The following is a 72,089-nucleotide window of genomic DNA, read 5'->3' as shown; positions in this document are numbered from 1 at the left end:
ATAATTGTCTGCTAAAAGAAAATAAAAAAAACAGTCTTTACTTAAGCATATAAAAAATATTATTGATAGAGAAATTATTTCTATGAGATCACTGCTGCCTTAAATTATGTTCACTCTACTGTTAGGTGTCATATTGTTTAGACCTGGTTTAGACCTGGTTTTAGTCCTGTTTACCTTTTAGTTTTCTGGTTTAGTCCTAGTTTAGACCTGATTTATTTAGTCCTTTGATTTAGTCCTGTTTAGTAGACCTGGCTGGTTTAGTCCTGGTTTAGTTTAGTCCTGGTTTAGTCCTGGTGGTTTAGTCCTGGTTTGTTTAGTCCTTTTAGTCCTGGTTTATTTAGTCCTGGTTTAGTCCTGGTTTAGTCCTGGTTTTAGTCCTGGTTTAATCCTGGTTTAGTCCTGGTTTAGTCCTTTTTTAGTCTTGGTTTAGTCCTGCTTTTAGTCCTGGTTTAGCCCAAAATGTGAAAAAAACTAACTGCCACCAAGTAACTGTAATTTAATCCATAATGTAATACTTACCAACATGTAAAGTAACTGTAAATCATTAACCACTCAACTGAAACTGCGAACAGTACAGCAACGACAGGAGCTTTACATGATAACATGAATGGCACAGATTCACATTCAAATCAATGATGATGTCAGATTGATGGAGGTGTCACAGAGATTATTGTAAGGATTTAGAGCCAGTAGCGAGGCAAAAAGTACGAGCAGTTAGTCGACAAATATATTGGGCGTGACCCTGATCTTATTGAAAATGAGAGAATTTTGAACTGAAGTAAAAGATTTGCCGACAATCGAGGCAGAGGAGATCACGAACTATTTAGCTCTTCAGACATCGTTCTACACCAGACAACAGATGAAGGCAAAGTACAAAAGTTTGGAGGTATATCACTTTTTTTGTCAGTGGATGGGTCCTCAACCTTGGTGCAAAACGCCTAAATGATGATTATGGTTTGGTCTTGGCCGGGGTGAGTGTTTCTCTTATTTTATGTGTATAGATGTTATGGGAAAAACTGCAGTGTATCGGCAGTAACCTCTATCTGAACTATTTAATGTCAACAAACGTCATTAGCCGTTAGTCATTAATGATTCGTTTATGTTTAGGTAAACCACAAAAAACAATTTAGCTTTGTAACAAACCTTTGTCGACGTGTTCACTGCAGCGAGCTAGCACCGACCGCAAACAGGTTTGTAATCCACTTTTTACGGCGTTGTTCTGTCGGCTTTTTCCCATTTCTGACCTTTGTGGACGACTATATTCGGTACTCTAAAAAAATCGCTTTTCCTTCTCTCGGTTAGAACGATTGGCACAGCCGTAAACTACACAACACATCGGCATTTTCCTCCAGTCAGTTCACTTCCTGCCCTCAATCTGATGTTGCATTCTGACAAACGTAGCCCTGTGACGTCACATAAAACCCAGATATTAGAAAACAACGGTTGTTTACCTGTGCGCGACAAGGCGGGGCCTTATCCCGGAAGTGTGTTGAGTTCAGAGAACAAGACGCTACGGGAAGTGCCCTTTTATAAGCCCAGGCACCACCTGGTGACAGAAGGCAGCAGGTGTGCACTTCTACATAAGAAAGTATCCACCAGCGTCTGACCAGAACTGAAGAAGCAGCTTGGATGAGCTGCAAAACGTCTTCAACCAAATTAACTTTTGTCCAGTCGACTAAGTGAATTTTCTCCTCACCATGATCAGTACATGGTCAAGCAACAACTGTAGACGTAAAGGTGAACTGTGACAACAACAAATGTTCTGTTGGGGTCCATAAACTTTCCTTAATGTAATTTTTAGGAAATAACAGATTGTTTGTCTTTCAACTAACATAAAAAACATGCCATCAATGAATTTAATAAACTAAGCCTGCGTTCAGACTGCAGCCTGAAGTGACCCAAATCGGATTTTTTGGCCTCTATGTTCCTGTATCCGATCTTTTAATGACAGTCTGAACAACACGGATCCGATTTTTTCAAATGTGACCCAGGCCACTTGGATATGTGCTCCTAAAACCGATACATATCTGATCTTTTGACATGCGACTTCAGTCTGAACGGTCAAAGTGCATTCATCCGACCTACACGTTATCAACAAGCCACAAACGTCACTATTCTGAGCTGAAGTAGATGAAAATTGTTAATGAACTCCGTGTCACTGAAGCGAAGCACATCACCACTCACCACTCTTGGCTACGTCTCCACATCCACACGTCGCTGCCGCTGTCCAACAAAACACCACGGCCAAAAACCTCGTCCTTCTCCTTCTCAAGTCTCCTTAAAACAAGTAAGTTGTTCATGTTCTGGCTCCGGTACGAGAGGAACTAAAATTAGGTGCTCAATGCTCGCCTCCATGTTTGGACAACTTCCGTAAACACAGAGCACGCTCGCTGCGGTTGACATCATCGTGTCTCTAGTGCACATGCGGGACACTTTCGGGCTGTTTAATGTTCACACTGGAGTCACATACAAGTCACATTTAACTGGAAATGTGAACGACCTCACAAAAACATCGGATTTCACAAAAAAATCGGAAATGAGCATTAAGCCCTGCAGTCTGAACGTAGCCTTAGTGTCCTACCCCAATTTAATTCCAAATAATAATTTTCATGAGTTTTTCAAGTGTTTACATCAGGAGTGCTCAATACGTCGATCGCGATCTACCAGTCGATCGCCAAGGTCGTGTGGGTAGATCGCCGTGTCTCGTCTCGGACTCGATCGCGTTTGGACTCGGTCTTGTCTCTCACTCGAGGTTTGACACTCAACAAGTGCGATCATATTTCATTACTGCTGTTGGTAATAAACTTGTAGCGGGTGCAGGAGCGTGTGGGGCGTCTCAGTGCAGCCTGTGCGCTCATTTGAAACCCGCGGAGACTCTACGGCGCATCACAAACACACACGCTCCCTATGCACGGCTCGTCTGCGACAGCGTGTGCCCTCGTGTACCAGCGTGCATCACAGGGCAGGTTCAACTTCCTAAACATCCTACCTGTCCACCTGCCTCACGTCAGCACGCCGCCCCTCGCCTTTTCACGCTCTCGCTCCTTCCTGCGTACAGCCAACACAAGCCCCTCCCACAGTGCGGCTGATTAGAAGAACAAGACCAAACGTGAAGCAAAAACCAGTCTAAATTTGTGTTCCAGTGTTGGCACAAAGCAGGTCTACAGCATAGAGCGGATCTACAGAACAGACCTACTGCCACATTTGGCTGAAGTTTGTCTAACAAAAGTGACAAATGCATCTGTGTTTGTCACGATGTGCGTTTGGTTTGGTAAACGTGCAGAGGCTGGTAAATATCACTGCAAAACCAGAAAAGAATGAAACTCCAGTTTGGAACTTTAAAAAACAGGTTTAAAAATCTTCCTTCACTTTTTTCACAGTTTTGTGTAAAGTGCCAGAGGAAGTTCTCTTAAAGAAGAGGTTCTCAAACTGTGGGGAGGGTCCAAAAAAGAGGCACAGAGTGTTTCAGTGCAGTTTGCTTGGCTTTGTATTAGTTAGATCATTATGACTTGATCATTTTGTAAGTAGCTCGCAGGCTGAAAAAGTGTGAACACCGCTGGTTTACATGGTCTTTGGTAAAGCAGAATTAATACTGATAAATGAGAATTAAATTATTTTTATTCTGAATTAAAGCGCTCATGTAAGCATCTGTTTGGTAAATAATGACAAAAGTTAGCTCTATTGTGATATTTGAGATTTAAAGAGCCTGTATTACGCAGTTTTCTGATCTGTGTTCTAAGTGTTGTTTCCTCATCACAGACACAGCTGGAGTTGTGTTTTGTTTCATTCACACATGTTTAACTCACAAACCTGCTCAGTTCTTCCCTCTAACAGAAACACTTGTTGATTTAAGATCTGTAAACACTTTTTGTCGACAGCGCTGCAAACCCTTGGTCTTTTTCTCACCAAGCTTTTCTCTGCACAGCTGTGTTTTGTCACGTTCAAGAAATGCTTGTGCAGCAGGGTTAAAAGCAAAGAGTAAACTTCTAGTCCTAAAGTAAATCTTAAAATGTTTTGTTTATTTTTGTTTACTACATTCCATAGGTGTCATTCAGAGTTATCAGTCTGCAATGGAAATAAACATGGACGTAAAGAAGAAAAAATAATAAAAAGGGTGTCGAAGCTTTTGATTCATCGTGTGTATATAACATTTTACTCACCAAGTTTTTTCTACTTTATATTTGTACTTTTTATTTATATTTTTTACTAGTTTGACATAGGAAACAGATGCGACATACACATAGAGGTAATTCCATAATTGTTAATGTAAAAAAAAAGGGTCAAAACTAGAGCCTGACCGATATGGATTTTGCTGTGGCCGATATGAAACCGATATAATGGGAGTTTGAGCTGCCGATAGCCGATATAATCACCGATATATTTAGTGATGTAAAAATTCACTGTAAATGTTGAATTGTTTAAAAAACTTAGGTTTGGCTCTGGTGGATTTTAAATATGGTTTATTTAGGCAACATTTATTGTTATTCTGCCTCTTTACATCATATTTACAGTCAGTAGGTTGGTTTAATGGCATTTTTGCATCACATTCTAGACACTAGTGATGGGTATTCCAGTTCTTTTTGGAGAACCGGCTCTTTTGGCTCGGCTCACTAAAAGCTGCTGGTTCTTTTGGCTCCCAAGTGGCTCTTCAGATTGTTTTGTTGCAGGCAGGACTAAAGCACGTCTAAAGCAGGACTGAATCAGGACTGAACCAGGTCTAAACCAGGACTGAAAAAGGACTAAACCGGGACTTATTTATTTTATGCTAAACTACAGTCAAATATGCTCAGTTTTTTTTTTTTTTTTTTTTTTTAATCCTACGTACACGCAAATTTCTCAAAGTTTCGTTTTTCAGCCGCTGTCAAACCACGAGTCTGCACGCACCGTGAAGAGAAAAAAAAGTGAGAGAAAGAGAAAACACGGCTCCCAATAAGGATCAGGCTCCCGTCGTTCCCTTTAAAGAGCCGGTTCTAAGAGTCATTTCGTTCGCGACGGACCCATAACTAGCAAAGAAAGTAGCACTATTAGCCTTTAGCCGTAAATACGTGCGCGCCGCGGTAATTAATTATATGTGCAAATGTCATAATTCACACGTCTGTTCACAGCTCATTTACATATCAGTGCAGGTCCAGTAGCAAATATACGGCCAAATATAATCACTTTAGAACAGACCAATAGAGAAAACAGTCTGTTTATGTGCGGGAGCTACAGCAGCTAACCCATAACAAATGACAAAAAGTAGCTTCAGAGTCGACATATTTCCAACACTCACCGCTCACACAGGCTCCTCCTCACATCACAAATCTGCACTAATAAATGTCCTTTTAATCCAGACTCAAACCGATTGTCCGTAAAAAGAAAATAATCTCAGTGTTGCGCATCGCTGCGGGTGTAAACAAACACACGTGAGTGACGCGACTCTGTGGTGTGTTCAGGGACAGTATGGACACAGACAAATGACTCCGTAGATAAATACTGATGTGGAGCCACATATGAGGACATTTATCTGTCTGTAAATTGTATTAAATGAACAGAATGTAGAGAGTCTAAGATTTATAACAAGGTATAACATGCACACGTGAAATATCGGCCCCTATCAGCAAGCATATCAGCCGATAGCCGATATGCCTAAAGTTGCCCATATCAGCCGATAATATCGGCCAACCGATATATCGGTCGGGCTCTAGTCAAAACATGCATAAATTACAACATAAATTACACATTAATAGATTACAATAAAGCAGTATATAGGCTTTATTTTGGTTAAAACTTAATATTAAAACTGCTATAAAAAAATCCCTTCCTTGAGCATTTTTTTTTTTTACAATTTTATCTTAATATTTTGGGATTTTGACCTAAGAAGTTACATGTTATTATTATTATTATTATTATTAATTATAATTTTTTTCTTATGATTATTGTTTAAAAGTAAACTACTCTCATTTAATGTCATATTGAGAGATAATTAAATTGCTCTGAGGCCTCGGTTATTCGTGGCACTGAGGGTAATTAGTTGGGGGCCCCTCCAGGTTTGGGGGCCCTGAGCAGCCGTCCACTTTTGCCTAATGATAGCGCCGCCTCTGCATGTACATAATAAAATAAAAGTGTGTCCAAGCTTTTGATTTTTTACTAGATTGACATATACATAGAGGTTTTCCCATAATTGTTATGTAGCAACCATAATGTAAACAAAGGGCCAAAAGATGCTTAAATTACCACATAAATTACACATTAATACATGACAATAAAGCGAAATATAGGCTTTATTTTGGTTAAAACTTAAGGTTAAAACTGCTATTAAAAAATCCCTTTATTGTGCAGTTTTATGTTAGAATTTTATCTTAATATTTGTGGATTTTGACCTGAGAAGTGTGGCATGTTAAGGTCTGAAATTTTATTTAATTTCATTACATATTGATTGATTGATTTATTATGATTATTGTTTAAAGTAAACTACTCTCATTTAATTTAAGTCTCCTCAAAGTCATGTATAAAGCAAAGTGCAGATTATTACCTGTAAATATTCAAAGACTGTTTGAGATGAGAACAAGCCACGAGAGTTTAAAAAGAACCTACAAGTTTTAAAAAACCCAGATTCAGAACCAAGTTTATGGAGAGAAGCGTCGCTGTGAAAGGAGTTAACTTATGGAATAATCTTGACCAAGAAATACAAGAATCAAGTACAATGACGACATTTAAAAAAATACATAAAATCAAATGCAATGTGTATGTATGAAAAAGAAAACTAAGTCGTTGTGTATAATAATGAAGATTACTGTTTGCAGTTGATCAGTAATTGTGCCTGAACTGATCTGAAATGTTTAGTGACCATCGGTGTTGATATATTGTCTTGAAAAAGGAAAAGGGGGCAGAGAACATAAGATTTTTTCTTCTTTCTGCTCCTTTTCATTCATTTCTTGTGTGTCTGATGTTGTGACACTGTCGATGTCTGTTGTCCTTTTTTATGTTACAATTTTATCTTAATATTTTGGGATTTTGACCTAAGACGTTACATATTATTATTATTATTATTATTATTATTTATTTATTATTATTTATTTTTTTCTTATGATTATTGTTTAAAAGTAAACTACTCTCATTTAATGTCATATTGAGAGATAATTAAATTGCTCTTAGGCCTCGGTTGTTTGTGGCACTGAGGGTAATTAGTTTGGGGGCCCCTCCAGGTTTGGGGGCCCTGAGCAGCCGCCCACTTTTGCCTAATGGTAGCTCCGCCTCTGCATGTACATATTTAGGACCTGGTGCTCAAACAGAACTTTAATAAATTTTGTGTCCTACCCTAATTTAGTTGAATTAAGTTTAATTGTAAATAATAATTTTCATGAGGAATTAAAGGTTGTATAGAGGATTTTCCAAGGAACGAGAAATCCAGCGACTGTTTGTCCTTTTTCAAATGTTGCGCATGCGTGAAACCACCCCCCTCCCCTACAGCTCCTACGTAGAAACACCTCCTCCCTCCTCCTCCTTACGCCAGAAACAGGTTTGTTTACAGCCGGTGAACTGCACATGACTTGTAAACAACTAACTACAGTGTTGGTTAGGCAAGACGGAGAAGTGAGGAGCGGGGGGAAGAGCAGAGCAGGGAGCAGGGAGAGAGGAGAGGAGAGAGGAGAGGGGAGCGGTGCGGTGCGCGGAGATTCAGTGCGAATGAACTAGCTACAACACGCAGCAGCAAGCGGACTCTTTCTTTGCCTTGAAAATTACGTTTTCAGACATAGGATATCGCTTTCGTGTCCTGAAAAACGTTTGTCTAGCTCTTGGAAATAAAGTACGTTTTCATAATAAGCAGAAGTTTCCTGTCCAGGAGTAATTTGTGGACCAGTGCGTCAGTCTTTAGACCCTGCGTCTGCTTCAGTCGCGCCATCGCTGGAATGAATCTTCAAGAATCACCTTAGTTTGGCTTCGCTGCTTTTCCCCTTGTCTTCTTCTTTCAGCGACCTCAAAAACGGACTTTCTTTTGCGGCGAACTGCTCCTGGATTCTTGTCGCCATTGAAACAAACTTTGTGCGAACTGCGAGGAAGATATAGGTCAAAAAAGCCGCTAAGAACTGTTGTGTTGGTGGAGTAAACAGCGTCTGTGCGTCTTGCGTCTGTGGACTGCGTGACAGTCGTACGTAAACCACGTACCGGCGGCGCAGGCAAGTCAGTTACACTAGAAACGTAGGGAGTTTGATTGACAGCCTGTCAGCTCACAGATAACGAGGCAGTGTCGTTATCTATTGGCAAATGTTTAGCCCCACCACGTCCAGAGTTGATGAATTTTTATTCTCTTTTTTTTGGTCATCATAATTACAAGGCTACTGCATCTATAATCTATCATTGACAACTTGAAACAAAAAAAATCCTCCATACAACCTGTAAGTGTTTACGTACTGTTTTTAAAGCAGAACAAATTTTATTTAACATTTTTTTATTCAGAATAAAATTATTTTTATTTGGAATTAAAGCTCTCCTGAAATGGTTTTCACTGCACACCTGTGTCTTCTCAGGTTCAAGAAATTCTGATGCCTTCAGTGAGAATCTACAATGGAAATAAACATGGAAATAAAGAAGAAAAAATAATGAAAAGTCTGTACAAGCTTTAGATTTTTTCTAGTTTATATTTTTACTTTTTATTTCTATATTTTCACTAGTTTTCACATAGATACATAGAGGTAATTCCATAATTGTTATCTACAATAATGTAAATAAAGGGCCAAAAGATGCATAAATTACTACATAAATTACATATTAATACATTACAATAAAGCAACATATAGGCTTTATTTTATTTTAAAAATAGGCTTTATTTTGATTAAAACTTAAGGTTAAAACTGCTATTACAAAATCCCTTCCTTGTGCATTTTTTGTGTTACAGTTTTATCTTAATATTTTGGGATCTTTTTCCTGAGAAGTGCAGCATGTTAAGCTCTGAAATGCTGCAGACGAATGTAACGGGCTTTTGACACCAAATATGGCAGAAGACATTTCAGAGGGCAAGTCTCAAAACACTGCAAGACACAGGAGGGACATTTTTGATGGGAAGAGCCTGCGAGTTGTCACTTCTGTGCTCACTGTGCTTAAACTGTCCCTCATGGGCAAATAAAGTCATGTTTGTTGGATGTAGATGAGGCTGGGGGTTAAACGTCGCCTGTGCTCGTGCTGCTCTGTCTGTGGGTTGTGTGTGTTCTGCGCTGCCCTCTGCTGGACCAATGTGGAGGTGAAGAAGCAGCTTGGATGAGCTCCAACACCTGTTCGACCAAAATAAACTTTTGTCCAGTCGACACCTTGAATATCTCCTTTGTCTGTTCTTACATGTTGTATTGGTCTTGTTGTTTGGGTTCTTCTCAGAGTTAAAGGACAGTGTGTTGTGTGTTGTGTACAGTGTTGGGAAGGTGACTTTTAAAATGTATTCGCCTACAGATTACAGATTACATACCCCAAAATGTAGTTTGTAACATAATCCATTAAATTACTTAAAGTGAGTAATGTAATCTGAATACTTTGGATTACTTGGTTTTTCTGTAGAGAAGCAAAGACGAGGAAATCTTCACATAAGATGTTTTGTCTGATAAAAGTAAATAAAAAGCCCAGACTTTACTGAACCAGATCAAAAATATTATTGATAGAAGAGGCACGGTCCATGCAGCAGGATTTAGTCCTGTTAAATCCTGTTTTAGACCTGGTTTAGTCCTGGTTTAATCCTGGTTTAGTCCTGGTTTAGACCTGGTTTTAGACCTGTTTTAGTCCTGGTTTAGTCCTGGTTTAAACCTGGTTTAATCCTGTTTTAGTCCTGGTTTAGACCTGGTTTTAGTCCTTTTTTTTCCTGGTTTTTACCTGGTTTTTGGTTTAAGACCTGGTTTAGTCCTGGTTTAGACCTGTGGTTTAGACCTGTTTTAGTCCTGGTTTAGTCCTGGTTTTTAGTCCTGGTTTAGTCCTGGTTTAAGTCCTGGTTTAATCCTGGTTTTAGTCCTGGTTTAGACCTTGTTTTAGTCCTGGTTTTAGACCTGGTTTAATCCTGGTTTTAGTCCTGGTTTAAATCCTGTTTTAGACCTGGTTTAGTTTCCTGGTTTACTCCTGGTTTAGTCCTGGTTTACACCTGGTTTAGACCTGTTTTAGTCCTGGTTTAGTCCTGGTTTAAACCTGGTTTAGTCCTGTTTTAGTCCTGGTTTAGACCTGGTTAAGTCCTGGTTTCCTGGTTTAGACCTGGTTTAGACCTGGTTTAGTATCCAGCAATGAGTGGAATTACCGAGAAAAAAAAAAGAAAAAAAAAAAAAAGGATATAGTCCCAAAATGTGACAACAGGAAAATCCCGCCGTGTAATCCATTTATTTCAGCAAAGTAACTGTAATCCAATTACCTCTCACTGAAACAGTAACTGTAACCGAATACAGTTACTCATAATTTGTAAAAATCAACCAGCGGCTCGTCCACCATCCCGCCTCAAAACCAGGAGAGGCTGAGTTTTCTCTGCTGAGCGTCTTGGAAATGCTCTTCCTCTTCATCTGAGATCCTGCTTCTCCCTTCGCACTTTAAAACACTTTTTTTCACGTTGCCGTTCAACAGCCCATGAGCTTCCACTTCAGACTATCATCTCTGTGTATGAAGTCACACTGTATAAATAAAATGACTTGACTTGACTTGAGAAAAACCGACATTCTGACTGTGAGCGGGGTCGCCTCTCCACAGATCTGACCTGGAACTTGGTCTTGGTTTGTTCTCCATGAAGATAAAAAGGTTTAATACTACACTGTGAAACATTCCAGACAAAGCAGACGAAGCCTTTGACAAACCCACCCCCAGAAAAGTTACACAATGCACCTTTAAAGCGAAAGTATCCGTACTGAAAAATCTGGATCAGTACCTCCCTGGGACTTTCTTTAGTGTTTCATTTTCATTTATTTATTAGTTTGAGCCGGGTACAAACTTGAGCTGCACAGTCTTGATCTTGATCGATGTTTCTTCTGCTCGATGGATAATGTCTGTGAAGTGATGACGTATTTTTGACAGTAAAGTTCCGTCTGTGAATTCGTATTCGTACTGATGAAAGCGTAATCGTAAATTTTCATTTCGTGATTGTAATTCATGACGTCGTAATTTTTCAATTCGTATTCTGATGGATAAAATACACACAGTATATTTTATGTACGACTGGACTCATTTGAGAGTTTACAAATATTTATTTTATGCGCAACTACAGCCAAATATGCACGGATTTCTATTTTACGCGCACGAATATTTTTGACAGCTTTCTTACTCCATAATTCTTGTATTACTACTTTTCTGGCAAATGTGAACACTCCTGGAGTTGTTCACGATGTGCACTCTGAACTGAATCTTAAGTTTTAAACATTTATCTCAAATTTAATTGCAGTACTTGTCAGAAAAAAAAATCACAGTTACATTTATTTTGCAGTAAATATGTAAAAATATCTGTACAGTTCCTTACCGTGTGGTCCATGGCGTCGGGGCGGCGCGCAGACTCTCACATGTCGGGCTGTTCTCCGGCTCTGTGGACCTCGGGGCTGGAGAGCTGAAGATCTCCTGGTCCGTGTGTATTGGAACAGCATTCCTCCACACGCCGACGCACTAACACAGGCCTCCGTGTTTACAGCCGGACCAGATCTGGACCCGGACTACGCCTCGTCACCACGGCGATGTGCCAAACAGACGTGACAAGATCATTTGTAACGCGGTTCTAACACTAATAACGTCGGCAAACGGTGTTGGGAAGGTGACTTTTAAAATGTATTCCCCTACAGATTACAGATTACATACTCCAAAATGTAGTTTGTAACGGAATCCATTAAATTACTTAAAGTGAGTAATGTAATCTGAATACTTTGGATTACTTGATTTGCTGTAGAGAAGCAAAGACGAGGAAATCTGGTTTGGTCCTGGTTTAGTCCTGCTTTAGTCCTGGTTTAGACCTGGTTTAGTCCTGGTTTAGACCTGGTTTAGATCTGGTTTAGACCCGGTTTAGACCTGGGTTTAGTCCTGGTTTAGACCTGGTTTAGATCTGGTTTTAGTCCTGGTTTAGACCTGGTTTAGTCCTGGTTTAGACCTGGTTTAGTCCTGGTTTAGGGTTAGGGTTAGGGTTTAAAACTCACAAAAGCCAACTGTGGGTAATATAGTGTCTTTAAATGGTTTGTAGTGGCCAAAAGTTTCTCTATCTCTGGAGTTGCTGAGTCTATCCAAACGAAACTAAACTAAATTAAATGTCGTCTCTATCGGAATAAATAAACAAAAGTGAAATTGTGAGTTAAAAAATGAGAACCAGTATCTGTAGTGGCTGTGTTTAGCACTCTGGTCTCATAACAAGACAGTCCTGGGTTTTGTCAAGTCTGCATTCTTTCTGTCAAACTGGAGAGTGTAGAGCTGCTCAGCGTCTCGGGTCCTGCTGTAGATTCCTCGAAAGTGTCACGTCAGAGTGTCGTGATGTAGCTACGATCTGGTTTAAACCGTCCACGCTGGTGTTGACCCTCCAGAAATATGTTTTAACTTGCATTTATTACATTATTATTGCTAAAAACATGCATTAATAAGCGGGATTTCCTTTCAACAGATCTGTAATTTGGACTAGGGATGTAACAATAACCAAAATATCGTGATATCGTATTGTCAAAAGTGTCACAATAACATCGTGGACCATCACAATATATCGAATTGCAAGTATCTTAAGTTAAAGTTCAGCAATATAGGAACAAAAACAAAGGGAACTACATAGACCATGATCCTTTGCTCCGTTTCAGTGCAGTTACATGAAGAAATAATTGTTACAAGCACTTTTAAGTTTTAATTGTTTGAATTATGACAGAACCAAAAAGTAACATTCACAGTTTTGTTAGTCTCCACAAAATATCACAATAAATATCAAACCGTGAGATGTATATGGTGAAAATATCGTACAGAGAGATTTGGATATCGTTACATCCCTAAGGACGACGGCGCCATCTGCAGTCCGACTTCCTCAGGACAATATCCCAGGTGTGTGAGAGTGAAAAAGCCCCTCGTCCTGGTTTATCGTCCCGTGGGCATGTTTTTGTATTTCGATTGCCTCTTTAGTCCAGCGACAATTTTTGTTGTGATGTTCGTCCCAGTCCACAATGTGCTTCTCTCTTTTGCAGATCTGTAATTTGGCCTGCTGGTGTCTCCATGGAGATAGACAAGTTTAATGATGGTGTGGAATATTTTTTCAAATCTATAAGATTTCCATGAGGTCAAGCAGGTCCGTTCATCAAAAAGATTTGGCCCTTTTCACTCTACGGCTCCATTCACACTAGTTCGTATTCGACTCATTTCGGTTGTGGATGCAGTGTTCGTTCACACTAATCTGATGGAAAACGGCTCCACAGACGAACGATCTGGTGCCGTCAGCTCCCACAAATTCATCTGAGTACAGATCTGATCCGGACACTGTGTGGACGCCTGAAAACGTTGATACGCTGACGTAGGAGCTCTAGTTGTGTCCTTATTGGACCACGTCACTGTGATTTGCTCCTTCTTCATTCACTGGGTTCGTGTCATCTGTTATGTGACGCTATTGTGGAAAACACTTTAAACAAACCAGAGACAATCGAGAAACAGCGGAGCTAGAACTACTTCAGCCGCTGCAACTTCAGACATGGTGCTCCACTTCCTTGTTTTTACAGCCCATGTGATGTTGTGACACCAGCCTGGTCATGTGACTAGTGTTTCAGCTGGTTTTGCGTTACTGTGTGGATCGGACTGCAGACACAGAAACAACGTTTCTGGATGCACATCGTTTCCAATGCGGTGACATGATGATACAGTGATTCGTTTCAGTGTAAACGTCATGACGTATGTAATGCACCAAATCCTGTAGGAAGAAGGGCAAAAAACGTCTTTCCCGTTGATAAAATTCACCAAACATTCTCTTTGTTCCGGCTTTAAATCCTCATTCTCGGGAATTGTTGCCAACACAGAATGTCTTCATCTACATCCGTCTCGACGCTTTGTTTACTGTTGTGCTGTTCCACAAACGGGACACAGGTGCGGAGGTTTGACGTCATGGCTTCACAGCTCTTCGCTGATTGGCCAATGCTCGGTCTACAACTCCCGGGGTTTTTGAAAACCGTCTAGTGTATTCTGATTCCTGACCTCGGCGCTGGAGAGATGTGAAATTGAACGGAGGCACTAGGTGGCGCCAGACTGCTCCAGGTCTGTTTTTGAGGAGGTAACAACATTATAACACGGCATAAAGATCACAAAAGTCAAATTTTGCATAATCTAGGACCTTTTAAATGTTGGAAAAATATGTTTAAACAATGAAGATAAAGAAGATAATATTTGTCTCACTTCAAATGACCATTTAAAAGAATGGCGTGGTATCAAGACGTCCATCTGATATTATTAGACAGATACACTGGTGATGCAACCTAAACCAAACACGTCCATGCACAGAATTTAGATAAGAGCGTTTGGACTAAACAAAACTCTGATAAATGAGACGCCACACACATGAGCTCATTTATTTAGCGAGAACACTTTTCAAATCAGATTTTACAAATATTTACGTTTACTCACTCCTCAATGTCAGCTAATTATGCAGCTAATATTTGTCCTTATCAAAGTGTTTATGTACAGCCCAGAGTCAAACCCGCCGTCCTCAAAGACAAACACGGAAAATCTGTTTGTTTTTTTTGTTTTAAAACGGGGAATTAGGCAAAATCAAACTTTCTACCATGTTATAGTGTTCCCTCATCAAAAACATGCCTGATCTAGTTTTCTTTTCACGTGGGATGTTCATGGACTGTGTAAATAAGTGGAGTAATTGAGGGAGACGTCACCACAAATGAAGCTCGCTCACGGATATACGAGCGAATTTGGAGCCAGGCTGTATATTTTGAATAGGATTTTTTTTTAAATGAACAAAATAGTGAAAAAAAAGCACCAGGATCATGTAGAGTGGGTTAATAGAACATTTTAAGACCAAAATGACGAGGTTCACAGCAGCAGTTGCATAAATTAGGAAAGCGATATTAATGCATTAATTACGATTAATTCTTTACAGAGAAAATAATGCTTTAAAAAAAATATGAATGCATTTTATCGCAGTTTGCCAGACAACACGGAATGTTTATCAGTGGACGCCAATTATACTGACGTACACAATTCCAACTACAGCAGTGGAGCATGAAAGTCTCTGGGTCTGTTCACGGTAAATTTTGATTAAAAAAACAAACTAAAACGACCTGATGGAAGTCCAGAAAGAACAAAAATGTGGCTGTTTGCTGCAGGTGTTCCAATCAGTAGGAGCAGGTAGAGGGCGCTCTTGGAAAAAGGATCAAAACTCAAACACAACGGCACTCCAAACAAGTAGAAAAAGTAAAAAAATCGCATGAGGAAAAATATAGTTAAAAGGCCTTTATTTGAATGGCCAAAGCTGACATGTTTCGACCTTAACTGGTCTTCATCAGGGCTTAATGGCTTAATATATTTTCCTCGTGCGATTTTTTTACTTTTTCTATTTGTTTGGAGTGCCGGGAATCCATTGTGTTTGACACCTGATGGAAGTATCGACAAAGGCACCATTTATTAGCCTGATTCATCACCCGGTTTCACTTTGTGGAAACCGTGTGACCTCGCAACATTAGGATTCGTTCGCTCAACCGTAGGTGGGTACTTTTTTTATTTAAGCAATTGCTGCTATTTAGTCGTGACGTATGTAATGCACCAGAACGCTCAGTGGTGTCCAAGTAATTGGCAGATGTGTTCAGGTTGTGTAAGTGTTTACGTCACATACATAAGGACACAGAAACAAACATGTTGGACCTTCAAGCTGCTCTGGCAGCTCTAATAAACTTACAAGAGGCGCCCAGCAAATGTACAGAATCTGCAGAGACGCTATTGGTCAGAGGTGGGGACTTACACACTGTGACTTGGACTCTGTTCAAACTTGAGTCACTATTTTTAGGACTTGAGACTTGACTTGATAAAATACTAGACCAAGACTTGGGACTTGACTTGGACTTGAAGGTGAGTGACTTGGGACTTGACTCGGACTTGAGCTCTATGACTTGAGATGACTTAATGCTTCTCCTAAAAATATCATAGAAAATAAATGGATAAAACATTTTATAAATAAGTAAAAGTATAAAAGAAAATACTTTTCTCTTTACAGTAGACACATACAGTGCTTCATTTTACAAGAACAAACTGGAACATGTCGCTCTCACTTCTATTTGTTACTTTGGATGTAACTGAAGTACTGTGATGTGGTATCCTCAAATGTACTACAGTAATACACAGTACAATACAGTACAATACAGTAATATAAAGTACAATACAGTAATTTTGAGTAAAACAGAGGGAGCTACATAGAGCATGATCCTTTATGACAAAAAAACCCCAAAACAGTAATGATTCACACTCAGATCTTGAAGACATTTAAAAAGGAAAAATTTGCATTTCTACAACTCTTATATAAATATACCATGACATTTTAAGTACAATTTTTCTTAAAAATTCATCTAAATTGCAAAGATTTTTGCTATATTTGGTACTTTGATTTAAAGCCTTGAAATGACTTGAAGCTCAAAGCAGACGACTTGGACTTGACTTGGACTTATGGGACAGTGACTCAAGACTCGACTTTGACTTTCCTGTATTTGACTTGGGACTTGACTCGGACTTGAGGTCAAAGACTTGAGACTTACTTAAGATAAGATTAGATAATCCTTTATTGTCTCCCATGGGAGAAATTTGTCTTGGGACAGAGGATCACATGTTTTATCTTAAACAGAACAACACAACAACAAAAGCACCACACAAACAAAAATAGATAAGAGACCAAGTGTGACCTCGAGTGATACATCAACAGGACCTTTAAATCACTCTTTGGATTCTTGGATTCTATTAATAATCACACCTTCTCTAAGCCTTTGTGCAGTTTGGATTGCACATTGCTTGAGACTTGCACAACATCGACTTGGTCCCACCTCTGCTTTAAGTGAACAGAGAAGGATATGAAATCACCTCTGTCAAACTCTGGATGCACCAGGTCGTCGCAGGTGAGTCAGACGGATCTGGACGAGACCTGGAGAACCAGTCAAAGGTGGGACGACTTTGTGGAAAGAGGAGCTGATGAAAATGCGCGGCGTGAAAACGTCCGTATGACCAAAGACGCCCTCGTTACTTTGCATACCCAGTCGAATTCCTCACACTTTTGCGTCACTGTATGTACGCAGATTTCCTCCCAAAAACGCTCGTCCAAGTGCAGCATAAAAAGTGAAAATGCGACGCCACTTTTACGTCTTCTTTTCAGACCCTCATCATATAAATGTACACAAAAACAAAACAAAAAAACTGAAACTAAGACACGTTAATACAGTTTTAGGCCACTCTAGCATTTTTAAAACAATAAAAAGTAACACGTTGATCTAAATATGTCACGTTACAGTTAATACCGCCTCTTTAAACTATGAAAATCCAACATACTGTTTCATTTTCTGTTTAATTTTTTATCTGGCTCATATAACAGTGTAGATTTACTGCTGGAAGAGGCCATTTCCTTTATTAATTTCCCAAATACAAAAATGTAAGTTGACATCTGGTTTTATTTCATAACAAAGTCTGATTAATATTATATTTGGGACATTTACTGTAAGCACACGACCGAGTTTGATGTAGATTTTGGACCAAACATCGGAACATTCGCTTAAACTGGAGATTTAACGGAATTTATGAAATATTTTGTCAAGGTGAGTTTGATTTAAAAGAATTTGCATGAATTTTGGATCCTTTTAGTGAAAATATAAGTATATCTGTCGCCCTCTGCTGGCAATGGCTGGAAGCAAACATACCACACAGATTTTTTACAGACATTTTTTTTTTTTTTTTTTTTTAAATTTTTTTTTTACAGAAGCAGTAATGCCACCAGGTTAAATTACAGGTCAGATCTGTGGAGAGCAGAGCCCAGTCACAACACTGCTAGAAGATTTTAAACAACACAAACACCAGTAATTAAATAAACACCAGATAAATACAGTATGTGTGATGGAAAACTGTAACATTCCAACAAAAAACACATCTCTGAGACGAGCAAGTGGAGCACACCCCCATCGGAAAAGTTACACAGTGCACCTTTAAACAAAAAAAACATATTCTACTTAAGCGTTATACTGAAACATTTACACCAGACATCTGCCGCTCCACTACGGCTCACGCGCCACTGATACTAATACATCTTCAAGGAGACCAAACCAGACCAAGTTACAGGTCAGATCTGTGGAGAGGCGAACCCGCTCACAGTCAGAATGTTTGTGATTGAATAAATATGAGGTGGAGCTGTTTAATGTCACACTGTGGAACATTCCAGACAGAGCAATGACAGATACAAACAAACAAGCAGGTGACAGACTCCCAAACATAAAGTTACACAGTGCGCCTTTAAAAATCTGGTATCATTTGTTCTTTTTTTGTTTGTTTTTTTTGTTTTTTTTTGAATAAAACCAAAAATAAGAAAATGAAAAAACAAAAAACAAGCTATTTTCTTCATTATTTGTCTCCAAAACCAAAATGAAAATATGGATAATGATTAGACTGTTGGTGTAGACTGTCAAGTGATCAGGACTGAGACCCAGACCAGGACCAGACCAGGACTGAGACCTAGACAGAGACCGGGACTGAGACCGGATCGGAACTGAGACCGGGACCAGACCAGGACCAGACCAGGACTGAGATCTAGACAGAGACCGGGACTGAGACCGGATCGGAACTGAGGCTGGGACCAGACCGGGACTGAGACCGGATCGGAACTGAGGCCGGGACCAGACCAGGACCAGACCGGGACTGAGACCGGATCGGAACTGAGGCCAGGACCAGACCAGGACTGAGACCGGATCAGAACTGAGACCGGGACCAGACCAGGACCAGACCGGGACTGAGATCTAGACAGAGACCGGGACTGAGACCAGATCAGAACTGAGGCCGGGACCAGACCAGGACCAGACCGGATCAGAACTGAGACCGGGATCAGACCAAGACTGAGACCAGGACTGAGATCAGGACCAGGATGTGGACTGAGACCAGGACCAGACCGGGACTGAGATCATAACTGAGACTTGAACCTGATCAGGACTGAGACCAGTTTTGTCCTGGTTTAGTCCTGGTTTAGACCTGGTTCAGTCCTGGTTTAGTCCTGGTTTAGACCTGGTTCAGTCCGGGTTTAGTCCTGGTTTAGACCTGGTTCAGTCCTGGTTCAGTCCTGGTTTAGACCTGGTTCAGTCCGGGTTTAGTCCTGGTTTAAACCTAGTTCAGTCCATATAAGGTGCAAAAGTCCGGCATCACAGTTTAAGTCACGGAAATAGGAAACGGCCGTTATCCGTTTTTTCCATTTTTTTCATTTAAACACAAAATCGAAAACTGAAAAAATGAATTGTTATCTGCTTTTTCATTTTGGTTTTGAAGACAAATAATGAATAAAATTGATGTTTTTTCATTTCCTTATTTTTGGTTTTATTTTGAAAGACAAATGAACGAACGATACACAGATTTTTAAATCTTCGAGCTCTCACATTGTCTGGACGTGACGTTCCCGTTGGAATAACCGGACCTGCCTCTGTCCCACCTCTTGCACCAGAAAACTTTTAAAACATCTTTCGCTCTTTGCTTAAACTGCTTCCCCACGATCACGTACAAAAACGGGTTCAGGGTGCTGTTGCTGTAGCCAACGTACGTCGCCAACTGTTCGCCAATGTCCAGCACATCCCCCCACGTGCATCCGGCGACAACGTTAAAATAATCCAACGTGTCCAAGAAAATAACAACCTGATACGGAAGCCAGCAGACGATAAACACGGCGAGCACGATCAGCACGAGAAACGCCGCTTTCCTTTCCGTGCCTTTGCCCTTGTTACTGATATTTTGGCTGTTACGGAGAACTTTGACGATGTGGAAGCTCGTGTACGACGCGACTGGAACGGGGATGAGAAACCCGACGATGATCACGGTGAAATTGAAGCGTAACCTCCATCCGTCGTGCGGGTATTCGAGGTAGCACGCTTCTACGTCAAGATGCGGAAGGTATCGCACGGAACGGAACAAAATCGCGGGGAAGCTCAGCAAAACCCCGGCGATCCAGATGACGGCGCAAATGATCTTCGCCCAAATCGCCTGACGGTGCCTTCCGTGCGACAGAGGCTGCGTCAAGACGAGGTAGCGGTCCACGCTCACCAACGTAAGGAACAGGACGCTACAGTAGTAATTCATCCCGATAACCACGTTGACGATCTGGCACATGGCTTGGCCGAACGTCCAGTGGAATCTGTTGACGATGGCGACCACCCAGAAGGGCAGGCAGGACAGCATGAGGAGGTCGGCCAAAGCGAGGTTGCCCAGGTATATGTCGGCTACGGAGCGGCGATGCTTCTCCAGGATGAAAACGGCGAGGACGAAGGCGTTTCCGAGGATGCCCAGGAAGCAGATGGTGGACATGTAGAAGGGCTGCATGGAGTAGAGCCAGGACCACGCCGCGGTCTGGTTGCACTCGAGTTCGGGGGAAGTTTCGTTGTCCATTGGTGAGACCTGAAAACAAAAAAGTCATACGATTTTATTGATTTTGCTTATTTAAAACTGCACTGTGTAACTTTTCTGGTGGAGGGTCCATCAAATGTCAAACTCTTAGAGATAGGGTGAGGAGCTCGGTCACATGGGAGGGGAGCAGTTGAGGAGGCTCGGGCATCTGCTCTGGATGCCTCCTGAGCACCTTCCACTGGAGGTGTTCCAGGCATGTTCCACCTGGAGGAGGCCCAGGACACACTGGAGGGACTATGTCTCTCAGCTGGCCTGGGAACGCCTCAGAGTCCCGCCTGAGGAGCTGGAGGAAGGTTGGGAGTCCCTGCTTAGACTGCTGCCCCCTAGCCAGGCTGGTGCCACCTAGTGCCTCCGCTCAACTTCATTTCTCTAAAGCGACTAGATCAGGAATCAGAATAAACTAGTCCACAGGCGTCAAACATAAGGCCCGGGGGCCAGATCCGGCCCTCCAAGACCTTTAATCTGGCCCTCGGCTGATTTTCTACTAAAATATTTTAATTATATTTTCTGTTTAAATATTGGTAATTTGGCCTCCAGCGTCTCTGTACGTGGCCCCTCCCACCAGAGCAGCACAAATGAAGACTTGTCTCTTTCCAAACGCTCTTAAAGGACGATCGTTTTGACTGTTGACCGTGACACCCTCATCAGAAAAATGTCCAACATGAGAAAAGTGGACGCAGAGTGAAAAATTTACTTATTCTTATTTGCATACGAGTTCATGTTAAAACTTTGTGTTGAAATTGCATTTTTCTTAAAGTTTCAGGTTGTTCATAATATTATAATATTTTGTAAAATAAAGAGTTCATCAATTAAAAAAAGATTTTTGTAATAAGATTTGTGTTTCTCTGCACAAATATTTGAACTTATTGCTATTTTTGGGGTTTATATGCCATGAGTTTTCTGATCTGGCCCCTTTACGATCAAAATAGGTTGGATACGGCCCCCGGACCAAAATGAGTTTGACACTCCTGCACTTCGCAAAAACCCCAGAAGTGCAAGTTCGGGCACCAGCAAAGAGTGACATATTCTGTGTTGTCAACGATTCTCGAGATCGAGGATTTAAAGCCGGAATAAAGAGAATGTTTGGTGAATTTTATCAAGGGGAAAGACATTATTGTCCTTCTTCCTACGGGATTTGGGAAAAGCTTAATATACCAGTTATCCCCGTTAGCAGCACATTACATACATCACGACCAAACAGCATCGACTGGTTGAACCCGGCCCCGGATAAGCAGAAGAAAATGGATGGATTGATGGATGGATGGGTCCGTCAAAAGCTTTTCTTCATGGAGATGTTATTGCTTTGTCTAGGATGTTTCACAGTATGGTTTAAAACTTTCCATTTTCATCGAGACCAAACCAGACCAGTCAGATCTGTGGAGCGGCGACCCTTCTCACAGAAGGCAGAACACTTCTAGATACTTCTTCTACTTCTGATACTAGGTTAGAATATTTTACTAGGCATTTTTGAGCTGTAAAAACCTCCTGCAATTGAATAAATGTAAGGTAGAGCTGTTTAATGTCATAATGCGGAACATTCAGCAGAGCAATGACGTATCCATAGAAACAAGAAGGTGACAGACCCCAAACTGGGAAGTTACACAATGCACCTTTAAAGTGCATATAACAGATTGTATGATTCTTTAATTTGGTGGAATTAGAACTATTGTAAATATAAACGATAGATTTATACAAACCAAAAAGCAATTTATGAAGAAAAGTTGAAAAATACTTTGAAAATGAAAATTCCTTTCTTGGAATTCTGTAATTGTTTAAAAGGGTTTGGTACGTTTGCTTCAGCTTGGACATTTTCTGTCATGATCCATGTAGTTGTGGTCTGTTTTGTAGAGCAGCAAAATGGCACAATGAAAAAAAAAAAAGAATATTTTGATTCCAAATTATTTAATTCAGAACACTTAATTTGGAAAAAACAAAACAAAAAAGTCATCATGTAAGAGTGGCCAGTTTGACACTAAACTCATCAGCCTTGCATTTATTTGATTACAGATGTTTTATAGCTCAAGTTCTTACTGTGTGCAGGCTTGCCTCTCCATAAATCTGACTCATAATCAGTGTTGGGAAGGTGACTTTTAAAATGTAATCCCCTACAGATTACAGATTACATACCCCAAAATGTAGTTTGTAACGGAATCCATTAAATTACTTAAAGTGAGTAATGTAATCTGAATACTTTGGATTACTTGATTTGCTGTAGAGAAGCAAAGACGAGGAAATCTTCACATAAGAATGTTTTGTCTGATAAAAGAAAAATTTAAAAAGTCCAGACTTTACTGAACCAAATTAAAAATAGTAATGATTGAAGACGAGGAGACACAGTCCATGCAGCAGGATTTAGTCCTGTTAAATCCTGTTTTAGTCCTGTTTTAGTCCTGGTTTAGTTTTAGTCCTGGTTTAGTCCTATTGGTTTAGTCCTGGTTTAGTCCTGGTTTTAGACTTGGTTTAGATCTAGTTTAGATCTAATTTAGACCTGCTTTTAGTCCTGTTTTAGTCCTGGATTAGTCATGGTTTAGTCCTGGTTTAGTCCTAGTTTTAGGCCTGGTTTAGACCTGGTTTAGATCTAGTTTAGATCCAATTTAGACCTGCTTTTAGTCCTGTTTTAGTCCTGATTTAGTCCTGGTTTTAGACCTGGTTTAGTGCTGGTTTTAGTCCTATTTTTAGACCTGGTTTAGACCTGGTTTAGTTTCTGGGAATGAGTGGAATTACCGACAGAAAAAAATAAAATAAATAAAAAAAGGAATATAGCCGAAAATGTGAAAACAGGAAAATCCCGCCATGTAATTTCAACAAAGTAACTGTAATCTATTACCACTCACTGAAACAGTAACTGTAACTGAATACAGTTACTCATAATTTGTACTCTGATTACATAACTCTGGTACATGTAATCTGTTACTCCCCGACACTGCTCGTAACTTGTTTCCATTGTGACGGCAAAGTTTATTTCCATAGTGTAAATCAGGCGTATCAAACTCAAATTCACATTGGGCCAAAATTAAAAACTGGGACTAAGTCGTGGGCCAAACTAAATGTTTATTGAAAATTTTCAACGCCATCTGCATGTTTTCTCTTCTTTCGAGATCTTTTCTTATTAAAATAAATGTTTAATAATATTTTTTCTTAAACACTGAATCCAGAACCAGCATCACGTAAAATAATAACAACATTTTAAATAAATAATGTTTCCGGCCAGCAGCTCTAATACAGATTTGATATGATCTCACTGGCCAAATATAATTATATCACAGGCCAAATTGGGCCCCCGGGACTGAGTCTGACGTGTCTGATGTAGAATATCAAGGCAAAGCAATTACATCCATCCACCGGAAAAGTTACACGTTTTAACACCAACTTTTTACTCTCTTTTTACTCTAATAATAAATATCTGATAATAATAATAATAAAAATAATACATAACACTTGTATAGCGCTTTTCAAGATACTCAAACAACGACAAACAAGAGAATAGTTAATGGAAGTTTTATTTTTTTTTTAAGAGGTAGGTTTTTTAAACATGGGGAGTGTGGACGATTCTGAAGATTTTTTTTCATTTGAATTGTTTTTGTGCATCTGAGCTCGTCCCAGCTGCTCAGAATTTAGTATTATTCTTAAAAATGTAAAGGCACAACATGCAACTTTCTGGAGATGGCAAGTGTCACCTGCACGATTCCACACTCCAGAACATTCCCCTTGGAGATAAACGTGTTTTACGCCGCGCTGTGGAACATTACAGCCAAAGGAACAACATAAACCTGAGTAAAACCTCCTCCAGCCCAAGCAAGAGCCAGGTTTGTGGAGATGCAAGCCCCGCTCACTTTAAGAACGCATGTTTTTCAATGCAATACGCAAAACCAAACCGATGAAGAAGCTTTTATTTTCGTATTTTTGGCTAAAATGTTATAAAATATGGCTGACAAAAGTGAAAACATGCACTCAGACGACCGATGTCTAAAAGCTTTTTTAGTTTTAAATAACATTTCAGCAAAAAAAAAACCAACAACAAGCCTTCGTAAGATTTTTTTTTGTACTGTGCTACTGTGCTTGCTGCTCCTTGCATTTCCACCTCTACAGGAATTTTGGTTTGCGTTTTTTGTTTCTTTTGACAAAGTATCGCTTTAAAATAAATCTCATGGTGCAGCCTAACTTTTTGCATGACGCTTTTTACAGTTCAGAAGTTGAATTCAGGGGAAAATCTTCAACCCAATCCAACGCAACGTGCAGCGCAGTGCAAACAATAAATAATATCAAACAAAAATAAACACGTTTGAGAATGTAAATGGAATGAAAACAATCAAAATACTAAACTACGACAGACCAATACAGATAAAACATTACCTTCTTTAGCAGCAGCAGCAACAGTAGTAGTAGTAGTAGTAGTAGTAGTAGTAGTGGTAGCAGTAGAATTACAGCAGGTCAAGTGGCTCTTTTATATAACAGCCGTGGGCGCTGGTCGGACACACGGACGTGGTGTTACTGATCCATAAGTGCATCGGAGCATCAGAGAGCGGCTCTAATGTGTTTGTGAAGAACCAGCTGCTGTTTATGTCTGACCACACACGCCAATAACTGTGTGAAAGCGGCGCCTCTTAGCAACCTGACAAATGACCGGCGAGAACCGAGGGCGTCAGCGGCACCGGACCAGAAAGATGGAAATCTGAAAATAAACAAAACTTGCTGGAGCTTTTAAGATATTTGATTCATCTGACATGAAACAGCGGGGGAGTAAGAAGTGCACACGTGTCTTTACGGTGAGTGGGGCTGAGCGGGCGTCATCCATCATCCCAGTCGTGCAGGTGATTCCAGAAGATTACAGACTGTAGTCGTAGTAGCAGGAAAAATCCAGACTGATCCATCTCTGTATTTGTTACTCAGATCATCTGTGTTGGGAAAGTTCATTTTCTGCACGAACTAGTTCAAAGTTCAGCTCACAAATTTCTAGTTCCAAAAAATGAACTAGTTTATCCTTCTTTTTTTTTTCTTTTTACGTTGCTGCGAGTGATTATTTTTCAGTATCATTGCCAAAGCCCAAATAAAACACAGACAGCAATTATTTTCACTGTTGGGCAAATTACTTCAAAACTGTAATGACTTGTTACTGTAATTTCAATGTAATTTCTTAGATTATAATATTACTGTGTTTAAAATGTAAAACATTACAGGAATATTACAGTACTTTAACTTACTCTCACCAAAATAACTGTGTGAAGATGCCGTACTTTTGCACCGTATACGAACTGAACCAGGACTAAACCAGGATTGAACTAGGATTAAACCAGGGCTAAAACAGGTCTAAATCAGGACTAAGGAAGGACTCAACCGAGGACTGAACCAGAACTAAAACAGGACTATTACATTAATTTAAGATATTCTCACCAAAATAACTGTGTGAATATTCTGAACTTTTGCACCGTCTATGAACTGAACCAGGTCTAAACCAGGTCTAAACCAGGACTAAACCAAGACTACACCAAGACTAAAGCAGGACTAATCTTGGATTTTGAATCTAGGACCGCCCCTGAGAGAACCCTGAGCCTGTGGAGCAGAGTGTCTGCAAAGTGCGATTGGGCATCGGCTGCTCTTCGTCCCGTGGAGCATGGAAGTTCTGCGTTGGTCCTTTTGCCCGCAGTCACCCGACGGTCTACATGGGCACACCTCCGGCTCGTCCCGACACTCGGAACCATAACGAAGGCTTTTCACCGCTGCTGATATTGCCGTGATTTTTGCGAACTTGTATGAAAAAAACGAATAACCCACCACTTCAATCCAGGGTAAAAAAGCATTGTGACGCTCGTTACTCACATTTGTACTGAGTAAAATATTAACATTTTTCCCTGTAATGCCACATTACTGCGTTACAGCAAAAAGCAAAGCATTAGAGTAATTTGTAACTTTTATAACACGTTACTCCCAACACTGATTAGATTTCATCTTCATATCAAATTCTGAATCCTTATCCAACCAGGGTTCACATGAGCATTTAGGAAACAGCATTTCCCCTGTGTTTTTGTCCATTTAGTCACGAAGAACAGCTCAACTTTCACCCCAACAGTACAGAGTTTATTTGTTCATCACCACAGTGAATACTCACGCAGCCTGATTCATCAGATAGTTTCACTTCACGTGGAAAATGTCTGACCTCACAGCTTTAGGATTCGTTTGCTCAACAGTAGGCGGGAACCAATCGCTGCTATTTGGTCGTGACATATGTAATGCACCGCTAATGGGACAAACTGGTATATTAAGATTTTCCCAAATCTCGTAGGAAGAAGGACAATAACATCTTTCCCATTGATAAAATTCACCAAACATTCTCTTTGTTCCGGCTTTAAATCCTCGATCTCGGGAATCGTTGCCAATACAGAATATATGACTCTTCGCTGATTGGCTGGTGCCCGGACTCGCACTTCCGGGGTTCTTGCAAACCATCTAGTGTATTCTGATTCCTGACCTTGTCGCTGGAGAGAAATTAAACTGAGCAGAGGCACTTGGGCTACATTCAGACTGCAGGGCTTAATGCTCAATTCTGATTTTTTTGTGAAATCCGATGTTTTTGCGAGGTCGTTCACATTTCCAATTAAATGGGACTTGTCTGTGACTTCAGTGTGAAAGGTAAACGGCCCAAAAGTGTCCCACATGCGCACTGGAGACACGACAACGTCAACCCCATGGTCAACCGCAGTGAGCGTCTCTGTGTTTACGGAAGTTGTCCAAATATGGTCGCGAGCATTGAGCACCTGGCGATTTTACAGTTCCGGTTTCCGCCTGCTTCAGCGCAGAATAGTGACGTTTGTCGCTTGTTAATGACGTGTAGGTCGGATGGATGCGCTTTGGCCGTTCAGACTGAAGTCGCATGTGAAAAGATCGGATATGTATCGGATTCAGGAGCACATATCCAAGTGTCCTGGGTCGCATTTGAAAAATTCGGATCTGTGCCGTTCAGACTGTCGTTAAAAGATCGGATACAAGTCACATAGAAGCCAAAAAATCGGATTTGGGTCACTTCAGGCTGCAGTCTGAACGCAGCCTAGGTGACGTCAGTCTGACTAGATACTCGCAGCCTGAGTGCAGAAAGCGCCACTATGTGTAGTTAACATGAAGTTGCAGTGTTAGTTAGTGATGTCATCTGCACTAACAGTTTATCGCCGTGTGATAAAATAAAGTTCTGATGCTAAATGAACATTAGTGTGTGTGAAACGTCTTAATGACCCGTATGTGTTAAATCAGGTCAGTGCGTAAATGAGAAGAAACGTCTCAAACTTCAGTAGATGCACATCCACTCATACCTGATCGATTGAACTATCCCCGCCCCCGAGAGAGTCTGAAATCTGCTGAAATCCTCCAAGACTCTGACACGATACAGACTGGACAGAGGCTCTTTCTGCAGGAGACATGCACAGTAGAGCCAAGTGCTTTGTCTTGTTTCGATGACGCACGCGGCGATGCGACGCTGGTGGTTCGTGTTGTTGCCAGATTGAATGTTTTTCTGCTAAATATTGTGAGCTCTTTATTGTGTGTTTCGCCAGGTTTTCACTTGGAACACTAAAGAAATCTGTCTCCTGTTCAACCAAATTAAATAAAAGCACACGCCGTTCACAGACGCCAGAATGAACACGCTCATAGTTCGTTCATCAGTGTATTCAGATCACGTTTGCCCAAAATATTACCTGCAGTGTTGTATCTGAATGTCCATATCAATCTGGTCCAGTCTTTTACTGCCTCAGGTCGCAGGCTTGACCCTCCTTCATGATGAACAATACACCAGACCAGTTTGACTCTTATCCGTGCATAGCCTGAGGTACTGTGTGGTGAAGGTCAGGTTAGTCAAAGGGGATTTCTTTTTATTCTGCTCCTCTTCTGCTCAACTGACTAAACACAGCGATGCCTGACGTCACCTCACTGCACTAATCACACACTTCCTGATTCTTAGACAGTGAACCACAGAATTCTGTACTGGAGCATGACACGTTTTGCTCGAATACATGGAAAAAAAAATCAGGTACGTCACTTTAACTAAACATAATGAATGAAAGCTTTGTTATTAAAATGATTTGATAAAGACACTGAACTATTAAGAAAATAAAACTCGCAAAACCTGAGAAATGAACATTGTAGAACTGTTTTTGTTCTACAGTTTCCAGAGGAGGCTGAAGTTTATTTTTGTATGTTTAATTTAGTGCTGTCATGCGATTAAAAAAATTGAGAGATTAATTAATTATGATCTGTAATTAATTCATCTAATTAATCTCATTTTAATCTCACCTAAAAATTGCTGAGAAAAGCTTCAATTTGAGGTATTTTCATTTAAATTCATTATTACATTATTGTGGCAGATCAAAAGACTGATATAGAACAAAAAAAGTGACTTTATAAAGTCATTTATTGTTTAACAAAATCTCTCCAAATTGTCTGTTGAGCCCAAGTCTCCATGAATAAGAAACTGTTTGCTGTAAAGTAGCAAAGACGAGGAAATCTGAACATTATAACTTTTGTCTACTTAAAGACAATAAAAAGTCCAGTCTTTCCTTAACCATATTAAAAATATTATTGATAGAGAAATGCTTTATATATGAGATCACCGGTTTTAGTCCTGGTTTAGACCTGCTTTAGTCCTACTTTAGTCCTAGTTTAGTCCTGGAATGGGTTAATCCTGGTTTTAGTTCTGGTTTTAGTTCTGGTTTAGTCCTGGTTTAGTCCTGGTTTAGACCTGGTTTTAGTTCTGGTTTTAGTTCTGGTTTTAGTCCTGGTTTAGTCCTGGTTTAGACCTGGTTTTAGTTCTGGTTTTAGTTCTGGTTTTAGTTCTGGTTTAGTCCTGGTTTAGTCCTGGTTTAGACCTGGTTTAGTCCTGGACTGGATAAGTCCTGGTTTTAGTCTTGGTGTTAGTTCTGGTTTAGAGGCACAGGAGGAAGCGCGGTTTACGCAGCGAACGTGAGAAAACACGATCCACACGCGGCTCACGGGAGCAGGTCAGTGTCCACGCAGTAACTACGGAAGGAAACGTGGTCCACGTGTTCTCAGGTTAATGACGATGATGAAGGTGTGTGTTTGTGTTTGTGTGTGTTTGTGTGTGTTTGTGTGTGTTTGTGTATAGGACAGTAGTGCAGACATCATGAGCCTATGCAGGTTGTTTTCACCAGTGACATTTAAGTTGTAGGCGATATTATATTTGTTATTTTCTTTTATATTTCACGTCGGGAGAAGAATTTCCAAGACACGAATGTGTTTTTACCTGTGCACTGCTGCTCTGTTCTACTGGCTCTTCCACCTCGTCCATTGTGTGACTGACGCCGCCAACGTTAACATGACGTTCACATCGCTCTTACTGCGCGCGTTTTGTGTGGGTTTCCGGCAATGAATGGAATTACCGAAATTAAAAAAATGTATAAATGTGTTTTTTTTGTGTGTGTTGTTGTTGTCCCAACAACACATAAAAACAGATTTTATAATAAAGCAACTCGCATACAGAAACAGTAAAGTTAGAGATTAAAAATGAGATTAACATAACGCGCTAAATATGACTGTAATTAATTAATCGCAATTAACGCGATAATTTGACACCCCTAGTTTAAATGTCATAAAACTAAACCAATGAAAAGGTAGGAAACTGGGATACTTATACTCACTGGTACTTATTACTCTTGTGTATGCTCAGGGCTGTAGTAGAAGTACTTACATTTTTTCAGTTACATTTACTTGAGAAACTACTCCTGCTTCTCAGAGTAGTTTTCAGATAAAGCAGTACTCTTACTATAAAAGTTTTGGCTACTCTCTCAGTAGTAGTAACTAGGATACTAAATTGCAGTTTGCTGTAATTGCACTTTACTGTAATCAGATTACTTAATAAGATAACGCAGTAATCTAACCTGTTATATTTACAAACTGGTAATCAGATTATAGTTACTCAGTGGAGTAACTATAGGCATTACTCTTACTTGTGCTATGTTTTTTTCACAGAGTAATTCATCATTTTATTTTTTTCTAAATAAATCCCTACTACAGTGACGCCGTTTGTCTGAGACGTGCAGCCAAACATCCAGCAGCAGAAGTAAAACAAATGCAGCTCGGGAGAAAAGTGCTTTCTCTCGTTGTAAATACACATGACTCGGCCTTCGTCGGATGAGTGGAAGAAAACTGTGGTCTGTTGTCACTGATGTGGTGGAAGCAGGAAAACTGCAAACCAAACCTCTGCAAGAACTGCACTTTACAACCAAGTTCTTACTGCAGAATGGTTCTGTGCTTCTTTTAAAATAGAAGCACTTTGAAATCAGAGTGATTACTTTTGAAATGAAGTTAGATTAAATTAGAGTAATAATTAGGTTACTTTTTGAAGGAGTAATCCATAATCAGTAATTATATTACGACCAACACTGATTGTGATTAAGTCCACAAAAGTTTTATGTTGATCGCATTTCAACATTTGTGTTTCCTTTGCTCTGTCAAATACATTTTTTTTGTAATTCTTGTGATCTATCTTTTGAAAATACTATTGTTTGAGCATGATTGTTTTGTCCTTCCAATTACAGTAAATTCAAATTACAAATCCAAGATTACATCCTGACGGCTTCTGTCACACTTACTCTTACTCGAGTAGTAGTTTCCCAAAGTACTTTTCTACTCGTGACAGTTGGCCACCATTCTGCTCCAACCACCCGCCCAACCTACTAAAAAGTTTCTCAATAATATTTTGCCAAGAGACACAATCATTTTTGAGTTATAATTTTGGAATATTTCTATTTGTTTATGTATTTCCACAGTGGATTCCTGGCATAGGCAGTTACGGTCGAGCTGCCCGTGGTGGTTTCTGGTTTGGCTCTGCCCGTGGAGCCTGTGTTCTGGGCCGTGGCGCCCACAGTCCCTCTGAGACACCGCGCTCATAAACCAGCCCGTGCCCGCCGCTGTGCGCTGTCAGAGCAGACGGAGCACTCATGTGTCTCCTGGAAAATCTTTGTCCTGTTTTTAGCTTTAGACAATGAGTCAAGCAGCACCAGTCTGTGTGCCAGGACACGCCTCTCTGCACCACACGCCCGGGCTCCAGTCAACACGAGGAAACACACACATCTGTTCAGAGACAAAACATTTGAACTACTGCACTTGTGTCTCCTCTGTAGTTAGAACATTATGTTAGAATCTGGACATTTTAAATCGTTAAATGTTGATCTTAAACGACAACTGAAGAATGAAAGATGTACAAATCACTCCAAATACAACTTAAAGAGGAGAAATGAGAAGGGGAAAAACTAGAACAGGGTTAAAAGCTGTGCTGTGCGGCCTCTGCAGCTCAGTGAGTGAATTCTGAAGGTTCTGAGCTTTCACAGGCGGCAGCTCTGCGCTTGAAAGCTCATTGCAGGAGCGGGCAGGAGCAGGACTGCACAATGCGGTGATGATAAACTGCAGTCCCGCAAACTAAATGTGACTGTAAACTAAAATGTACAAATGATTAATGTTTGTCTATCATACATAATTTGTGCTGGATTTTTTTATTTGGCATTAATAAAAACATTTTAAGCAGCCTAAACTTGTGGATGTGGTCTAATCTCATGCACATTTTAGATAATTCTTTTCCACTTTTCCGTGTTTGATGGAGCTTAAGAAATCAAACATCCTCATCTTGCGGGATTTTACGGGAGCGGGATTGAAAATTACAATTCTTTGTGGGCGTAGGTTGGAGCGGGACTGAAAATTCCATCCCATGCAGACCTCGAGCATGGCCTTTCCATTTACTGACAACAAGGAAACACCGGCCCCATCACCTGCAACAACAACAGCTTCCTTTAACACATTCATTCAGAACAAACACCACCAGTTGTAAGTCTCTTTAATCAGCAGTTATGAGGTAAACAAAATGATATCAACAGATAGATAACATGTATACATATGTACAAGACAAATAAATACATAAAAGTACCATTTACACGGACGTATTTACACTGAGTTTGATATGTTGAAAATATAGAGACCCTGCATGTGACGTCACGGTCTTGTCCCGGTCCACTTCACCAATAGATCACCACATTTTCGAGTCGTTCCTTTCGCAAATTTCGTTGTAATCAGCAGAGAGATAAAGACACAGGTTCAGTTGTATCGGATCCCGGTCGAAGCTGACAGACGAGACATGTGGACCTGCGAAAAACCCGTCAATATTCGGGGGTCCCCATCTCCGAATTGTTGAGCGATAGAGACTCACATGCGAAAAAAGAAAAAGTCCCTACAGACAGACTAAAGTGAATAGGCCCTGTCCAGTTGATTGATTGCACGGTGAGTTTGTACAAAGTTCTACATGTTGCTGTTTCATGAGTTCGTGGAGATAACTTGAGATGAGGACGGCCCGCGGTTTTAACGGGGAAGATAGAAACCTTTCTCAGTTGGAGGAACATCAGGAACTTCGAGCTGACCCTGTTTTTTTAGTTCTTTTTAGAGTGTGTGATGGGTTAATTGTATTTCGCACACTGACTAACATAAATCGGGGAATTTATGACCCGACCACAGACAAGTTATGTTACTAGAATGCTCGCTACCGTCGTTCGGGAATCATCAATACGGCGGCCAAAACAAAAACGGTCACGTGACTGCAGAGTCTCTATAGTCCAGGGGTCTCCAACCTGTCACTCGGGAGCTACCAGCAGCTCTCCACCCCCTTCCAAGTAGCTCGCCAAGAAATTTCAGAATTATATATATTCAGTGTTGGGGAGTAACAGATTACATGTACCAGAGTTACGTAATCAGAGTACAAATTATGAGTAACTGTATTCAGTTACAGTTACTGTTTCAGTGAGTGGTAATTAGATTACAGTTACTTTGTTGAAATAAATGGATTACACGGCGGGATTTTCCTGTTTTCACAATTTGGGCTATTCCCTTTTTTTTTTTTTTGTAATTCCAGACAATTAGAAATTGCCGGACACTAAACCAGGTCTAAACCAGGTCTAAACCCAGGTCCAAACCAGGTCCAAACCAGGTCCAAGCCAGGTCTAAAACCAGGTCTAAACCCAGGTCCAACCGAGGTCCAAACCAAGTCTAAACCAGGTGTAAAACCAGGTCTAAATCTGGTCTAAACCAGGTCTAAAACCACATCTAAACTAGATCTAAACTAGGACTAAACCAGGTCTAAACCCAGGTTTAAACCAGGTCTAAATCAGGTCTAAACCAGGACTAAACTAGGACTAAAACCAGGACTAAAACCAGGACTAAAACCAGGTCTAAACTATGTCTCAAACAGGATTTAACAGGACTAAATCATGCTGTGTGGACTGTGTCTCCTCCTCTTCTATCAATAATATTTTTAATTTGATTTAGTAAAGTCTGGACTTTTCATTTTCTTTTATGCAGACAAAACATCTTATGTTGAAGATTTCCTCGTCTTTGCTTCTCTACAGCAAATCAAGTAATCCAAAGTATTGAGATTCCATTACTCACTTTAAGTAATTTAATGGATTACGTTACAAACTACATTTTGGGGTATGTAATCTGTAATCTGTAGGGGAATACATTTTAAAAGTAACTTCCCAACACTGTAAATATTGCACTCAATGACTCAAATGTCTATTTCCTTTGTAAATGTATAATTTTGATGCCAAACTGATAACTGGATAATGCGTTATGTTTTATAGACGCCTAACTGTACCTTATCTTCATCTTACCATGGCTCTTATATTTGCAAAATTTCTGTCAAGCACTAAAAGTAGTAGCTCTCTGACATTTTCATTTTACCAAAAGTAGCTCAGAGGATGAAAAAGATTGGAGACCCCTGCTGTAGACGACAGAATCCAGTATAAGGACACAGCACAGGCAGAACATGTGACTCCACAACGGCTAAAGCGCATCGTGACAAAAACACACATCCATCCAGTACTCAGTAAAATAAATATATGATATGAGGAGTAGGATTAGTTAGGATTAGTTGCATGAATATGTCACTTTGGGCACGTTGTACAGTATGCACGATCAACGTAAAGCTACATATGCAGTCTATGAAAAGCACAACATTTCTCCACAAATTCCATCTCATTTCCCTGAGACAAGGAAGTAGCCTCCAGAAATGTTACCCAGAGCACCTTTAGTAGATCAGTTACATTATTTAAAAAACATTTCCAGTAGCTTTTCTATGAGCGTGTCGAAATGCGGCAAGATATTTGTTTTGTTGTGTTTTTTTTAAGAGGGGGTATTACACTTCTACGGGTTAAAACATACTATATTTAGATCAGCATGTTGTATTTTATTATTTTATGGTAGGTTTCGTCTGGACACTGTTTTGTCAGTCGGAAATATTTGGTTGAGAAAGAAATAGAGATCTTGAGTCAAACAATTGTCTTTGTGTGGTTTATTCTGTCGCAAGAGAAAGAGCAAATAGGCTACGTTCAGACTGCAGGGCTTAACGCTCAATTCCGATTTATTCGTGAAATCCGATGTTTTTTGCGAGGTCGTTCACATTTCCAATTAAGTGTGACTTGTATGTGACTCCAGTGTGAACATTAAACAGCCCGAAAGTGTCCCGCATGTGCACTGGAGACACGAGGACGTCAACCGCAGCGAGCGTCTCTGTGTTTACGGAAGTTGTTCAAACATGGAGGCGAGCATTGAGCACCTAAAGTTCCTCTCGTACCGGAGCCAGAACATGAACAACTTACTTGTTTTAAGGAGACTGAGAAGGAGAAGGACGAGGTTTTTGGCCGTGGTGATTTGTGGGGCAGCGGCAGCGACGTCCGTTGAAAGGAACGTGTGGATGTGGAGACGGAGCCAAGAGTGGTGAGTGGAGATGTGCTTCGCTTCAATGACACGGAGTTCATGAACAATTTTCACTGACTTCAGCGCAGAATAGTGACGTTTGTGTCTTGTTGATGACGTGTAGGTGGATGGATGCGCTTTGGCCGTTCACACTGAAGTCGCATGTCAAAAGATCGGATATGTATCAGTTTTAGGAGCACATTTTGAAGTGTCCTGGGTCACATTTGAAAAAAATCGGATCTGTGTCGTTCAGACTGTCATTAAAAGATCAGATACAGGTCACATAGGAGCCAAAAAATCGGATTTGGGTCACTTCAGGCTGCAGTCTGAACGTAGCCACAGAGAAGGTAGAAGAAGGAGTTTTATACAGACGGATGTACACAGGTCATCGTGACATAAACACTGAGGGGAGGACTGGACAGTGAGGGGAGGCACCGGAGAAGAATGCCAGTGCTGACTGAAACTAGGGCCAGATAATTATAACAGTAAATATGTTTAAGGACATGTTAAAATGTATTTTGCTACTACAACTACTGTGTGTTCACTCCGAATAGCACCAATCTACTGTAGGTCAGACAGAAAATACTAGAGTAGTTTCACTCTAAAACTCTTTCCTTTGGAGTTGGACTCGGTCAAATCCTTGTGTCTCAATCCAGGACCATCGTGTAAAATTTCTTCTGGATGGAGCTGAAATGTCTTGATCACAAAAACAGTGTCCAGATGATCACCAATGAAACCTTCCCTACATCGAACCACTCCTGGATGAATGAGGTTACACACGTTTTCTTTTATCACTTTGAAAATGCAGCATTCGCCAAAAAGTATGTACCGTATTTTTCAGACTATAAGGTGCAATATCAATATTGTTTAATTCGCTTGTCTATTTTCATACATAAGGCACACTGGATTATAAGGCGCATTAAGTGAAACAAATGGGCGACACTTCAGACAGATTTTAGTCCAGGCGACGATCCACGATCGGCAGATCGTGGTGTAATTTGCCCAGCGTTAAATCCCTGTCTTGGTGAATGTGTATTATGAATGTGAAAGTGGGTGGATTGTTTAAGTTTGTTTTTTTATTTCCTATGAGGATGACTCAAATATACATCGAGTAATAATGTGTTTAATGCAGCTTTGCGCACATTTGTTTACATTTTACAGAAACAAAACTTAAAACCACATGGCTCATTTGCATAAAACGATAAAGCGCTGAAAAAAACAGCTCTTTCTTTTTGCGCTGATGCGATTCAGCTTCTGTCAGACTAAAGGACACGACACCGCAAAACTCCTGACTATGGCAGCCGTGATGCTCCGACAATCCATCAAGCGGTGTGTCTTCGTAGTTTTACCAAAGTCATACTAAAACATTTTGACAGATTTTTGAGCGCCATGTCCCACATAAAATCAGTTCGCGGTTAGTAAACACAACCAGAATTAATACATAAAGTGCATCGATTTTTGAGGAAAATTAAAGGATTTTAAGTGAGCCTTATTATCTGAAAAATACGGTAATAATATTTAATACAGTTTTTGTTTCATTCTTGTCACTGCCCTTAATGCGTCCCACTAATGAAACTACTGCACATTGCTTCAGGTTTGTGAAGTTGTAGCGCAATGTTTGGTATCATTGCACTGCTAATGTTAAGTAGGGTTCGAATTGGGCCCAGGAGAGATCGCTAGATTACTCAAACATGCAAGGAAAGCTCCAAAAACGTCGACTTAGGATAATACCCCCTCTTTAAACCATTCATAAACCAATCGTTATAACCAGCATCTTCGTGGTTGGACAGTGTGCAGCTTCAGTCTTCTACGTTATCCCTTCGTTACTCGTCACACTGAAGTCTTGAGCGTGGACGACAGGTGCGACCTCGTGGAGTCCGACGTCACCGACCTCACTATCGCCCACTGGTTGAACACCTCCGACATCTTCTTCCTAAAGTTCTTCCCCACCAGCACGTACAGGACGGGGTTGAGGACGCTGTTGAAGAAGGCCAAGTAGGTGAAGATCTGGTTGCAGAACTCCACGACGTTACTGGTGAAGCAATCTAGTATGACCTTCGCTCTGCAGAGGACGTCGAGGATCGAGATCAAGTGGAAGGGCACCCAGCAGATCAGGAACGCCCCGAGAACCGCCAGGATCAGAGTGGTGGCTTTCTTCTCCGTACGCTCCGTGTGGAACCTGTCCATACTCTTGTTGCTCAAAGCTTGGATTATCTTCAGGGTACAATACGCTATGATAGAAATCGGGATAAGGAAGCCAAGAATCGTGAGCATGACGTCGCAAAACAACGCAAATTTCTCGTGTGGATAATCTATAAAACACGCGGTCACGTCGTAGTCAGCGATGTATTCAACTTTACGGAATATCAGCATCGGGCTTTCCAAGACTAGCCCAAAAATCCAAACCAGCAAGCAACCGATTTTCGCGTACTTCGGTCGGCGCATTCTCCCGTGCGACATCGCGTGCACCAAAGCGATGTAGCGGTCGATGCTGACAAGAACCAAGAAGTAGATGCTGCAGTAGGTGTTCATCTTGATCCCGAGGTTGACCACTTTGCAGAGGAACAATCCGAAAGGCCAGTCGAAGTTGTTGTAGATGTTGACGCCCCAGAACGGCAGACAGGAGACCAGGACGAGGTCGGCGGCGGCCAGGTTGCTCAGGTAGATCTCGGCGACGGTGCAGGGTTTCTTGTGGAGGCAGAAGACCAAAAGGACGAAGACGTTGAGGAGGATTCCCAAAGCGGAGATGATGAAGATGTAGATGTGCAGGGTGGAGGAGAAGATGTCCCAGGAAATGGTGTCGGGACAGTCGGAATCATTGTTGGCGTCGGGTAAGACCGCTGTAGAGAAATTCGCCGAAAAGCTGAAAAACAAAGAAAAAGAGCGACGTTTATTTATTTGTACAAAGAATGATCGATCACAGTCAGCAAAATAGCAAAGACTGCAATTATTTTAAGGGTAAGAGTTCATGGAAATAGAAAGTTAAAACCCTACTTTGGTCCAAACCATACTGTGGTCTAAAGAAAGAAAAATTATCTGACGAAGGCTTTTCTTTTGCCGAAACATTATTTAAAAATTTAAAAAATGGTTTTGGACATCTGAGTGTGCGATGGATTTTTTCATTTCTACAAAAACCTTGGTGTGCATTTTCTGTTTGGAACATTCTCCGTGATATAAATTGGTATTAAGCCAAACTGCAGAATATATTATTGCCAAAGAAGTAACATTTCCATGGATACAAGAAATAGGCCCTACTCCAGGGAAAGTAAGGGTCAGGTTTGTGGAGATGCGAGCCCACTCACAGCAAGTTTTTCAGTGCATGGGGAAAAAACAAAACAAAACCTGCTTTAATTTCTCTAAAAAGTTAATTACTGTGGCTTTAACTTTTCCAAACCTAAGGGAATTTTAGTGCATTTGTCCTCGTCTGGATTTTTTCCCCTTAATTTTGCTACTAAAACTCCACCTTTTACCCCCTAATGCTTGTCAGAACAATCTCAATTATTTATTTTCCCCTAATCGTCAGTTACTTCCTGTTATTGTCTATACACATGAATTATTCACATTTATTCCACAGATAATACTAAGGCCATGTTGTCCAGAGGTTTCAGAGGACATCACAATACACAGATTTTTCGGATTATAAGGCGCAATATCAATAATGTCGAATTCTCTCGTCTATTTTCATACATAAAGTGCACTGGATTATAAGGAGCATTGAGAGAAACAAACGGACGACACTTGAGACTGATCCTTTAGTCCAGGCGTCCACGATCCATTGGCAGATCGTGGTGTAATTCGCCCGCCGTTGCCTCCCTGTCTTGGTGAATGTGGATTATGAATGTGAATGTGAATGTGGGTGGATCGTTTAAGTTAGTTTTTTTTTTATTTTCTATGAGGAGGACTCAAATATACATTGAGTAATAACGTGTTTAATGCAGCTTTGCGCACATTTGTTTGACGTTTTTACAGAAACAAAACTTAAAACCACATGGCTCATTTGCATAAACTATAAGCGCTGAAAAAAAAAAAACATCTCGCTCCTTGTGCTGATGCGGTTCAGCTTCTGTTGGACTCCGCGAGGCTCCTGACTGCAGTCGCCATAATGTTCCAACAAGTGGTGCGACTTCATAGTTTACCGAAGTCGTACTAAAACATTTTGACAGATTTTTAAGCGCCACGTACCACATAAAATCGGTTCGAGGTCAGTAAACACAACTAGAACTAATACATAAGGCGCACTGTCGATTTTTGAGAAAATTCAAGGATTTTAAGTGCGCCTCGTAGTCTGAAAAATACGGCTGATAATATGATAGGCCTACTTTGCAGTGACGTCACGCTGGGGGTGTTCTACATGTATCTCTATGGCAGAATGTTCAGCTGTTAGTGTGTGTGTGAGGGACTCGTTTAACAGCACAAACCAGCTCACTTGTTGTAGTTCCAAGTCAGCTCTTTCTGCTCGGATTGTGTTAAAGCTCAAAATAAAGTCACAGAGCAGCGCCTACAACTGTCAACAGACACAAACTACGACTCACACGAACCAAAGAGGTGGAAAAGCCAACGCGTTTGCTACTTGAATGGAGTGAGTAAACTGTACAAGCTAAGTACACATGCAGTAAACCACAGCACAGAGTTAAGTGTGTTTACACAAAACCACCTCACCTCTGCTTGGGACAAAAGTAACTGATAGAACAGAACTGACCAGGACTGAACCAGGACTGAACCAGGACTGAACCAGGACTGAACCAGGACTGAACCAGGACTGAACCAGGACTACACCAAGACTACAACAGGACTAAACCAGGACTGAACTAGGACTGAACCAGGACTGAACCAGAACTAAATCAGGACTAAACCAGGTCTAAACCAAGTCTAAACCAGGACTAAACCAGAACTAAATCAGGACTACACCAGGACTAAACAAGGACTAAACCAGGTCTAAACCAGGTCTAAACCAGGACTAAACCAGGTCTAAACCAGGACTAAACCAGAACTAAATCAGGACTAAACCAGGTCTAAACCAAAACTAAACCAAGTCTAAACCAGGACTAAACCAGAACTAAATCAGGACTAAACCAGGTCTAAACCAAGTCTAAACCAGGACTAAACCAGAACTAAATCAGGACTACACCAGGACTAAACAAGGACTAAACCAGGTCTAAACCAGGTCTAAACCAGGACTAAACCAGGTCTAAACCAGGACTAAACTAGGTCTAAACCAGGACTAAACCAGGTCTAAACCAGGACTAAATCAGGACTATACCAAGACTACAACAGGACTAAACCAGGACCAAACTAGGACTGAACCAGGACTAAACCAAAACTAAATCAGGACTACACCAGGACTAAACAAGGACTAAACCAGGTCTAAACCAGGTCTAAACCAGGACTAAACCAGGTCTAAACCAGGACTAAATCAGGACTACACCAGGACTAAACCAGGACTGAACCAGGACTGAAACAGGACTAAACCAGGCCTAAACCAGGACTACACCAGGTCTAAACCAGGAGTACACCAGGTCTAAACCTAAGTTAAACCAGGACTAAACCACGACTACACCAGGTCTAAACCAGGTCTAATCTTGGACTTGAGAGAGAGAACAGGCTCGGGTTTTCACTTAGCTGCAGTCACCCGGGTCCATCCCCACACTCAGTCCTGGTTCAGTCCTGGTTTAGATCTTTTTTTAGACCTGGTTTAGTCCTGGTTCAGTCTTGGTCCCTCATGTCTCAGGTCACAGTCCTGCAGGTTCCATGAGCCTGTGCAGGTTGTTTTCAGCTCCGGTTTAACATTTAAGTTGGAGCTATTTTAATATTTGTTATTTTTTTTTATATTTCACGTCTGGAGAAGTGGGTGGACGGCGCATATTTTGCTATTTTCTGATCTGTGTTATAATGTTTGAGGTTTGGAGATGAAAACAGAGTAATAATAAAGAGTTACTCAAACGTGTGAATGAAACAAAACACAACTCCAGGTCTGTTTTTGAAGAGGTAATGACATTATAACTCGGTTTAAAGCTCACAAGAGTCCATTTTGCGTAATAAGGGACCTTTAACCATGGCATAGGTGCACTCGAAGTAAACACAGAGAGTCCTGCAGTTCTAGCCTAAACCTGGCCTGTGGTTTTCCTCTCAGCCAGAGCCGCGCCGGAAGCACATTTTCACATTGGAATTCTCTGTCAATAATAAGAACCGCACTGTTGACAAATGGTCTGGTAAGTGCTGGGCCGGCGGAGCCACAATATACACACTTTACTTCCTCTTACAGAAATATTAAGATTTTCCCAAATACTTTTTTTCATTCTGACGTTTAAAAAAAGACCCGTTATGCTTGTGTCTAGAGATTTTTAGTTCCAATACAGACGTCAATATTTTGGCTTTGGCTGAGGTCTTGATTTGAAACAGAAAAGTGCCTCATTGTGTTTCTAAACTCATTTGGACACTTGCATGGAAAAGGAGCCTGTTAAACTGAAAATTATTGCTTCACAGTGTTGGGAAGGTGACTTTTAAAATGTAATCCCCTACAGATTACAGATTACATACACCAAAATGTAGTTTGTAACGTAATCCATTAAATTACTTAAAGTGAGTAATGTAATCTGAATACTTTGGATTACTTGATTTGCTGTAGAGAAGCAAAGACGAGGAAATCTTCACATAAGATGTTTTGTCTGATAAAAGAAAATAAAAAGCCCAGACTTTACTGAACCAAATTAAAAATATTATTGATAGAAGAAGAGGAGACCTGGTTTAGTCCTGGTCCTGGTTTAAGTCCTGGTTTATCCTGGTTTAGTCCTGGTTTACCTGGTTTAGTCCTGGTTTAGTCCTGGTTTAGACCTGGTTTACCTGGTTTTCCTGGTTTAGACCTGGTTTAGTCCTGGTTTAGACCTGGTTTAGACCTGGTTTAGTCCTGGTTTAGTCCTGGTTTAGACCTGGTTTAGACCTGGTTTAGTCCTGGTTTAGACCTGGTTTAGTCCTGGTTTATTCCTGGTTTAAGTCCTGGTTTAGACCTGGTTTAGTCCTGGTTTACCTGGTTTTCCTGGTTTAGACCTGGTTTTAGTCCTGGTTTAGACCTGGTTTACCTGGTTTAGACCTGGTTTAGTCCTGGTTTAGACCTGGTTTTAGTCCTGGTTTAGACCTAGTTTAGACCTGGTTTAGTCCCCTGGTTTAGTCCTGGTTTAGTCCTGGTTTAGACCTGGTTTACCTGGTTTAGTTTAGTCCTGGTTTAGTCCTGGTTTAGACCTGGTTTAGTCCTGGTTTAGACCTGGTTTAGTCCTGGTTTAGTCCTGGTTTAGTCCTGGTTTAGACCTGGTTTAGTCCTGGTTTAGTCCTGGTTTAAGTCCTGGTTTAGACCTGGTTTAGTCCTGGTTTAGTCCTGGTTTAGACCTGGTTTAGACCTGGTTTAGACCTGGTTTAGTCCTGGTTTAGACCTGGTTTAGTCCTGGTTTAAGACCTGGTTTAGACCTGGTTTAGTCCTGGTTTAGTCCTGGTTTAGACCTGGTTTAGACCTGGTTTAGTCCTGGTTTATTCCTGGTTTAGTCCTGGTTTAGCCCAAAATGTGAAAACAGGAAAATACTGCCCTGTAATCCATTTATTTCAACAAAGTAACTGTAATCCAAGTTACCACTCACTGAAACAGTAACTGTAACTGAATACAGTTACTCATCATTTGTACTCTGATTACGTCACTCCGGTACATGTAATCTGTTACTCCCCAACACTGTTGCTCCATGACATCAGAAGGTGGAACAGAACATTTTGAGCTTTGGAGATGTAAACAGACTAATAATAATAAAGGATTAAATAAACTAAACATGTGTGAATGAAACAAAACACAACTGCAGGTTTGTTTTTGAGGAGGTAACAACATTATAACACGATTCAAAGCTCACAGAAGTAAAACAGGGCCGTTAAATGTTTAGATTTTTATCATGTTTTCTCCACTGTCAAGGAACCACTCACTCAGACAATGTCAATGAAAAAATAAAGAACCTGTGAGCCAAATACAGTCCTGGTTTAGACCTGGTTTAGACCTGGTTTAGACCTGGTTTAGACCTGGTTTATTCCTGGTTTAGTCCTGGTTTAGTCCTGGTTTAGTCCTGGTTTATAGTCCTGGTTTAGTCCTGGTCCTGGTTTAGTCCTGGTTTAGTCCTGGTTTAGTCCTGGTTTAGTCCTGGTTTAGACCTGGTTTAGTCCTGGTTTAGACCTGGTTTAGTCCTGGTTTAGTCCTGGTTTAGTCCTGGTTTACCTGGTTTACCTGGTTTAGTCCTGGTTTAGTCCTGGTTTAGACCTGGTTTAGTCCTGGATTAGTCCTGGTTTAGTCCTGGTTTAGACCTGGTTTTATTCCTGGTTTAGTCCTGGTTTAGCCCTGTTTAGACCTGGTTTTAGTCCTGGTTTAGTCCTGTTTTAGTCCTGGTTTAGTCCTGGTTTATTCCTGGTTTAGTCCTGGATTTAGTCATGTTTAGTCCTGTTTTAGTCTTGGTTTTAGTTCTGGTTTAGTCCTGTTTAGACCTGGTTTTAGTCCTGGTTTAGTCCTGGTTTAGACCTGGTTTCCTGGTTTAGTCCTGGTTTAGACCTGGTTCCTGGTTTAGACCTGGTTTTAGTCCTGGTTTAGACCTGGTTTGGACCTAGTTTAGACTTGGTTTAATCTTGGTTTATACCTGGTTTTAGTTCCTGGTTTAGTCTTGGGTTAGACCTAGTTTAGTCCTGGTTTAGACCTGGTTTGGACCTGGTTTAGTGTCCGGCAATGAGTAGAATTACCGGAATAAAAAAAAAAAAAAAGGGAAAACAGGAAAATACCACCGTGTAATCCATTTATTTCAACAAAGTAACTGTAATCTAATTACCACTCACTGAAACAGTAACTGTAACTGAATACAATTACTCATAATTTGTACTCTGATTACGTAACTCTGGTACATGTAATCTGTTACTCCCCAACACTGCATGGGGAGCTGACCAGTGAATGGGGCGGGGGATGTGACCGCTGAACCACCATGTTCAAAGTATCAGAAAAATGTGTTTTTTCCCTGTAAATTGTGAAACATTTTGGATAAAATTCTTCCGTTTGAGTCATCAGTATTTAACCTGTAATTGTCAACACATTTTTCTACATTTTTTTCTCAAATTTCTTCTTGGTCGGTGTAAAACTATAATTTATATTTACAGCAGTTATTATCTCGTCAGATGAAGTCAAAATTAAAGAATCAGAAAAACCTATAATACACTCACCAACATTTTTTGACAGAACTAAATTGATTTTCTTTCCATTTTTATGCATTTTTATACTGATTAACCTTGAACCAACACAAGAATCTGCACAGAAACAGAGCAGGCAACACAAATGAGAGCTTTGTGCACCAAAAAAAACACATATTTGGCGTCTTAATAACAGTTTTTTAATTATTATTGTAGTGCAAAGTTTTATTTAGATGATGCATTTCAAGAGGTAAACACACTCCCACTCCCGCCCTCTCACTTTAAACCATTTTAAACAAATCTGTGCCTCGGTCGTTTCTTTGTGATTAGTTTGTAGATTAAATGAGTTCTCACGTTGGCTTCTTCTGTTGTATAAATAAATATCAAAAGAACAGATCCAAAAGATTCGGATCCCATAAAAGAGCCGGAAGTCCCATCACTAACAAGCTCTTTACCAACTGATTTACCCGCGCTCCAATCTCAAAACCTCACCTCAGAATACAAAGTTCTTCTCGGAGGTCTACCAAAAAAGGGCAAGCATTTTCAGATCTTGAGATGTTTAATGCAGTTTTGTGCACATTTGTGAAAGTTTTACAGAAACAAAACTTGAAACCACATTTATTAGTCGCATGGTTCAAAGTGTGCGAAAAAAGTAGTGGCTTATAGTCCGGAATTTAAAGGTTGTATAGAGGATTTTTTTAAGGGAGGTGAAATACAGCGACAGTTCTTTTTCAAATGTTGTGCATGTGTGACACCACCTTCCTCAGTAGAAACATCTCCTCCCGCCTCTTTACTCTAGAAATCACATTTGTTTACATCCAGTGCATGTTCAGAATTACTGTTGAAGTGACCTGCCTAGAAATATTTCAGCGACCGACGTGTCAGTTTTTAGAACCTTCGGACTTTCTTTTGCGGCGAACTGGTCTTGGATTCTCGTCCGCCGTCTCAACAAACTTTGTGCGAATTGCAAGGAAGCTACAGTTTGAAAAAGCCTCTAAGAACCGCTGCATAAACCACGAAATCCCCGAGCGCCGACGAGCCACTTACACAAAAAATGTAGGGAGTTTGATTGACAACCTAACAGCCAATAGATAAAGAGGGAGCCTCGTTTTCTATTGGCTGATGTTTATCTGGCCTCACTACGTCCACAGTTGATAGATTTTCATTCTTTTTTTTTTTTTTTTTGGTCATCATTATTACAAGATTGCTGCGTCTCAGCAATGGTATTTTAAACTTTCAATGACAATTTGAAACTAAAAAAAAAAATCCTCCATACAACCTTTAAGGTACATCCAAATAAAAAAAAGCATATCTACACTACAGCTATTTCTTCTATTTCTAAGGCTCTTCATACTCTTATTTGTCATTTAAACTGGTGAAGGTGGAAAAGGATACATCTGAGTAATCTGAGCTTTGGAGATGTAAACAAACTAATAATAATAAAGGGTTACTCGAACGTGTGAATGAAACAAAACACAACTCCAGGTCTGTTTTTCAGAGTGTGACATGACTTAAAGCTCCTAAGAGTCAATTTCGCGTAATATTGGATCTTTAAATTGTAGTAATTTCTTTTCTATTCCCATGTGGCTTTATATCTGCGTAGTCCCTCAGTGGTTCTTGGGCGTTTATACTAGACCAGGCGTCTCCAGCCCTTTTACCTTTACAAAACGAAAATGCCAGAGAGCTGCCACTTTTAACGGTCACAAGAAATGATTTATATTTAAGTGCCACGGCGAAGCCTTAAATGACGTACAGTTAGATTCTTATAAAACATAAACCATTATCCATTCATTAGTATGTAAATTTAGAAGTGAAAATGATACATGTACAAAGGTAAAATTTTACTTCTTCAGAACAATATGTGCAATGTCCCTGTACTAGACTATGTGCTCTTATAAACTAAAACACAACAGACTCCAGACACTCCAAAGAAGTAGAAAAAGTAAAAAATCGCACAAGGAAAAATGTAGTTAAAAGGTCTTTATCTGAATGACCAAAGCCAACATGGTTCGACCTTAACTGGGCTTCATCAGGGCTTAGTTGCTACTAAGCCTCGTGCAATTTTTTACTTTTTCTACTTCTTTGCAGTGCCTGGAGTCCGTTGTGTTTTAGTTTTGATCCTTTTTCCAAGCGCACCCTCTACCTGCTCCCACTGATTGGAACACCCGCAACAAACCGCCACATTTTTGTTCTTTCTGCACAGAATATGTGCTCTTATACTTGGAGAAATCGTGTGTTTTTTATATATTATTGTGTATTTTTCTGACTATAAGTCGCTCCGGAGTATAAGTCTCACTTTTTGGGTCAAATTTACTTTATAAAATCAGGGACCAGGAACCGACATTTTATCTAGAAAGTCAAGTTCTCGTAAAAACAATAGAAGAGAGAACAACAGACTGTTAACGTCACATATGAACAGTTCTGAACATAAACAACAGAACAGAACAAGTTTAACAAACTCTCCATCTCACTCCAAATCACTAAATCCATTCAATTCTTCATCCTCGGTTTCACTTTTGAACAACTCCACGGAACTTCGGGTGTCACTGAAGTCCAGGCTTTGTCGATCCATCCAATGACTTCCAGGAAAGTTGCATGGTGCACTCTCCTGGTTACCGTAAATCTGTGTTCTCTATCCTCACAAGTTTCTCGCTCACTCCAAACTTTCTTTCTGCTGCTCGATTACCGTTTTCTGCTGCATATTTCACTACTCGCAAGAGGACAGAGGCTCTTTCTGCAGGAGACATGCGCAGAAAACTGAGACCTAGAGCATTTGGTGGTTTCAGTCTGAAATTTTTAATATATAAGTCGCAGTAAACACCCAAACCATGAAAAAAAGTGCGACTTGTAGTCCGAAAAATACGGTAATTAATACTTATTGTGATCTTAGCCAAGTGTGGTGGATGAATTTAATTATTTATGGAAGAAAGCCATTCTGCACCGGAGCACTCTAACACTTTATTTATAATTGTGCTTTTATGTGGATGAATGAAATGTGAAATGTGAAACCAGACTCTCAAATGTGAAAAAAAATTTACCTTTCACCGGGTACGAATAGATCAACCTAACCTAACTTAACCTAACTTGTTCTGATACAGCTCAAGATCATTCTAAAGACATTCACGAAAGGTCCATTTCTGTCCTGTGAACGTGAGTTTTTAGTTTTTACTGCCTGCTCAAATGAGTATCTCCTTTCGATGCCAGTTTTAGCATCGATTAGTATCAGCTGTCACTATTACGCATATGGACTATTTAAACAATCCCGTGTATCTGATTACACCCTGTGACCGGCGCTTATTAAACAATGGCCCCATAAAGTGAATAATAAAGTCCTCTAATCTCATTTCAGACACTAATCGCTCGGCACATCTCCATATGGCCCCCGTAATAGGTCTAATCTAACCCAAACACAGGCTAACGAGCTGGACTAACGAACCGCAGACTGCGCCAACTCCGTCACGGCTGCTCCCTCCGACCGCACGTCATAAAACAACATCAGACTCTAAGTGGGCGCAGGCGACTTTACGGGTGATGTGAAGTATCAAAGCAGACAAGTTCAAGAGGGGCTGTGATGCTCAATCGACCGTGTTATAACGTTGTTCCCTCATCAAAAGGTCAAGACCAAGGAACTGTGAAGCGATTGACTTCAGGAGGAAGAGGACATCAGTGGAGCCCGTCACCATCCAGGGCCGTGACGTGGAAAGTAGTGGACTGCTGCAAGTACTTTGGCGTCCACGTCAATGATCGTGGGTCTATATTTTTAAAAGAATGAGAACTTCGCACATAAATTACGTGAGACGGGTGCGCGATGGAGGAGAGGGAGCAGTCCAAGAAAATCCGTGTATCATTCGTTCATTCGTTTTTCAATATAAAACTAAAAATAAGAAAACGAAAAAACAACAGTTTTCTTCGTTATTTGTCTCCAAAACCAAAATGAAAAAACGGATAACGATTCGTTTTTTCATTTTTCGATTTTGTGTTTAAATGAAGAATGGAAAAAACGGATAACGGCCGTTTCCCGTTTACGTGACTTCCGTGACTGCGATACCGAACTTTTGCACCGGGTACGTACTGAACTAGGACTGATCCAGGTCCGAGACCAGATCGAGACCAGAGCGGGACTGAGACCGGGACCAGACCAGGACCAGAGCGGGACTGAGACCGGGACCAGACCGGGACCAGACCGGGACCAGGGCGGACTCCGAGCTTTGACTCCGAGCCTCCACGGGGTCCGAGCCTCAGCTTCGAGCTCCGGCCCTGCCGTGGGCTCTGAGCCTCCGGTCTGGTCCCGGTCTGGTCCTGGTCTGGTCCCGGTCTCAGTCCCGCTCTGGTCAGTCTGCAGTCACTGAAGTCACGTAAACGGGAAACGACCGTTATCCGTTTTTTCCATTCTTCATTTAAACACAAAATCGAAAACTGAAAAAACGAATCGTTATCCGTTTTTTCATTTTGGTTTTGGAGACAAATAACGAAGAAAACTGTTGTTTTTTCGTTTTCTTATTTTTGGTTTTATATTGAAAAACGAATGAACGAATGATACACGGATTCAAGAACATAGAGAAAAATCCCACACACTGTCTTACTTGCAAAATGTGAGATTTATTAGGACAAACGTTGCATGGTTTGTCCTAATAAATCTCACAATTTGCAAGTAAGACAGTAGTGCATATGTGTTAAAAATTTGACTTTTGGGTCAAAAGCCGAGTCAGTAATGGCCACTTTAGGATCATCTACTGCCGATACATTTGAACTGAACGCTGATTGTGTTTTGATGCTGCTATGAAGTAGCCTCCTTTGGATTCCCTTTGTCAAATACAAACTTCATATTTTTTATTGCACCTTTAATTAGCAAGTTCACCTTGATGAAACAACAATGATCACTGACAGACATGTTCACTCTCTGCTTTGTTTGCTGTTGTGCCGCAATGACTTGAACACCGTTGAGCGTTACATACGTCATGGCCAAATAGCAGTGATTGGTTAAATGATAAAAAATACCCGCCTACTGTCGAGCGAACGAATCCTAATGCTGTGAAGTCGGCTAAAAAATAACATGGTTTTCTAATTATGTTTTTTATTAGCAGTAAATACCACATAAAAGTAAAATACTCCTGCTTTAAAGCACTACAGAGGATGTTTTGTACTTTTTCTACACTACATTTGAGAGCTGGTATTTGTACTTTCTACTCCATTACATGTTTTAACTGACTGAAAAGTAGATAATACGACTTGTTGTTTGAGGAAGACTTGAAATGGGTTATTTTTTAACACATTCATGGAGACCTTCTGCCAAAAGTCACAGTTTTTAGTAGGGGTGTAACGATATCCAAGTCTCACGATACGATATCGTCGCGGTATAAACCTCACGCTACGATATTTATTGTGATATCGTGGGAAAGCTCAGGATGTGGTGGGGAGTCTCATGATTAGGGATGCAACAATATCCAAATCGCTCAATACGATATTTTCATGATATACATCTCACGGTACGATATTTATTGCTGTACAAAACTTAATATGCAATTTGTTCCACTTAAAATGCATTGACAAAACTTAAAGGTTGTATGGAGGATTTTTATTTTTTTTTTAAATTGTCATTGAAAGTTTAAAATACCATTACAGAGACGCAGCAGCCTTTTAATTATGGTGACCGAAAAAAAAAAGAAAGAATGAAAATCTATCAGTTGTGGACGTAGTGAGGCCAGATAAACATCAGCCAATAGAAAACGAGGCTCCCTCTTTTTCTATTGGCTGTTAGGTTGTCAGTCAAACTCCCTACATTTTTAGTGTAAGGGTTAGTGACTCGTCGGCGCGCGGGGATTATGTGGTTTATGCGGCGGTTCTTAGAGGCTTTTTCAAACTGTAGCTCCCTCGCAATTCGCACAAAGTTTGTTGCGATGGCGGACGAGAATCCAAGACCAGTTCGCCGCAAAAGAAAGTCCGAAGGGTCTAAAAACTGACGCGTCGGTCGCTAAAATATTTCTAGGCAGGTCACTTCAACAGTAATTCTGAACATGCACTGGATGTAAACAAATGTGATTTCTAGAGTAAAGAGGCGGGAGGAGATGTTTCTACTGAGGAAGGTGGTGTCACACATGCACAACATTTGAAAAAGGACTGTCGCTGTATTTCGCTTCCCTTAAAAAATCCTCTATACAACCTTTAATCCAAAGAATTAAGACTTAAAAGTGTTAGAACTGTTATTTCTTCTTGTCGTCTGCACTGAAATGGAGCAAAGGATCATGGTCTATGTAGTTCCTCTGTCTTTTTTTTAGCTGTTGCTGCATCATAACTTTTAATTTAAACAAAGAGACTTGTGATTCGATAAATTGTGATGGATATTATTGTGCGAACTTTGACGATGCAATATCACGATATTTCGATTATTGTTACTTGCCTACGTTATATATTTTTTTATAAAGCAGGACTAAAAAGAGATTCACCTGCTCACAACAAAGTATCTGATGGACCCTCCACTAGAAAAGTTACACAATTTTACACAAACTTTAAAGTGGTACTAGAATCTGTATGTTTATATGTATATTTTGCCTCTGGGTCAGTGAACACACCAGGTTTTACTACTCTTTTTACTACAGAACATACTATATTTATATACGATTTTACTACAAATACTTTTCAGTTTTTGTTGTTTTTATTTTCTTTTTTGATCAAGATTATAATTTGACTTTCTAGTTGGACACAGGCAGCAGATGAAGAAGATGACAGACTCAAACTGACTGAAAATAATGATACCTTATGTTTGGATTAAAAAAAAAAAATTTTCACCACTACTTCCTGTATTTTTGCACTTTTCTTTTCACAACTTCAACCACAAACTGCCACTTAAAGCTGCACCGTGCAACTTTTATGGCGAAGGGTCCATCAAAACAAACATTTATATTTTCATGAAGACCAAACCAGACCAAGTTACAGGTCAGATCTGTGGAGAGGCGACCCCGCTCACAGTCAGAATGTTTGTTTTTCTAGGAATTTTTGAGCTATAAAACCACCTATAATTGAATAAACGTAAATATATCCATAGAAACAAGCACGTGATTGACCTCCAACCAAAAAAATTAACTTTAACTGATGCAAAACTACCCCAAGTATCAAGAAACTAAAAAAAAAAGACATGAAAACCTTATGTGCACTTTCACCCGTACCTCGGAGGCCAGTATTTCTTACATAACCACCCAAATTTTTTAACGTTGTCAGCTCGAGCGAAATTATCTGGCAACATTTTTTTCAACCACCGCACCACAAGAGAAACATTCAAATAAACAAGAGACAATGCACTTGCCCCCATCCGAGGTGCACCACAGCCCCAAATGCTGCGGTGACACCAGAAAGTACTTCGAAGTATTCCACACGGCTAAAAATACTGGGACAGATTCAAGATATTTGTTATTGAGACTTTGGTTGGCGCAGAAATAAACAGCTAAAATACAGACTGAACAAATTTCAAAGTGGGTAAGTGAAATTTTAAATAGAAAAATATGAGTTTGTTGTGAGTTTTTTCATGTATTTGAGCAAATTTTGTATTGTCGCAGTATAAATATTTTTTGTAAGCAGCTCCTGAGGTCAAAATAAGTCCACTGTGTTCTGTCTGCATGTCACTGTAAAGGGTTTTTAAATATACTGGATGAGAATTTACAATTATATCAAAGCAAATAGTTAATAAATAAGGGTTTTGATTTGATTTTTCACTGTTCAGTTTAGATCTGGATTTCGATTTGAGTGAAGTTGTAACAAATCATGAATATCAAAACTGTGGTATTGCAAAGTACTTAAAGTAAAAGTAGATAGACAGAGAGAGATGGTACGGATAGATGAAGGGATGTAGCAATAACTGAAAATATCGTGATATCGCATCATCAAAAGTCTCGCAATAATATCGTGGGCTGTCGCAACACATCGAATTACAAGTTCCTCTGCTTTAATGCCTCGTTTTACAGTAGCAACGACTTATAAACATCGGGAACTACATCTCCCATGATTCATTTCAGTGCAGACAACGTGAAAAAATGTTTTTTAATTGAATTATGACAGTAATAATTCATATCAAAATCTTGTCCAGGGTATTTTAAAAGCAAAAAAGTGTTCTAGCAATAAATATTGTACTGTGAGATGCATATCGTGATAATATCATACCAAGAGATTTGGTTATCATTACATCCCTAATAGATAGATAGATAGATAGATAGATAGATAGATAGATAGATAGACTCATCCAGGCCCTGGGCACCCGAACAACAGAGCCCCAGATCTTCCTCACCAGACAAAACCCACGGTGTAGACTGTGCAAAGAGGCTCCTGAGACAGTCCAGCACAGAACTGCAGGTGTAAGATGCTGCAGGGAAACAAACATGGAGCGACAGAACCAAGTGGCGGGCAGAGTGTACAGAAACATCTGTGCAGAGTACAGGCTGCAGACCTCAAAGTCAAGGTGGGAAACATCTCCAAAGGTTGTGGAGAACGACCGAGCCAAGATCCTGTGGGACTTCCAGATACAAACTGACAGGATGGTGATGGACCAACCAGACATAGTGGTGGTGGATAAGAAACAGAGCAGAGCCGTGGTGGTTGACATCGCAATACCAAGAGATGGAATATCAGAAAAAAGGAACACGAGAAACTAGAGAAATACCAGGGGCTCAAGGAGGAGCTGGAGAGAGCCTGGAAAGTGAAGGCATCAGTGGAGCCTGTGGTGATCGGACACTCGGGGCTGTAACCCCCAAACTGGAAGAGACACAACAGATACCAGGAAAAACAACAGAACATCTCAGTCCAGAAAAGTGCAGGACTGGGAACAGCAAAGATACAGCGCAGAACTCTCAGGCTCCCAGGCCTCTGGTAGAAGACACACACACACATATACATATACACACACACACATATATATACATATATATATACACACACACACACACACACACATACACATATATATATATATATATATATATATATATATATATATATATATATATATATATATATATATATATATATATATATATATATATAGGTATTAGATGGATAGGCAGAGATCAACAGTTTGACCAATAGACAGATAAACAGGATAAACAGGTAAACAGGATAAACAGGATAAACAGATGAACAGATAAAGAGAAAGACAGGTATAGGTAGACGGATAGATGAATAAGTAGATAGATAGAAAGGTAGAGATAGGTAGATATACTACTGAATTAATCATTGCATTTATGTAACGCCTTTCAAAACTCTTTACACTTCATCGTTCATTCACTCCACACTCTACTGCTGTAGCCACAGCTGCCCTGGGACAGACTGACAGAAGTCTGCCCCACTTTCTTACTACAAGTAGATACACACAAAGATAAACAGATATAGACAGATATTTAGATAGATAGATAGATAGATAGATAGATAGATAGATAGATAGATAGATAGATAGATAGATAGATAGATAGATAGATAGATAGATAGATAGATAGATAGATAGATAGATATTTAGATAGATAGATAGATAGATAGATAGATAGATAGATAGATAGATAGATAGATAGATATTTAGATAGATAGGCAGATAGATAGATAGATATAGATAGATAGATAGATAGATAGATAGATAGATAGGCAGATAGAAAGTCATGTATAGGTAGACAGATAGATAAATAGATAGGCAGAGAGATAGAGATGAGTAGATAAACTAATTAATTAATCATTGCATTTATATAACGCCTTTCAAGACGCCCAAAGCTCTTTACAGTTCATTGTTCATTCACTCAATACTCAGTGGTGGTGAGACACTACAGACAGAAGTCTGCCTCACTTAAATTACCACAAGTAGATACACACAAAGAGAGACTAGAGAGAGCTAGTGATAGAATATATAAAGCACTAAAAACAAAAGTAAACAGAGAGATAGATCGACTGATTGATAGATAGAGACAGATAGCAAATAGACAGATAGAGAAATAAGCATAGATAGACAGAAAGATAAATCGCTATAGACAGACAGACAGATAAATAAATAGACAGATCAACAGATGAATAAATAGACAGATCAACAGATGAATAAATAGACAGATCAACAGAAAGACAGATAGGTAGATGGACAGATAAATAAGTAGATAGAGATAGAGAGATAGAGATTAGGTAGAGATAGGTAGATATACTAAAGAATTAATCATTATATTTACAGCAGATCGCGCCTTTCAAGACGCCCAAAACACTTTACACTTCATTGTTCATTCACTCCAACCTGTACTACTGTAGCCACAGCTGCCCTGGAGCAGACTGACAGAAGTCTGCCCCACTTTCTTACTACGAGTAGATACACACAAAGATAAACAGATATAGATAGATAGAAATAGATATATATAGATAGACATAAATAGATAGATAGATAGATAGATAGATAGAACAACTTATAACTACTGAAAACTTTGCTGAATAATTGGACTTTCTTGTACTTTGCATTTCAAACAGAGCGTTTCATTTCTCTTTGAGCGTCCGCAGCATGTGTCGTACTCACATGGTCGGCTGTAGCGTGTTCATGTCTGGCTCCAGATGTGTGACTCGCACCCGGCTTCTCTGCCCCTGTCTTCTGCCCCTGCCTGCTCCTGCCTCCTGCTCTCACTCTCTCTCTCTCTGTCTCTGTCTGTCTCTGTGTACAGAAGCTCGGCGTACAGCAGGGTGGTGCTTAAGAGTCAAAACTGTAATTACCGTGATGTCAGCTCTGACCACAGTCCTCGCTCCTCATCCGCCTACTCCCCTTCAGATGATTTACCCAGAGAAAAGTTACAGGATCCATCACAGCGTTTACATGTGTCACTTTTATTTTCGTTATCGCAGAAACATACATGACCCTGATTTCAAATATTTGTCAGATTCTTAATTCACTTGAACTCAAATTATACAATTACATCGCGGTTTAAAGGGCCCACATGACGCCGTTTTCTGATCTGTGTTATAATGTTGTTTACTCTTCACAAACAGACCTGGAGTTTGTTTCATTCACACCTGTCTCAGTTCCGTGTCTCAAACTGAAAACACTCCACACTCCAACATGTTTTTGCAAAGTCATGAGTTAACGCAGGAAGTGACTCACAGGATCATTTGGATGAGCCCACTTGGAGACTCTTTACTGAACTAAAGGTAGAAGAAGCGGGGGTGTCGGGCTCGAGGGGTAAAGGGTTTCTCTTTACCCAAGGTCTCTCACAAACCTGTAATGTCCAATTTTCATTAACAACATGTTTTAAGCACCCTCAAATTTTGTTGATTTGTATCCAGCGCCCAAAATTTGGTACAACACCCCCAGGTAGAAGGCAGAGCAGAACCTGCAAAGGGGTCAGGTCCCCACAGTGTTGGGAAGGTGACTTTTAAAATATATTCCCCTACAGATTACAGATTACATACACCAAAATGTAGTTTGTAACATAATCCATTAAATTACTTAAAGTGAGTAACATAATCTGAATACTTTGGATTACTTGATATTGTCATGCTTTTTAAAACAGCATGAATGTATCAACCACATCCTAAAAATTCTTGTTTGTTCTCTTTAAATTGGCTGTTAAGCCCAAGTCTCCACGAATAGGCAGTTGTTTGCTGTAGAGAAGCAAAGACGAGGATCTGAACATAAGACTCTTTTATCTGCTAAAAGACAATAAAAAGCCCAGTCTTTCCTTAACCATATTAAAAATATTATTGCTAGAGAAATGTCCACCCTAATAATCACTTTCAGTACAAACATAAAGGTGCCAGCCCAGTAAAAATCTGTAATATTGGATGTTTTTTACTCAAAATGATGCAGAATCAGGTTATTAACAACGACGATTATTAACAACCTCGTTCATTGAGTGACTGACGCCACCAGCGTTAAGATGTTTACTGTGTTCTGTTTGAGTAGAATTACTGAAATAAAATCATTTTTAAAAATGGGATTTAGCCCAAAATGTGAAAACAGGAAAATACTGCCATGTAATCCATTTATTTCAACAAAGTAACTGTAATCCAATTACCACTCACTGAAACAGTAACTGTAACTGAATACAGTTACTCATAATTTGTACTCTGATTACGTAATGCAGATACATGTAATCTGTTACTCCACAACACTGGACACCCGCTGGTGGAATTTTATGGCAGGTAGTAATTACACACAAGTGTCAGGACTAAATCAGGACTAATCTTGGAATTAAAAGAGAGAACCCCGAGCCCGTGGAGCAGGGTGGCTGCACTTACCTTCGTGGGGCACAGAGCTCTGAGCCGGTCCTTTCGCCCGCAGTCACCCGAAGGTCTGTGTGGGCGCACCTCCAAGCCCGTCCCAACAGTGAGTTCTGGTTTAGTCCTGGTTTAGTCCTGGTTCAGTCTGTGGCATGTGCGGCGCAAAAGATTTAGATTGATGTTTCTTCTGCTTAGTAAATAAAGCCTGTGAAGTGATGACACTTGAGTCGCGTCTGTGAATTTGTGTTCGTACTGAAGAAAGTGTAACAGTTTCATTTCGTGATTGTAATTCTTGAAGTCTTTTCAGTTCAGATTTTGATGGATGCTTCAGTTAGAATGATTTTAATCTGTGTGTGATTTATCACGGGTCTGGGTGGGTAACGGGTGGAATGTTACTGGGTCCGGGCGGGTGGAGGTTTAACTTTGATATTATCACAGGTTAACAGGCAGGTGCGGTGCTGGACTGCGCAGGTGTGGGTCTCCAGAAATGGACCTGTGCAGGACTCTGGTAGAAGGTAGCCAGGCTGGTGCCACCTAGTGCCTCCGCTCAATTTAATTTCTCTCCAGCGACTAGGTCAGGAATCGGAATACTATACTAGATACTAGACACTTTGCAAGAACCCCGGAAGTTGTAGATCGCACACCAACCAGTCAGTGAAGAGCTCAAGCACCTGTCTGGGGGCCGTTTATGGAACAGCACAACAGTAAACAAAGCATCGAGATGGATGTAGATGAAGACAGACATTCTGTGTTGGCAACGATTCCCGAGATCGAGGATTTAAAGCCGGAACAAAGATGAATGTTTGGTGAATTTTATCAAGGGGAAAAACGTTATTGTCCTTCTTCCTCCGGGATTTGGCGCATTACATACGTTATAAAAAAAAAAAAAAAAAAACACCTACTGTCGAGAGAACAAATCCTAATGCTGACAGTTTCCACAAAGTGAAACCAGCTGATGAATCTAGTGTAGCAGGAGCTGTTTACTTGAAAATTATTGCTTCATGAAATCACAGGGTGTAGAAGTAGAAAGACTATTACTCAAACATGTGTGACTGACACAAACCGCAACTCCCTGTTTTTGAGGAGTTAACAACATTATAACATGACTTAAAGCTCACAAGAGACATTACAGGACATTTAAAGGACACATATGATCCATTATATGTATTGATTCGTGTGTGTTAAAATGCTGAGTGCCTTTAGTTTGGCAGCTCATGTTTTTGAACTTACAATACAAAACATCCATCACTACGCTCCATTTACTGAAAGTAGGAATTAATGGTTTATGAAAAAACAGCATCTGGGCTTTTAGACGTTCGACTAAAACAAAATGTATTGATCCATAAGGGAAATTATTTGGACACAGGAGCTCACACGTCACAATATAATATAATAACAAAGAGTAAAACTTAAAAAAATGTAATATAAATTCTAAATAAGCAGCAAAAAAGGGCAAATAAGACATAATTATATAAATGTACATGTACATGTCAAAATAAAATAGAAAAATAAGTAATAAAATATAAAATCAGTTTTATACAAGAGGTCATAGGAAGACAGTTGTAGGGAGTATTATCTGTTACATAAGGGTGAGTTGTTGTACAGTTGTAGGGAGTATTATCTGTTACATAAGGGTGAGTTGTTGTACAGTTGTAGGGAGTATTATATATTACATAAGGGTGAGGTGTACAGTTGTAGGGAGTATTATCTGTTACATAAGGGTGAGTTATTGTACATTTGTAGGGAGTATTATATATTACATAAGGGTGAGTTGTACATTTGTAGGGAGTATTATATATTACATAAGGGTGAGGTGTACAGTTGTAGGGAGTATTATCTGTTACATAAAGGTAAGTTGTTGTACAGTTGTAGGGAGTATTATCTGTAAAGTATTATCTATAATGGTGAGTTGTACTTTTGTACAGATTATTATATATTACATAAAGGTGAGTTGTAGGGTTGTAGGGAGTATTATATATTACATAAAGGTGAGTTGTAGGGTTGTAGGGAGTATTATATATTACATAAAGGTGAGTTGTAGGGTTGTAGGGAGTATTATATATTACATAAAGGTGAGTTGTTGTACAGTTGTAGGGAGTATTATATATTACATAAAGGTAAGTTGTACAGTTGTAGGGAGTATTATCTGTTACATAAAGGTGAGTTGTTGTACAGTTGTAGGGAGTATTATATATTACATAAAGGTGAGTTGTTGTACAGTTGTAGGGAGTATTATATATTACATAAAGGTAAGTTGTACAGTTGTAGGGAGTATTATCTGTTACATAAAGGTGAGTTGTTGTACAGTTGTAGGGAGTATTATCTGTTACATAAGGGTGAGTTGTACAGTTGTAGGGAGTATTATCTGTTACATAAGGATGAGTTGTTGTACAGTTGTAGGGAGTATTATCTGTTACATAAGGATGAGTTGTTATACAGTTGTAGGGAGTATTATCTGTTACATAAGGATGAGTTGTTGTACAGTTGTAGGGAGTATTATATATTACATAAAGGTGAGTTGTTGTACAGTTGTAGGGAGTATTATCTGTTACATAAGGGTGAGTTGTACAGTTGTAGGGAGTATTATCTGTTACATAAGGGTGAGTTGTTGTACAGTTGTAGGGAGTATTATCTGTTTCATAAAGGTGAGTTGTTGTACAGTTGTAGGGAGTATTATCTGTTTCATAAAGGTGAGTTGTTGTACAGTTGTAGGGAGTATTATCTGTTACATAAGGGTGAGTTGTTGTACAGTTGTAGGGAGTATTATCTGTTTCATAAAGGTGAGTTGTTGTACAGTTGTAGGGAGTATTATCTGTTACATAAGGATGAGTTGTTGTACAGTTGTAGGGAGTATTATCTGTTTACATAAGGGTGAGTTGTACAGTTGTAGGGAGTATTATCTGTTACATAAGGGTGAGTTGTTGTACAGTTGTAGGGAGCATGTTTTGTTTCATTCACACAGTCTCTCAAACGGAAAACGCTCTGTTCCACCTTGTGATGTCATGTCATGTGGTAATACAGGAAGTGCTCCACTGTGTTTTTAAACTCCACACACCTTCACTAGAATCATTCGGATGATTTCAGCTCTGGATTTGCAGATCTCTACTCAACTAAAGGTTAAAAAAAAAAAGCTGTTAACGTGAAAACTGTCACTGTGGAGATGTAGACAGACTAATAATAAAGGGTTACACAAACTAAACATGTGAATGAAACAAAACACAACTCCAGGTCTGTTTTTGACGAGGTAACAACATTCTTGACATTATTTAAAGTTCACAAGAAGCTCCCACAAGTTACTGTCTGAATGATTGTGTCGCATTCCAACCTCCTTTCCGTTAATATGACTAATATTATGTATGAAGTTCGTGGAGACAGTTCCAAAGAAATAATGGGGCGGGTCAGTTTTTCTTGGATCAGAAATTTGGAGATTTCTTCCGAAAACAGTTGACTCTATTCACGCTTACATAACAAACCAGGAAGATGCTTGGAAACATTGATAACTTCGGGTGGGCTCTGTTCCCGGTAGTAAGTCTGATAAAATCTAGGAAAAATTTGAAAACGTCCCAGTTTTCTTCATCTACATGTTATTGTTGTGTTCTGTTATGTTCGGATAATAATATAATCATACTCATTAATCCGTGTAACATTCGTTCATTCATTTTTCAATATAAAACCAAAAGTAAGAAAACGAAAAAACAACTATTTTCTTGATTATTTGTCTCCAAAACCAGAATGAAAAAACAGATAATGATTTGTTTTTTTCAGTTTTCGATTTTATGCTTAAATGAAAAATGGAAAAAACAGATAACGACCGTTTCTTGTTTACGTGACTTAAACTGTGATGCCGGACTAAACCAGGACTAAACCAGGACTGAACCAGGACTAAACCAGGACTGAACCAGGACTAAACCAGGACTAAACCAGGACTGAATCAGGACTAAACCAGGACTGAACCAGGACTAAAACAGGACTGAACCAAGACTAAACCAGGACTGAACCAAGACTAAAACAGGACTAAACCAGGACTGAACCAGGACTAAACCAGGACTGAATCAGGACTAAACCAGGACTGAACCAGGACTAAAACAGGACTGAACCAAGACTAAACCAGGACTGAACCAAGACTAAAACAGGACTAAACCAGGACTGAACCAGGACTAAACCAGGACTGAACCAGGACTAAACCAGGACTAAATCAGGACTAAAACAGGACTAAACCAGGACTGAACCAGGACTAAACCAGGACTAAAACAGGACTGAACCAAGACTAAACCAGGACTGAACCAAGACTAAAACAGGACTAAACCAGGACTGAACCAGGACTAAACCAGGACTGAATCAGGACTGAACCAGGACTAAACCAGGACTGAACCAGGACTAAACCAGGACTAAATCAGGACTAAAACAGGACTAAGCCAGGCCTAAACCGTTTTCATTCCTTGTCTGGTCCTGGTCTCTGTCCCGGTCTCAGTCCAGGTCTGGTCTGGTCCCGAACTCAGTCCCAATCTCAATCATGGTCTGGTCCTGGTTTGGTCCCAACCCCCGTCCTAGTCTCATTCCCGGCCTCAGTCCTAGTCTCAGTCCCAATCTGGTCGTGGTCTCAGTCCTGTTCTCAGTCCTGGTCTGGTCCCGGCCTCAGGCCCAGTTGGTCCCGGTCTGGTTCTGGTCTGGTCCGAGTCTCAATCACAGTCTAGTCCTGGTCTGGTCCTGGCCTCTGTCCCGGTCTCAGTCTAGGTATGGTCCCATTCTGAGTCCCGGTCTGGTCCCGGTCTGGTCCCGGTCTGGTTCCAGTCTGGTCCCAGTCTGATTCTGGTCTCAGTCATGGTCTTGTCCTGGTCTGGTCCTGGTCTCAGTTCCGTCTGGTCCCGGACCTGTTTTAGTCCTGGTTCAGTCCAGCATCTCAGTTTAAATCACGAAAAAACGTCCGTTATCAGTTTCATTTAACCACAAAATTGAAAACTGAAAAAACAAATCATTATCCTTTTTTTTCATTTTGGTTTTGGAGATAAATAATGAAGAAAGCGCGAGTAGAAGAGACCAGGCTCCAAATTCAGGACTAATTCAGGACTGTCCCAACCAGTTCCAGAGCAGCTCCAAACAAATAAGGAAATGGTTCAGTTTTTCTTGGATCAGAAGTTTGGAGATTTGTTCCGAAAACAATTGGCTCTATTCAAACGCTTATGTCACAAACCAGGAAGATGCTTATAAACATGTGATGACAACTGTCAGAATAATTCTATTATCCCATATTTGCTAAATACTTGTGTGATATTCTAGGCCTATGAGTTAACCATTTATGTAACTACAATTCTTTGATTTATAATGTACCAATCACTTGTCACTTGTTGAATAACCTCTGTGTGTTTGACAACTGTGTGCAGTGTCCTATCGCTCTTGTGAACCTCGAGATGATTCCTCACATGAAGCCAACTCCCACTGTCACACATGCAAGAGTTATGATGGTGTCTGACCTAAGGCAGCTCCTGATTGTTAATCATGTTTTATGTGTTTGTACTATGCATAGCTGCACCAGTTTCTTATTATGTCTTTGCTGTTTCCCCTTCCCCTTGAGAATTATCATTCTGTAACTAGGGCCTCCTAATGAAATAAAAAGAGGAGAACGGCCTTGAGTCATCAGAACGTGTGGAGACTGTTGGTTTTGATGCCCACTCTCTGCCCGTTCTCCTCATGAGTAAAACTGAATTAATCTCTTGTCTTTCTTCTTGTTTTTAAATGTCTAGATAAAACCTAACAACAACTTCCGACGGGCTCTGTTCCCGGTAATAAGTCTGATCAAATCTAGGAAACTGTCCCTGTTTTCTTCATCTACAAGTTATTTTATTGTTCTGGCTAATCTCACATAATCAACAATTACAATCACACCTTAGTAATCCATGTATCGTTTGTTCATTTGTTTTTCAAAATAAAACCAAAAATAAGAAAACAAAAACCAAGTTTTCTTCATTATTTGTCTCCAAAACTCGGATAAAAAAACGGATAATGATTTATTTATTTTTTTTCAGTTTTCGATTTTATGTTTAAATGAATAATGGAAAAAAAAAGGATAACTGCCGTTTCCCGTCTACGTGACTTAAACTGTGATGCCGGACTGAACCAGGACTGAACCAGGACTGAACCAGGACTAAAGCAGGACTAAACTGTTTTCATTCCTGGTCTGGTCCCGGTCTCAATCACGGTCTGGTCCTCGTCTGGTCCCGGCGTCCGTCCTGGTCTCAGTCCTGGTCTGGTCCTGGCTTCAGTCCCAGTCTGGTCCCGGTCTCAGTCCCGATGTCTGGTCCCGGTCTGGTCCCGGTCTCAGTCTCAGTCTCGTCCCGGTCTGGTCCCAGTCTCAATCACAGTCTAGTCCTGGTCTGGTCCTGGCCTCTGTCCCGGTCTTAGTCCTGGTATGGTCCCGTTCTGAGTCCCGGTCTGGTCCCAGTCTGATCCTGGTCTCAATCATGGTCTGGTCCTGGTCTCAGTCACGGTCTGGTCCTGGTCTGATCCTAGCCTCAGTCCCAGTCTCGATCACGGTCTTTTTCCTGGTTTGGTCCCGGCCTCCATCCCGGTCTGTTCCCAGTTTCAATCACGAACTGGTCCTGGTCTGGTCCAAGCCTCCGTCTCGGTCTGGTCCCGTTCTGAGTGCCGGTCCGGTCTCCGTCTGCTCCTGGTCTCAGTCCCGGTCTCGGTCTGGTCCCGGTCTCAGTCCCGGTTCAGTTCGGCATCACAGTTTAAGTCACAGAAACGGGAAACAGTCATTGTCCGTTTTTTCCATGATTTTTAAACACAAAATCAAACTGAAAAAATCCGTTATCTGTTTTTTCATTTTAATTTTGGAGACAAATAATGACGTTTTTGTTTTGTTTTTCGTTTCATTTCGAGTAGAAAAGACGAGGGCGGGTTTGATCACCGTCGGTCGGCGAGCCCAGCGTCGGGAACTTACGCCGGAAGTTTCATCGCATGTTTCCAAACGTCTTCTTGGTTTTTGACGTAAACTTGAGCTAAACAGGCCATTGCCCTCCATCTGAAATCAAAACATCATCGAATCGTGAAAGCAGCCATTTACACGCGTTCATTAACTTTACATTTTGCCCAAATTGCCCTCAGAAACACGGCGAGCTGCAGAAATCTGATCTCGCGCGTAATGGAGATGTGACATTCCTGTAAGTGCATCTAATGCCTCAGACGGAGCAGATGCGGTGGGAGTGTGTGTGTCATAATGTGTCACGAACATCTGACCCGCGGCACGAGGGAAACAGCTCACCCCCGAACCGGACACTTCTCTAAATGTGGCAATCTGTTTCCCTTTTTCATCCAGTGGCACAACATCTGTACACTGTTTTGTACGACGGAGTATAAGGGTCAGATAAAAAAAAAAAAAACATGCTGGCGCTACGAGAATAAAGTCGTAACATTTTGACATTAAACTCGTAATATTATGAGAATAAAGGCAAGGCAAGTTTATTTGTACAGCACAATTCGTACACAAAGTAATTCAAAGTGCTTTACAGAATAAGAAATACATTTAAATCATAATAAAAACAAATCAAAACATAAATAATCATGAAGATTAAAATTTTAAAAAAGAGAGACATAAATTGGAGAGAAGAGTGCAGAATGAAAACCTTTCAGTTATTTGCACAGTCAAACAGAAATGTTTTGAGTCTGGATTTAAACAGCGTCACAGAAGAGTCTGTCTCACATGTTCAGACTGTTCCAGGTTTTAGCTGCATGAACCTGAAACTCTGACTCCCCTTGTTTAGTCGTGACTCTGGGCACCAGCAGGAGTTGGTCCCTGAGCTCCTCAGAGTGTGAGATGTTCATATGACACTAACATGTCACAGATGGACTTTGGTGCTCGGCCATGGAGACACTTGTACAAGCAGAGCTGCTTTAAAGTCTATTCTCTGAGCCACAGGAGCCAGTGCAGAGACCTGAGACCAGGACTTATGTGCTCGTACTTCCTAGTTCGAGTCAGGACCCGAGCTGCAGCGTTCTGGATGTTCTGGATGTTCTGGATGTTCTGGATGTTCTGGATGTTCTGCAGCGTCTCACAGCTCGTTTGGAGAGACCAGTGAGCAGAACATTACAGTATCTAACCTACTGGAGACAAACGCATGGATAAGTTTCTCCAAGTCTGATTTAGACAGTAAACCTTTGATTTTCGCTATGTTTTTTAGATGGTAAAAGGCTGCAGATGTTATTGATTTGATGTGGCTGTTAAAGTTCAAGTCTGAGTCCATTATTACCCCTAGATTTCTTGCCTGATTTGAAGGTTTTAGAAAGAGAGACTGGAGGTAATATAAAGTAATATAAAGTCGAAGCCAGAAAAAGTTGTAATTTTACGTGAATAAAGTCGTAAACTTACAAGAATAAAGTCGTAGTCAAAATAAAGTCGTAATATTAGGAGAAAATCGGCTGCTGGGAAAGTCTGAACGAGTGGAGAATGGAGAATGTGGAGCATTTTCTAAAGGAGAAAAATCCGTGTATCATTCGTTCATTCGACTGAACAAGGACTGAATCAGGACTAAATCAAGTCTGGAACCAAACCAGAAAGACCAGGATTGAGACCGGGACCAGACCAGGACTGAAAACGGTTTAATCCTAGTTTAGTCCTGGTTTAAGTCACGGAAATGGGAAATGGCGTTTACGTGACTTTAAAATGCGATGCGGGACTAATGCGCGCATACGGACTGAACCAGGACTAAACCAGGACTGAACCAGGACTGAACCAAGACTAAACCAGGACTGACTGAACCAGGACTAAAACCAGGACTGAACCAAGACTAAACCAGGACTGAACCAGGACTAAACCAGGACTGAACCAGGACTAAACAGACTAAACCAGACTAAACCAGGACTAAACCGTTTTCAGTTCTTGTCTGATCCCGGTCTCAGTCTTGTCCCGGACTCAGTCCTTGTCTAAGTTCTGGTCTCAGTCCCGGTCTGGTCTCAGACCTGGTTTAGTCCTGGTTAGTCCTGCTTTAGTCCTGTTTAGTCCTGGTTCAGTCCTGGTTCAGTCCTGCTTTAGTCCTGGTTCAGTCCTGTCCTGGTTCAGTCCTATTTTAGTCCTGGTTCAGTCCGGAAGCACAAATAATGAAGAAAATTGTTAGTTCGTTTTCTTATTTTTGGTTTTATATTGAAAAACAAGGTTCTTCTTCTGCCGCATTTTTCACTTTGACTTTGATTTTATTACGACTTTATTCTCATAATATTATAACTTTATTTTAACTTCGATTTTATTCTTGTAAAATTACGACTTTATTCTCGTAAAATTACGACTTTTTCTGGCTTCAACTTTATTCTCATAATATTACGACTTTAATGTCAAAATGTTAGGACTTTATTCTCGTAGCGCCAGCATTTTCTTTTTGTTTAATCTGACCCTTATACTCCAGTCGTAGTTTTGCGCTGCTGTAACTGTGAAGTAAAAAAAAAAAAAAAGAAAAACTTGCAGTAACTTGATTTGTGGTGTTCCTCTCCACAACAGTTTGGCACAGACATAATCACATGACTCTTGTTCAGGAAGTTCATACTGAAAAATAGACTGAAATTACAGCGTGTGTGTGTGTGTGTGTGTGTGTGTGTGTGTGTAGTGTGTGTGTGTGTGTGTGTGTGTGTGTGTGTGTGTGTGTGTGTGTGTGTGTGTGTGTGTGTGTGTGTGTGTGTGTGTGTGTGTGTGTGTGTGTGTGTTGTGTTTACGGCACTGGGAAACATACAGTAGAAAACACATGTTCTTACTATGAGCAGGCTTGCATCTCCACAAACCTGACCTGTCTGCTAGTTATACTATACTGTACATCACAGGTGTCAAACATGCGGCCCGGGGGCCAGATTCAGCCCTTCAAGACCTTTAATCTGGCCCTCAGCTGATTTTCTACTGAAATATTTTAATTCTATTTTTTATTAAAATCTTGTTAATTTTCTGTGGTGTTTATCACAGCAGCGTCTCCAGCGTCTCTGTACGTGGCCCCTCCCACCAGAGCAGCACAAATGAAGACTTGTCTCTTTCCAAACGCTCTTAAAGGACGATCGTTTTGACTGTTGACCGTGACACCCTCATCAGAAAAATGTCCAAAATGAGAAAAGTGGAGCCGAGTGCAGGATTTTACAACAAAAATTTACTTTTTCCTATTTCTACAAGTTAATTTTAAACAAGTTCATGTTAAAACTTTGTGTTGAAATTACATTTTTCTTAAAGTTTCAGGTTGTTCATAATATTATAATATTTTGTAAAAGAAAGAGTTCATCAATTAAAAAAGATTTCTGTAATAGATTTGTGTTTCTCTGCACAAATATTAGAACTTATTGTTATTTTTGGGGTTTATATGACATGAGTTTTCTGATCCGGCCCCTTTAGGATCAAAGTCGGTTGGATACGGCCCCCGGACCAAAATGAGTTTGACACCCCTGCTGTACATGCATCAAGAATCTCGGACTTCCGGTCATTGCGCAGTTCATACTGGGAAGGATTTCCCGAAAAAGTGAGCATGGGATGCGTCTATTGACAAAGTCGATCTTTTCAAGTCTTTTGAACCATATCACTTTTGTTTCTGGTTCTGATATTGTCATATTTTAGTTTTGAGATTCGGACATCGTAATTGTGTGGTTGTTGGATCCTAACAGCAGAAAATGGCTCGAGAAATTTGTTTGTGAACTTCATAACTGCAAAAGGGAATCAGATGTGTGTGACTCAAACCTCCGTACAAACTGTTTCTCTTCTCAACGGAATTGAAAAATAGTGAAAGGTGAAGGCGATGGGCAGGATTGATACATGGGAAGGACGAAAAAGGAAACATTTCACTGCCTAAATCATCCCGAGTTTGCAGCGAACATTTTGTATGTGGAGTGACAACAAAGCAGAATCCCAATCCCTCGCTCAACCTCGGTTACGAATTTAAAAAGTCAACGCCAAAGTGAAAAGGCACCAACTGTTCATCAAGAAACACCTTCCACTGCAAAGAGACCAAGACGTGATGTTGCTGTAAAACCACAAGAACAAGAAAGTGCAGCTCAGTCTGTTTGTCTTCTGCACCTCTCGCTTAACAAACAGGATCCTGCTTTGTTGTCGCTCCACATACAAAATATCCGCTCAGGATGATTTAGGCAGTGAAATGTTTCCTTTTTGGTCCTTCCTGCGGATCAGTTCTGCCCATCGACTTTACCTTTCACTGTTTTTCAATTCAATTGGGAAGGGAAACAGTTTGAACAGAGGTTTGAGTCACACACATCTGATTCCTTTTTGCATCTATGAAGTTCACAAACAAATTTCTCGAGCCATTTTGTTAGGATCCAACAACCACACAATTACTAAAATATGACAATATCAGAACCAGAAACAAAAGCGATATGGTTCAAAAGACTTGAAAAAGATCGGCAATGACCGAAGTCCGAGATTCTTGATGCGTTTATTAGTGATTATCTCGAAAATTATTAATATTTTACTATACAACTGCATAGAATTATACACAGATAATATTTTTTCTGAGATTTTGAGACCATTCTCGTTGCTCTAGCTCTGTCCTTCCTGGAGTTATGACCAAAAACACATATTTGACCTGTAACATCCAGTGAACTCCGGTTATGTGTGTGCTTGTGTAATGATTGGATGAATATTTTATATTCCCAAAACTAAAATATGACAATATCAGAACCAGAAACAAAAGCGATATGGTTCAAAAGTACTAGAAAAGATCGACTTTGTCAATAGACGCATCCCACTTTTTCGGAAAATCCTTCCCAGTATGAATTGTGCAATGACCGTAAGTCAGAGATTCTTGACGCGTCTATTCTAACCCGGCCTTTTCAAATTGATACGAAACACTCTGCATGAACTTCTACACATCTGGAATCATCAGAACATTCAAACAAATACATCACACTGACTGAACAGGCTGAAAAATCAAACTTGAGTTAAATCCAGTCGAGACAAAAGCACAGACATTGTTCTTTGAGGAGGTTTGTTACTCACGTAAAAAAAAAAAAAAAAAAAAGCACTCGCGGAGATCCAGGAACTGCATTTATCCATTTATTTTAAAGAACAAAAAAAATAAAATAAAAAATTCTCCGTGGTTGAGTTTCTTTTGCAATATAGTGTGGTCACAAAATATTATCTTCTCCTCTCTCTGCAGCACTGCCTTCCCCAGGAGTCTCCAACCTGTAACTCAGAGCTACCAGTAGCTCTCCATCCCCTTCCAAGTCTTTTGCCAAGGGATTTTGGAATTGTCCAATGAGATTCATTTGGTCTTCCAATATTCTATGTTATTAGGTTCTTTTTTTCAGACCTAGAGTGTTATTTCAGTGACAGACTGATTCACCCTCGCTGTGTGAAGGAGAGGTTTCGCAGGTCTTTCTGTCAGACTTTACATCAAACACTGCTAACACTGAACATGTACCAGTCAATCATAACCATGTGCAATTATTTTTAAGTCATTTTTAAATTTTTTTAAGCTATTATTTATTATCTGTGTTACCTTTTCCTGCTGTTCTGAAATTGTGCGTTGCAACACTGGAATTTCCCCACTGTGGGACTAATAAAGGCATATCTTATCTTATCTTATTTCATACCTGACAGTTTCGACTGCTCACTAGCGTCTTCCTCAGAGTCACGTGATGTTGCTGTGACGTGACGCTAGTGATCAGTCGAAACTGTCAGGTATGAAATAACACTCTAGGTCTGAAAAAAAAGAACCTAATAACATAGGATTTTGGAATTATATCCTTGTGCTGAATAAAAAAATACTTGGTTAATCACATGCCTGTTACTATTGGAAATGTATCATTTTGAAGCCCAACTTTGTGCCACAATAAACAGACAATGATTTATGTTTTATATCCATCTAACTGGACCCGAAGTCTTGCCCTCTTTCTTATTTTTCTAATCGTCTCAATTTCTTGCAGCCGCTAAAATGAGTAGCTCTCTGGGATTTTTTGTTTTCTAAAGGTGGTTCACTGGAGGAAAAAAAAAGGTTGGAGACCCCTGATATAAAGAATGTTCTGAAGTATAGTTTTACCTTTCTGTTTCCATGATGTAAGTGATGGGCGACGTCCAGACACTTACGTAGTGCATCTTTAAAGGCTGGAAATGACGCAAGATTGACTCTTTTAGAATGCTGTTACCTCCTCATAAACTGACCTGGAGTTGTGTTTTGTTTCGTTCACACATGTTTGAGGAATCCTGCATAATTAGTCTGTCTACATTTCTAAAGCTCAGAATACTGTTCCATTTTGTGATGTCATGTAGTGGTAGTTTTCAAGTGAACAGCTCTTTTTAGCTTTAGTTCACACTTACCTAGTTGGTGTCCTGCACTGTCACAGTAGTGTCCAGGGTTACGCCAGGTGAACACAACAGGAGAGGCCTTGATCTTAGGCTACATTTACACTCTCTAAACAAGCTGTGAGACGCTGCAGAACATCCAGAACGCTGCAGCTCGGGTCCTGACTCGAACTAGGAAGTACGAGCACATAAGTCCTGTGCTCAGGTCTCTGCACTGGCTTCCTGTGCCTCAGAGACTTTAAAGCAGCTCTGCTTGTACAAGTGTCTCCATGGCCGAGCACCAAAGTCCATCTGTGACATGTTAGTGTCATATGAACATCTCACACTCTGAGGAGCTCAGGGACCAACTCCTGCTGGTGCCAGAGTCACGACTAAACAAGGGGAGTCAGAGTTTCAGGTTCATGCAGCTAAAACCTGGAACAGTCTGAACATGTGAGACAGACTCTTCTGTGACGCTGTGTAAATCCAGGCTCAAAACATTTCTGTTTAACTGTGCAAATAACTGAAAGGTTTTCATTCCGCACTCTTCTCTCCAATTTATGTCTCTCTTTTTTAAAATTTTAATCTTCATGATTATTTATGTTTTGATTTGTTTTTATAATGATTTTAATGTATTTCTTATTCTGTAAAGCACTTTGAATTACTTTGTGTACGAATTGTGCTGTACAAATAAACTTGCCTTGCCTTACACAAAGTCGGGTATGTTGAGAAACAAATATTTCCCTCCCTTCGTTTTTAAAAATAACATCGTGCACATAACATTATTTTCAAAAAAGTTTTCCTTTACGTCAGCCCGCATAAATCCTCCATCGAGCGCCGTCATAACTACACCAAACCTCTGGGCGACTCCTGGGTTAGATTCAAACCTGTAGCATTTATTTCATTACAGTTGTAAGTTTTTGCAGCCAGGGAACCGAAGACCAGACACAGGTCACTGGGGAAAAGATATTTATTACAGAAAAAGCTTCCAAATAAACTGATCTGAACAGGACGAAGCAGAACGGAGAAGGACACAGTCGTCTCTGGTCACGGATATGATTCATCAGCTGTGTGTGCAAATGCAAACACATGAAAAGTGTTTCACCAGAAGAAGAAAAGTGACGGCTGCTCTTATCATCATCATCGTCATCAGAACAAAAGGGAAACACTGGTTGCACTTTTGATGTGTCAGCTCCTAAAACTCTGTTTATCTCACCTCAATTGCAAATGTGAAAGTTTTCCAGAATCTCCACTCTAGCTTTTTAGAGTTTTTAGTATTCGCCATTTGTGTGAAAAAGATGGGGACACACAAAGAGTGTGTATACATGCACATTAATAACCCAGTTATTAGCCATATCCCGGTTCTGTCAGTATTCGTGTTACTGTGTTTACATGTTCACTGAGAAACCAGGACACTCATATCCGCGTGTACATGATCAAATGGAGTATCCCGGTTTCTTGACATAATCTTACAAATGCGCAGGCGCAAAAAATTAATTTAAATCAATTTCATAAACCAGGAAAAATACAAACCGTGAGCTCCTTTAGCATAAGAAGCTAAGGAGCTACGAGATCTCCCACAATCCACTGTGCAGATTCTTCATTAAAATCTTCTGCATAAATAAACTCAACTTTACAACATATAAACCGTAAACACTATAGACACATCAGCCCGTTTGATCAGATAATTCAGCTGTGATCACATTGTTTTACGTTTTACAGAAACGAAACTTAAGACCGTTTGGCTAATTAGCATAAACTGTTAGCGGCGATAAAAACAACTCGCTCCTTGTGCCGCCGATGCGATCAGTTTCTTTTGGACTAAATGACACGACTCTGTGGATTATGTGTGTTATTTTCTGTGACAGAAAGAGGCGCTAATGATGGTAAGTGTGTTTCGTGCGTATAGAGTATAGGAGATAGTTCATGTTTTAGCTTTTCAGCGTCACACGAGTGCAGGTCGTACGAGTGCAGATTGTACATGTGCAGATTTAGCGCAGCTCTTTATTTTACAGTCATTTCACTCGTTTGGTCACTTTATTTATGTTGGTCAATTTATTTATGTCACTACTGTTGTGGTGAAAGGACTGGAAAGTGTCTTTTGGACGCATGTGACTCAACTTTATGTTGCAGTAACCGG

At 40.2% G+C, this 72,089-nt stretch overlaps 2 protein-coding genes across 3 annotated transcripts; both read right to left on the bottom strand.

Annotated features, from left to right (window-relative positions):
* Nucleotides 1-19,114: 19,114 nt before the first annotated feature.
* On the bottom strand, nucleotides 19,115-28,381 carry LOC110163500 (B2 bradykinin receptor-like). 2 transcript variants are annotated; one of them, XM_020928451.2, is made up of 2 exons: nucleotides 28,239-28,381; nucleotides 19,115-20,547 (listed from the first exon to the last, which is right to left on the bottom strand). In XM_020928451.2, the coding sequence occupies exon 2, from the start codon at nucleotides 20,536-20,538 to the stop codon at nucleotides 19,519-19,521; it is 1,020 nt and encodes a 339-aa protein (XP_020784110.2). In that variant the 5' UTR covers nucleotides 20,539-20,547; nucleotides 28,239-28,381; the 3' UTR covers nucleotides 19,115-19,518. The 2 variants fall into 2 exon arrangements, with proteins under 2 accessions (XP_020784110.2, XP_055010306.1); XM_055154331.1 differs by lacking the exon at nucleotides 28,239-28,381 and adding an exon at nucleotides 24,910-24,972.
* A 6,492-nt stretch (nucleotides 28,382-34,873) lies between these two features.
* On the bottom strand, nucleotides 34,874-55,190 carry bdkrb2 (bradykinin receptor B2). Its single transcript, XM_055157202.1, has 2 exons — nucleotides 55,004-55,190; nucleotides 34,874-38,155 (listed from the first exon to the last, which is right to left on the bottom strand). Exons 1-2 carry the CDS (start codon nucleotides 55,024-55,026, stop codon nucleotides 37,123-37,125), a joined length of 1,056 nt encoding a protein of 351 aa, XP_055013177.1. The 5' UTR covers nucleotides 55,027-55,190; the 3' UTR covers nucleotides 34,874-37,122.
* Nucleotides 55,191-72,089: the final 16,899 nt, after the last annotated feature.

Source organism: Boleophthalmus pectinirostris, unplaced genomic scaffold, assembly GCF_026225935.1.
Source record: "Boleophthalmus pectinirostris isolate CB_2022bp ecotype Guang Dong unplaced genomic scaffold, ASM2622593v1 HiC_scaffold_10, whole genome shotgun sequence".
Lineage (NCBI taxonomy): Eukaryota > Metazoa > Chordata > Actinopteri > Gobiiformes > Gobiidae > Boleophthalmus > Boleophthalmus pectinirostris.
The sequence above is the reverse complement of the archived record's forward strand: the minus strand, read 5'-3'. Positions and strand labels throughout refer to the sequence as shown.

Excerpts from the sequence above, each read along its gene's own strand:
- LOC110163500 (XM_020928451.2), bottom strand. The coding sequence starts at position 20,538 with ATGGACAACGAAACTTCCCCCGAACTCGAGTGCAACCAGACCGCGGCG.
- bdkrb2 (XM_055157202.1), bottom strand. The coding sequence starts at position 55,026 with ATGAACACGCTACAGCCGACCAT. Across the intron at positions 38,156-55,003 it reads AACACGCTACAGCCGACCAT|CTTTTCGGCGAATTTCTCTA; the intron begins GTGAGTACGACA and ends TTTGTTTTTCAG.